Consider the following 72,089-nt stretch of genomic DNA (forward strand, 5'->3'; position numbering starts at 1 on the left):
AAGTGAGGAAGTTAGGAGAAAAATTAATTAAAAATAAAATGAGGATATGGAGGATAGTTTCCATATCCTCTTGGTCTCCATCGAAAAAGAGAGGAAAGAAAAAGAAAGGATAAAGAAGTGTTGGTTTCTAGATTTGACCTCGTCTCCAAGCTTAAAAATATAAATCAAAAATATAATTTGATACTAAGTGTTGCTCAAGGGATTCGAAACTCGGTTCCTTTACCTGGTTCCGTATTGATACATAAGTCTTAGGTGAATAAATATTTAATGAATGTTGCCCACATGAATTGAACTCAAGACCTTGACATACTTACAAGATGCATAAGACTTGTACCAAATAATCTTGGGTGAGTATGATTCACTTAGACAAATTATGAATGAAGCCCCATGGCTTGTGCGTATGGATTCATATGTCCATCGTACATTTACAAATTATTGAACCTAAGATGTATATGATGAATTGATGTGACCCTAGGGGGGTTATGTAAGAGTGTGAAACACCCTAAAAGGCCAAGTGCATAGACATATGACAAAATGAACATTCCCCTAATGGGCTGAGTAATTATGAAGAGCAAATATGATAAAGCTAATGTAAATAGTGACAACATGATAAGAGTCTAAGATGAATAGTGATACAAGGTGCATCTACGCCTCAAAATCAATGTCAATAAATGAAATTTCTAAAAGAGTATATTCATGCTAAACGATGAATAAGCAAAGAAAGAGTGGCTACATTAGGATAGGCTATATCTACGCCTAAAATCAATGTCCCTGCATGTAATTTCCAAAAGAGCATGTATATGCTATCCGATGAAGAAATAATGGAAGGTGAGTAAAGATGAAAAAAGATGTTAAAAAAGAAAAGGGTGGCACCACAATATGAGGCTAGTGCAAGTGAGACAAGTTGTAGCTACGCCAATATAATATCACCAATAGTACTCAACTAAGAGAGTGTTGAATACATAAGTCTTACGTGATGCACAGTTAATACGTAAATAAGAGATGATAAATCATCTAATGAGCTATGAATACCTCATGCTAGAACCAAGCTTCGATTATGAATGAGTTGAATGTGAATAGGAACTTCAAACGGAGCTCTGATAGGTTAGCAATGAGTAATGATGCCTTGTTTACGGAAGGGCGGAGGTTTAGGTAATTCTCATGATATGAGACTGTCCACCAACGTGGGTATGGGTCTCCCTAAATCTGCTAGTCTTTGAACTATGCTGCCAACATAGGGAACTAGCCAGTGGTTTTCAACCTAAGCGAGCTAGGGATGTTTTGGTTTCACCTTGGCCAGTGACTCCACCTTTTTCTGGTGTGGATAAGACACCATATTTCATGATTCTCACATGATATATATCGGTTAAAGTTGATGTTTCATAAAGTATGAAAGATAATGAAATGATTGATACTGCAGATGTATGTGCAAGACAATCCAAAGGTGAAATCAGATTCAGGTAATGACATTAGGTTATTCTTTGTCATTGCACTTCATGATGCGAATGAGAGTCTAAAACTTCATCCTAGGTAAAGCTGGTGTTTATTTTAACCTACAAATGAATGAAATCAATTATGTGACGTACATATAAATGAAATAAGTAGACTTTGTGTTTGCTAAAGAAGACTCCCTAGTTGAGGTTCCATATGCTGAGCCCTCATTTGGGAATTCCAAATGTTAAATCCGTGATTCCAAGGTCTCATGGTATATAAACGAATGATATGTTATATATGTATGTGCCATATGAAATGTGTTATGTGTTGAGTGCAATATGAAAAGAATTATGATGCATGTTACTCTTATAGCATTACTTTCCTAATCTCATGTGGCTAGTCCAACAAACTTGCCTTCCATAATTCATATTGTTAGGGGAGAGATCTTCTTATTCATGCATGTCCTTGGTGTGTGCTTGCATACACCCTTATCTATTATAACTGTATGCTAATACTATACATTATTTTATTTTAGGTACATGTTCATGAGGGTGTTGAAGACATTCATTGCAGCTATTCGGACATTAGAGCTTTTCATCCGGACTTGGTAGGTCCTCATGCATTCGAAGATGCCTGCCGTTATGTTTTTGAGCTTAGTAATAGGTTTTAACTAATGTAGTATGTTACACTAGTATTCTTTCCTATTTTTCTCCGACTTATGTAATGGTGCCATTTTGGCAATTGTTACTTATACTATAAGACTATTTATTTCAAGATTGAATAATCCTTTATTAGATGGTTGATACACATGATTAGTCCATTTCTTTATACATGTATGCATTATATAAATATGAAGTCTATGTACACTTCTAACAAATCAAAAAGTTTTAAATTTTCTGCTAAAATTAACCGAACGAATGTAATGACGATGTAAGTAGGCTTGTATGAAACCTCCGAGAAGTTAACGATGCCGGTTTTGTCTAGGGTCTAGACCCCGGTCGTTACACTGGTCATGGCCAAAGGAAAGAAGGTCCAGTTGCAGGTACTAGTGATGTAGATAAAGCAGCTGGAATGCGGATACGTGATTTTCTTAACTTGGACCCTTCATCATTCACTGGGTCAGATCCTAATGAAGATCCACAAGACTCTATAGATCAGCTCAAACACACTTTTGATATTACGCATATAAGTTGTAAAGAAGCACTTGAGCTAGCTGCATATAGATTACAGGGTCGGGCTATATTGTGGTATGAAGCTTGTAAGAAATCTAGGGAAACAAATGCATTTTCTGCTACGTGGAAATAGTTCAAAAAGGCATCCCTTGATCATTATATTTTATTGGAGATCTGTGAGGCCCGTGCATATCAGTTCTTAAATCTCTACAAAGATTATATAAGCATGAGAGAGTATAGTCTCAAATGCAATTTATTGGCTACGTATGATCCTAATGTACTAGATATTATGGAGGATAGAATTCATCGAGTTGTGGATAGATTAGATTCATATTTTCTTAGAGACTGTACAATTGCTTCATTGAATAAAGATATGGATATAGCAAGGATGCATGCTTTTGCGCAAAAGTTGGAGGATCAAAGGCAAAGAAGGAGGACACAAGAGTGGGAAATAGGGAATTCTAAGAGGTCCAGATCCTTTGGGAAGTTTACACCATCCCAAGGTGAGTTTAAGCCTCGATTCTCTTACAGACCACCTAGGCCATCATCTTTCTACTCTAGAAATAGTGATCCACCATGTTTCCAAGGGTTTAGGGGCAATTATTTTGGGATAAAAAGTGAAAGCCAAGTCCCTGAAATAATGAGTCACAAAAAGCAGGGAAATACGGGCTAATCAAAGCCTCTTCGACAGCCTTGTAAGCAGTGTCAGAGGAATCAACTAGGTGCATCCAGGCTTGGGACGGATGTTTGTTTTTGGTGTGGCAAACTAGGGCATATGATGAAAAATTGCCCTCCTAGGGGCGTGGGTGGTGTTGCACAACCGACTAGATCAGTTGTTGCATCGACCTCATCCACACCTTCTTTAGGTAGGGAACAAAATATGGCTACAGGTCGTGGTAGAGGATCTAGGGGAGCAGCTATTTATAGTGGAGGCTTGAATCACACATATGCACTAGGGAATGGAAAGAATTCAGAAGCCTCTCTGGATGTGGTTACATGTACATTGTCCATCTTTTCACATACTGTATATGCATTAATTGATCCGACGTCTACACCATCATATGTTACACCATTGATTGCTGGAAAATTCAAAAGAACACCAGAATTATTAGTGAAGTCATTCAACGTGTCTACACCGATTGGTGAGTCTATTATAGCTAGAAGGGTTTATCGTAATTGCATTGTATCTTTTTTTGCGATACATTGACTGACCTTTTTGAGCTAGACATGGTAGATTTTGATGTTATAATGAGTATGGATTGGTTATCTTGTTGTTATGCCACAATAGATTGCTGAACTAAGATAGTGCATTTCCGGTTTCCAAAAGAAGTAGTCCTTGAATGGAAAGGTAATATTGGGGCTCCAAGAGGTAAATTTATTTCTTATACCAAAGAAAAGAAGACGATTTCCAAAGGATACATATGCTATTTGGTTAGAGTAAAAAATGTAGATGCGGAACAACCAACCCTTCAATCCATTTTGTTTGTAAATGAATTTCCGAATGTGTTTCCTAAAGATCTTCAAGGTTTTCCTCCAGAACGAGAAATAGAGTATGGTATTGATGTGCTTCAAAATAGTTAATCTATCTCAATTCCTCTGTATAGAAAAGCTCTGGCAGAATTATGGGAGTTGAAGGAGAAATTAAAAGACTTATTAGAAAAAGGATTCATAAGGCCTAGTGTGTCCCATGGGGAGCACCAGTTTTATATGTATGCAAAAAGGATGGCTCGTTAAGAATGTGTATTGACTACTGGCAGTTGAATAAGGTAACAATTAAGAACAAATATTCCTTCCCTAGAATTGCTAATTTGTTTGATTCGTTACAAGGTGCTAGGTGTTTTTCAATGATCGACCTGAGGTCAGGTTATCACCAATTAAGGGTCAAAAACAAAGATATATCCAAGAAAGCTTTTTGAACACGGTATGGTCATTTTGAGTTCTTAGTCATGTCATTCGGGCTAACAAATGCACCAGCATCTTTTATAAATTTGATTGATAGAGTGTTCAAGCAATTTTTATATGTTTTCCTGATAGTGTTCGTAGATGAAATATTGGTGTTTTCAAAACTAGAAGAGGATCATGCTAATCACTTGCGGCAAGTTTTAGAAATTCTCTGTTATTGTAAATTGTATGCAAAGCTCTAAATGTGAGTTTTGATTGAATTTATGGCATTCCTTTGTTGTATTGTATTCGATGAAGGAATAAGGGTTGATAACTAGAAGATAGAAGCCGTGAAAAACTGTCCAAGGCCTACAACGCCTACGGAGATCCATAGTTTTCTTGGATTGGCTGGATATTATAGAAGATTCATTGAAGGATTCTCTTTCATTTCTTCAACCTCAACAAAGATAACACATAAAGAAACAAAGTTTCAGTGAAGTGATGAGTGTGAAAGAAGTTTCCAAGAGCTGAAAAATAAATTGACTTCTACGCCTGTGTTGGTACTTCTAGAAGGCACAGAAGGCTATACAGTGTATTGTGATGCTTCAAGGCATCTGGGGACACATGAGAAAAAATATCCAACCCATGATCTAGAGCTAGCAGCAATTGTGTTTACTTTGAAGATATGACAGTAGTACTTGTATGGAGTTCATGTTGACACACACACTAATCACAAAAGCTTGCAGTATATATTTAAGCAAAAGGACATAAATTTGAGGTAGCGATGGTGGATGGATATAGCAAAAGATGATGGCATTGACATCTTATATCATCCCGATAATGCTAATGTAGTAGCTGATGCTTTAAATTGTAAAATAATAGAAAGCACTTACGGGAAGTTTGTGGAAAGACAACGAATGACTAAAGATCTTTCCTAACTAGAGAACTTGGGCATTCATCTTCTTTAATATTAAGATGAAAGGGTTATTGTACAAACTGCAACAGAATCCTCATTAGTAGTGGAAATGAAAGAAAAGTAGTACAGCGGTCCAAGTCTTTTACAACTTAAGTAGAATGTAATAAATTTTCTGACAAAAGCATTTGAGCTTAAATAAACAAAGTACTTCGATGTAAAAATAGATTGTGTGTACCCAATGTAGATGAACTAAGAAAGAGGATTTGATGGAAGCAGATCATTCTAGATACTCTATTTATCTGTACAAGACTAAAATGTATCACGACATGAAAGAAATGTATTGGTGGAGGGACACGTTTGTGGCTCAGTGTCAAAATTGTCAACAACTAAAATAGAACACCAAAATCCCAGAGGTTACCTACAGCGTATAGAACATCCAATTTGGAAATGGGAAATGATCTACGTGGATTTTGTCACTGGTTTGCCTCGCTCATTATGAATGTTTGAATCCATAAGGGTAATAGTTAACAAACTTTCCAAAGAAGCACACTTCTTGCCGGTGAAGACTACTTATACTATTGAAGAGTATGTGATGTTGTACATGAAAGAGATAGTTCGACTACACAGAGTACCATTTTCTATAATATCTGATAGAGGAGCTCAATTTACTGCAAATTTATGGAAGTTGTTTCAAGAGAGTATGGGAACACTAGTGAATTTATGTACATCCTTTCACCCTTAAAAAGATTGCCTGGCAGAACGTACAATTCAGACAATTTGTGAATATGTTGCGAGCTTGTATATTAGATGTCTAGGGTAGCTGGGATGATAAACTACCACTTATTGAATTTTCTTATAACAATAGCTACAATTAAATCATTAAAATGGTACCTTATAAAACTTTATATGGTTGAAAGTTTAGATCACCAATTCGCTAGTTCGTAACAGGTGAAACATCCTTGTTTGGCCGTGATCTTGTTCATCAAGTTGTGGAGAAAGTGAAAGTGATACAACAGTGGCTAGAAACAACTCAATGCCGACATAACTCAAATGCGGATATTAGTAGGAGAGGACTAGAATTTTCTATAGGGGATTGGGTTTTATTGAAGGTGTGTCCAATGAAAGAGGTAATGAGGTTTGGTCAAAAGGGAAAGCTGAGTCCATGCTATATAGGTCCATATAATATTATTCGAAAGGTAGGCCATGTAGCATATGAGTTTGAGCTACCACAAGAGCTTTCATTAGTTCATCTGGTTTTTCATGTCTTAATGCTTCGAAAATACATAGGTGACCCATGTTGTATTACTCCTACTGAAGATGTACAAATTGCAGGAGATCTTACTTATGAAGGCCTACTCATTGCTATTCTAGATCGACAAGTTAGGAAGTTAAGAAATAAAGAAGTAATTTCTGTAAAAGTAAAGAAGTAACTTCTGTAAAAGTACTATAGAGAAACCAACAAGTAGAAGAAGTTACATGGGAAGCGAAAGAAGCAATGAAATTGAAGTATCCTCACCTCTTCCACACTAGTGAGAACGATCAAAATGTTAGTGTAGCCATTGACAAGTAAGTATAAGTTTGTATGTTCAATGTGATTAATGGTAGTACTAACTTAGGCTTGAACTTGTTTAGACAGGACAACCTTACTTGCATTCGAGGAAGAATATTTCAACGGGGGAAGGATGTAACGACCTGTATCATGTATATTCTAGTTGTATTGATGTTATATTTGACATAGACTTATAGTGTAGGTTAGGGATCATGTATCTTATATGATTAGTGTTGGTTTAAACTAGATCGGAAGGTTATGTAATGCCTTGCATGTTTCAGCATGTGTATTTCAAGTTAAATCTGATGGAAATTGATTAATTAAATCTAGTAAGGAGGTAATTGAGCTTAAAGTTGAAAGTCAAGTGCTAAGTTTAAGAAAAGGGTTTAATATTCATAAATAGAAATAAAATAATTGAGTTGCTTGCTTGGCTTAATTAAGATAGAAGTTGCATCACCTACTTGAACTATAATATAATTAAAGGGCCAAAGTTTGATGGACCAGATTTAGGCTTATATTAAAGGGTTCACTTGAAGCCCAAACCTATTTAATGAAAATAAAAATGAAAGAAAGCCTAGCAACCAAATCTGCCAATTGGCCCTTTATGGATAAACCCTAAATGCAACTAAGTAGGTGCATCACCTAGTAAGACTTTTTTACCATGTAATTGGACCAAGTGTGTACCACCAACTTGATGTACAAGTTTAAAGGATAAATTTCCATAAATAAGGTAAGACTACAACCCATTTGTTTTCCTCTCTTTTAATACATTTTTGGAGTGGAGAAATTATTTATATTCTTATCAAGAATTCATGGATTGTTATAAATCCTTGAGTCAATATTCTCTATTATGCTGAAATATTTGAGATTGATAGTGCCTGCCTTATGAATATTAATGTTGAGCGCAGCTTGGGTATATTGGGAGAGGATTTATGAAGTTGTATTAATGTGTAGATGAAAGGTGTGGTGGTTCACCATTTGTGTAATGGTTGTATGGGCCTTCTTTCCGTCAAATATTTTAGCTACTTTTTTCAAGGGCCTTGATATGATTAGTTGTTGACGTTAGCTTAATCATGACATGTTGTATATTAGCACCCAAAAAGGAAGGCTGAATCTTGATAGTGGTATTGGTCTAAAAATAAGGTATGTAAGGCTATTCGATTCCATATTCCTCTGCATGCAATCGGACAGCTGTAATTAATATAAATGACGTGAATATCCTAACTTCTATTCCTAGTAAAAGAAACAATAGCATTCTATTGACTTCAAATAGCTAATTATATCTATACATTTGTAATTATCCCCCTTGTGCTGTTATAGAAAAGGTATTTGCAAAAGAATGTTTTTTCAATCCTTATCCTAGTCAATTGAAGTCTGTTGTGTCATTAAGCTCTTAAAGTAATGTGTTGATGTAACATAGCTCCTTATATCATTGTTACTGCGTCAAAGAATTATTTTCATGTCTTCTACTACTGGTCCGTATTTCCATATCTCTGGGATTATTATCACAACCAAAATAACATCTCAAAATTGTTATCATTATCCAAAGGACAATCCAAAGAGAGTTTTGAACTAATAAACAACAATCTCAAAGATTAAAGAATCTAATTGAAGAAATTTATATAATTATGGGTGGAATCCCAAGGGAGAAAGCCTAGCATGGGTCGATCCTTATCCGTATAGAAGGGTGGCACCTTAGAGCCGAAAGCCTAGCTGGGCCAATCCCAAATAATGTAATTATGAGGACCACATCACATGGGTTAATATGCCTAGCATGATTCATCATCTTCTACCGCTAATCAGCTGATCACTTGTATCACATGCCCTAAAAGATTATAGCGTACAGAAAACGAAAGGAAAGAACATAACTTACATGATCTCACAAGAGTTAATAAAGGTGGTCTTATCTCCTAATCTATGCACTTATAGGTTGGTACTTGATTTCATTTGAGACCTCATATTACTTATTCTACTGTCTTACATATTTATTACATTTTTTTTCTGCAGACGTCCCTCGCGGGGGACGCTTCATTTCATGCTATAGGCATATGTACTCAAACTAGTAGACACATGACACTCAACAACTTTTAGTGAGCTCCAGGTTTATTCAGAGTTTTGTATTGTATCGTAGTTAAGGGTAAAGCGGGATCTGTCCTAACCTACTCTAGGTCTTCTATCTTCATAGAGGTTTTGTATACGTATTTACATAGTTCAATTGTGCCTTAAGGAGTTGTGGCATCAATGACCAAGTCTGGTAAATAATTTTTGAGTCTACTTATGCTGGTTGGTATTGCTGGGTCCTATGTGAACTCATCACGACTTTTATAGTTATATGCATAGTAAGAAGAGGTGAAAAGTTGGTTCTCATGGGCCTTTTGGGCATCGGGTGCGTGTCCATCTTAATAGGATTTGAGGCGTGACAAAAATGATAACTACTAAAATAAAGAAAAGATAACTTACCAACATCCTCATCATCATCCGTCTTTGATCCTCTTGCCCGGAGTGCATAGAAACGATTCTTGTTTGCAACATCATTACTCGGAAAACTTGGACTAACTTTCTTACCTTCTTTTCCTCTTGGCGCAATAGTATGACAATTCTTCACTTTGTGTCCATCCTTACCAAAACCAAAGCAACTCCCAGTACCAACTAGACATTGCCCATAGTGCTATTTCCCGCATGTAGCACAAGAGGTTTACTATTTTGAAAACCACTTTCTTTCTCAAGTTTGACCTTAGGATCTCTAGGTTCATCTTGAGTTTGATCCCTCTTCTTGAAACTAGGTTGGTTTTGATCACTTGGTCCACTCCTCCTGAATTATGTAGTTATCCTCTAATGTTTATACTCCTCTATGTATTGAGCATCGACCATAAGCTAAGATAGAGTCATATGATCATGGAACATGGACATACGACACTCTTCTTTCACAAGGTTAGCAAGACCGGTCACAAACTTACTCATCTCATTTATAGGGTTAGGTACCAAGGATAGAGCATACCTAGACAACATGGTGAACTTCAAGGAATACTCCTCAACACTCATGTTTCCTTGTTCGAGTTTAATGAACTAATCAACCTTCACCTCTCTCCTCTCATGGGGAAAGTACTTTTCTAACAACCTTCCTTAAACTCTTCACACTCTATAGGACCCGACTCAACAGGCCTATTATCCTTCCATTTAGTGTACCAAACTTGAGAAAATTCCCTCAATTAGTATGGATCCAACTCCACCTTCTCCCTAGAAGTCACCCCCATGACACTCAACACCTTATATACACCATTTAGAAACTATTGGGAATCCTCTCCAACCTCATATCCAAGAAATATAGTAGGATTAATCTTCATAAAATCTCTCAATGTAGATGTCATAGTAATCTCCACAACATTCATTGTGCTCTCCACAACATTAACTCTAGGGTCAATACCCCTAGTCACATGAGTAGTCAAGACTCGGGCTAAAGTAAGTAAAGACTCTCTAATCTCCCCATTAGTCATTTCCGAGGGAACCTCCAGAACAACCTTACCTTGACCTCAAATAGGGACTTCAAATTCTTTAGAAACTTGAGCTCCTTCATCACCTTGAAGAGCTTTCTCAACTTGCGCAACTTGAGGAGGAATCTCCTTATTCACCCTTCCCCCTTCCAATTTTCTAGCGGCCATCCTTCTTGTATTCATCTTCTATAAACTCAAGAGAAGAGATTAGGAATAGACACTTACAACCTCAACTCTATAGGCATGACACAAGATTGATGAAGAAAGTGAAACTCGATCGTCCTATAGCCTCTCGCTCATAGATGTGTTGGGACTCCTCTCACTCATAGATGTGTCGGGACTCACACTGATGACCGACTCTATTAGACGTGGCTATTTGAGACTTTTATTCCTAAGACAACTTCATACCACCAAACTTGTCACACCCCGAGACCACACCCTATAATATATGGAACACTCGGAGTGTAACCGGCATACTTGACCTATCGGAGGTTTTGTACAAGCCCTTTGACATCATTCATCGCATACATGTATAAAAAGTAGTGCAGAATTAAAACTTTTCAGATGTAATATCTTAAAAACATCTTTCATATTAAAATCATACAAAACACTAACTCTTAACATATGTCAATCTTAGATTCAAGAATACTTGGGACATGACCCATACAATACGAAATATTGAAATACTTAGCCTACTATAATACCTTGTATTAAAAGAATTCTAAATATAGTTATTTCCTCGAGTCAAGTGAGGACATACATCAACTTTTCTTGAACAATAAATAGATTCCACGCTTTGCTTCAAGACGCTTCTGACCTTCCACCTACACCTTTAGAGATAGACAAAGAGTATGGAATTAATACAAGCACTTGTACTGAGTATGACTTAATGCATAAAATTATGAGAAAGGAAATTTATGAAAAACTTGCTCTTTTTTATTAAAACTTCACTTATAAGCATAAGAATCAATTTTGAAAACCAACTAAAAAAATAAGAATGCATTACAATTTATACTAAATTTACATGCTCTTAACAATGAGGTTATAGTGAACGTACAATGACTTCACTGTAACTTCACCAATAATTCATATTTCATAATGTAGCATCAAAACATATCCAAAACACACAAACATGATATCCTCCTACCAAAGGTGATTCTAAAGTTTACTTGGGTGAGTTTTGAAGCGACCGCCCATACAATCCCTTCACACACACCTAAGAGATCATCTAGATTACCTAGGATAAGATCATTCTCACTTCACACAATAGTGTACTTATAATATGACATAATCTTCCAAAAGGTTATCAAAATACTTACTTGTGTAATTCAAGAAGAGAACGCCCATACCCCCTGTCTATGATTACCTAAATAATCCTTAAGGCTACCTAAGTTTAGATCATGTCTACTTTATCTATTTACTTTCCCTATCTTTAAACTTCCCTAGGTAAGACATGAGTTGACCATTTTTATGCCTCATTCGTACCTTTACCATGCAACCCTTAAACTACTCTAGGTAAGTAATTATTCATTAACATAATATCATACTTAAGTGATTGTCCTTATTAGTTCATTAAGATACTTTCATCACATATAAAAACATTCAAGTAATGGTCTTGGAGAATATCTAGTGTACTCACACACTTATATCTTCAAAGCCTAGTTGTGCAATGTCTAGATAGTGTCCCATTCCACTACCTAAACTTCATAGTACCTATACGACACTAGCATTGATCCCACATGATGAGAATAGGCAATAACCGACATGGACCATGGTAGATAAGAATGGAATCCGGATTCCAACCTACTCCGATAAATGGTGTAATAGTAGCCCATGGTAGAAGTAGGACACAACCTATTTAGGCACATGGTTAGGAAATTTGAAGGGTTTCTTTGTACTCTAGACTCAATTTGAGCTAGAGCTACTCCCCTTACAATAATCACTCAGTGCTAGCCTTCGTTCTTATAGAGTAATTCAAACTAGGAGTATATGAAGAGGTTTCATATCGAGTTAACAATCAAATCATAACACCTTACCAAAGAGGTCCCCTAGGGTTCCCTTACAATGGTTAAGAGGATAGCTCAATGATTTTCCTCAGGATGATTTCATGCCATTCCATCCAATCTACCTTAAGTCCACCGTTCACACAGGAAGGATACCATTATGGATTTCGACTTCAAGGATAAGAGAAAGTTCCAACCAGGTTGAAGGTTCCACATAAAGGACCTTTTTAACAATTTTGAAGGTAATAAGTCAATCACGCATACAAGACTAAGAATCTCTAGCATACTAAGTCAAGAAATGTTATTCTCATTCTACATGTATCAAGTAAGCACACAAGTCTACAAAAGCAAGACACATGCACATACTTTACATATAACATATAATTCTAAAAGAACATAGGTATAACCAATATAATCTATAGGTCATCCTAATTACTACCATAATATCATAAATATAAGTCATCACAAGTATCATATAATCAATCAAGAAACATCATACTTCACATCAAGTAATCCACATAATGACTACAATATAGTTTACTAAAGACATACATCATCAACTAGAAGAACTAATGCGTTAACTCCACGTAAACACATAAGTCATCTTGACATTCATACTATTCACATATTCAAGTTATAACATGATAAATCTATAATACATGAAGTAATGCCTACGAGGCCACATCATTCAAAATTCATAAAACAATGTCGAATAAGCCACATTAGTCACAAGTATAGAACACAAGCACCGCTACTATAAGTGGACCATACCGAACATCATTACTATCTAAAATCCATACTACACAATATAGAGAAAGTTAGGTCAACATACCATAGATTCAACCTCACAACTTCAATTTATATACAATTCATTCAACACAATATACCAAGACCCTTACGAATGTCCATGATCATAATTAAACCCAATTTAACACAATACATAATGAATCAAGGATACTTAAGCATAGATTTATGAATTTAGGGAAGCCAAATAATAATTCTAGCATGATTCTATCATAATTCAATAGCCCTAATCAAACTACATAAAAATTCAATAACATTAAGACATAATCAATTCACCCGTAAAGTAGTCAAATCTAGGGTTACATGAACGGCATGCCTTCATAGAGTTTTTAGGTTAAAATCATCTAATTAACAACAAATTATTCAAAACATTTTATGCAAGAACTCATGGCTAGACTACAAAATTGGAGAATACTTCTTTTTGATCATTTTAGAAATCATTAAGATTGACTCCTTGAATGGAAGAGAATCCAAGGGAGAAGAAACATACCATAATTGTTCTAAAAAATCACACTTAATTGATGGAGAAAAACTAGAAAAATCAGTCTTCTTCCATTGAGCTTCAAAACTTCATCAATGGAGGTTTTTGGAGAGTAAAGATTGATATATTTTGTTTTGGACTTGAGTGTTATGATTAGAATGGTGAATTGACGTTTGAAAGGTCTAATAACTTCCTCTAATTAGTCCCAAAATACCCAAAAGACCCCTCAACTTATAGGATCTTTAACCAAGTAAAGTTGATCTTAATTTTTTTAAAATTATCATCGAGAGACAAGTTCGCGACGCAGAGTTATTCCCGCACGATTTTCTTAAAATAAGTCCCAAATCAGTGTAGTCCTCCATATCAAAAGTCCGTGAAACGAACTGGATCCCACTAAGTGTAAAATGTTGCTTCCTTAGGCAACTTGCTAGCCCAAGGTTTGGGTCCTACTCTAGGACACTTTCATCGATCCTTGGGGAGTATTTCCCGAACGTTTTTAACTCGAATATATTTTCATTTATGTGTAAGACCCCTCACATCAATTTCATCTAGAATGAAAAAGTAAAACTTAATGAAACACACTAAGACATATAAGGGCGTTTCAACGAAAACCTTTTAAATGTCATGAACGTTTTTGGACGTTTGACCTTCAAACATCATGAGACTTTGTATACTACCTATAAAGACTAAACGTTTTAGGAATTTAAAACATCATAACACACATGTAAGGATCTTGTTTAACCTAGTTTGTTTTAGAGGTAATACATAATAGAACTATGTTTTATATGAGAAACTCTTCAAATCGTAGATCCAACGGATCAAAAAGATCTATTCAAAATCATTGTTCTTCTAACATTTCTTCTACGGTCATTTGTTTTACTTGTGGTGATGTAGGTCAGCAATCATTTAATTGTAGAAAATATCCTTATAGGAAGTGGATTTGGAGAGCAAAAGCTACTAATCATCAAGGACCCCAAAATGGGTACCTAATGAAACTAATCTTCTTATTTTGCAGAAGCAGTCCAAGAAACCCTACAGAAAAGGACTGTCCGTGCTTGATAGTTGATTCTTCAATCACATGTGTGGATATAAAGAAAACTTTAATACGATAAATAAAATAGATAGAGGATGCATTCGATTTGGGGATACTGCAAAAGGAGAAGTAATAGGATTTGGGACTATTACATTCAGTTCATCATGTGATCTAGTTGAAGTATCTTGGTTGAAGGACTGTAACATAATCTTCTCAGTATTAGCAATTATGTGGTGCTGGATTTCATGTTTCTTTGAACTTAGACAGCTGCATCATCAAACATCCACAGAAAAAGCTATCTCTCATTGGAGATTGAATAAATAATATTTCTTCCTTAAATAACTTCATTTTGCCTCCCTTACCTATCTTAGTGCAGTTGCAAGCGATCCATGGTTATGGCATCGAAAGATTGGACATCCAAGTATGAATACTCTTGAAAAATTTTATAGACTTAAAGTAGTCATTGGTTTGGCAAAACTAAAATTTAAAAAATATCATATATGTGATGCATGTCAAATGGGTAAGCAGACTCATTCATCCTTCAAAGGAAAATATATTGTAAGTACTGCTAAATCCCTACATCTTCTTCATACAAACCTATTCGGTTCCATTCGAACTGCGTACATTGGAGGTAAAAGATAAGCTTTGATAATTGTTGATAACTATTCAAGGTTCACATGGGTAATATTTACAACTCACAAAAATGAAACTTTTGCTAACTTTGAAGCCTTTAGTAGAAAATATCAATGAGAGGCAGGATACTTCATAACTATCATTCACATTAATCATGATGGCGAATTTGAAAATAAGGCCTTTGAATATTTTTGTGCTCAAAATGGGTTTACTCAAAATTTCTCTTCAACTAGTTCTCCCATAACAAAACGGAGTAGCTGAACGGAAAAATAATTCACTACAGATAATGCAACAAAAATGCTCTTTGGTAGAAGTCTATCGGATTTTTTTGGGTAGAAGTTGTAAGAACTGCTTGTCATATTCTCAACAGGTGTTTAATGAAACCTATTTTAAAAAAACTCCCTATGACCTATGGAGAGTTAAGAAACAAAATATGAGTTACTTGAATCCCTTTGGATGCAAGTATTTCATTCACAACAACCATAAGAATAACTCGGTAAGTTTGATTCAAGAAGTAATGAAGGTATCTTTTTAGGATATGTCCCTGATAGTAGGGACTTTCATGTTTTTAATAAAATAAGCTTTTGTGTTGAGGGATCTGTCATGTGGTAGTTAATGACACTACTCTAAGAGTATAGGAAACTAAAGCTAGTGACGATGAAATCACTTCTCTCAAAAAAGCAAAAATTACAATAGTTACCAATACAGAAAATGATGCTGAGGATTCAACTACTGTAGAGGTGGATTCTTCTACTCCACAATACAAGACTAATATTCGAAGAGAGTGGAGACACTATGCTAGTTATCCTGAAAATTTTATTCTCGAGAAACCTTATGATAGAATTCAGAATCTAGACAAGGTCTTCTCTTTTTTAATTTTTTTGGTGCCTTTACATCCCATGTTACGACTTGGGAGTACCCCCTAGACATAAATGGAGTCTTCATCCTAGGATAGGACTTAGACAAGGCCTTAGCTTTGTCCATAACATTTCATAGGTCAAAATGCAGAAAAATTAAAAATTTTATACATATTGAGGTATACTTAGACCTCTCACTTACTTTATATGGAGTTTACTTATACTCATCGCTTATAAATCTTACATAGGCTTCTTTTTTAGTCATCATAAACAATACATAATAATTTAGACTAATAAAGTTGTCTCACATTAAACCATCTAAAACGAAGTACATCATTCGGTTATAGCCTTTAATACAAATTCATAATGCCTCAAAGGGCTTACAAAAATATCTTCAATAATGGGAAATAAGTGAATTTCTTAAAACAATATCAAAGGTACTAACATAGAACACGTGGAACCATTCAAGAACTAGAGGACCTACCAAAACTTGGGAAAATCCAAGTACTCTTGCAAATGACCTTCTAACACAAACATCCCAAACCTACATAATAGTAGAAATATAAAAAATATGGGTTAGTACATCCAGTTGTACTAAGTAAGGAAACATATGCACAAATAATATTTGAAATCATGCTTAAAGGGACATTTTGTTCAAAGTCATGCTAAATCACTTTTGAAAGCCTTTATGCACAAATAGCAACACATACAAGCCAATGATGACATATTCATTAAGAAAATTCCATATTCAACACAAGAACAATATCAATATAAAGTCAAGTCAACATGGATACTATCAACATAAGGTCGTATTGACATGAATAGTAGCATATCAAAATCATTTAAACAAAGCAACTCCAACATAATGTCATAACAACAAAACATGTACAAGAGTTCATATCATCATAACATATAAAACCCTTAGCAACAATCCTTCCCCAAGCATATAAGTGCAATGCTCATGTGAAGTCACATAACCCCACATAATCAAGTAAACCAAGAAAAGAGATCATAAGTAATGCCTTACTTCATATAACATAGAATCATGAGTAGTCATCATCATATATAACAATATAGACCAATAAAATGTTCATGAATGCAACTAAAATCATATAGGATCATCAACATGTAAGGTCAACATATGCATATCATTTACTTTATAAGATCATAAGAACACCCTCCTAGGACTTACATCAAGGTCAACTAGTTCAATGCATAGGTAGTGTCCCATACCCCTATATACACTTAGTAGAACCCCTTAAGTCATTCTAGTCAGAGTTAACTTTATTACTTTCATTTTACTTTTGAGAATAATCGCCTTAACCGAAAATAGACAATTTGAGCTAAACATGGAATCCGATGCCATGAAATCGTACAGTTAAAGAAAGTGGTCTACTTGCCAAGGTAGGACCAAACCATGAGCATATCGTTCTAGCTGCACCCACTAGATAGGATAAATGTGTTTGACTCTCTTTATGCACAATTGCGTTATAGTCACTATCTCATGAGAACCCTTGGTGAATCTCCTTTCTATGGAAAGTCAACACTTCTCACACTCAATTCACTCGGTGCTAAGCTAAATTACCTTTTTGAAACATCATTCAGTCATTCTTAATCAATCATACCTTAATATAGGTCATAGGAGACTAACCCCTTATATAGCATAACATATCATTTAGCTCATTTTTCATATGATGAGAACTTCCTTTCATCACAAACTATCATTACTGAGATCATATAACATAGTCAATATCATCTTCAACCTTTCACCCTCACAACCTTATCATGATCTCACATTCAATACAATCATATCATGCCATTTTTTTTGTCACATCATATCTTCGTAAATCTAATCACATGTAATATTTGCACAACATCATCTTCAAATACAATTCATCATTATTGAAGTAAACATTTCATGATCATAATGTCCTACCAATAAGCTTTCATGACCTTCATCAAGAATCTAAACCTCAATTCATCACAATTATCCAATAACCCACTTATCATCATTGTCATAATATAGTGAATTAAACAATAATATGATCAATTACAACAACTCTAATCATATACAAGTCAAATTTATAACTAGGGTTAGGGCTAGGGATTCAATTCACGGATTCTTTCACAAAACTAGGTTAAGGATTAAGAAATGCAACAATTAACCTATAAAAATTATAATAAATCATTAATAATCAAATTAAATCAACATCATAACCAATTGAAAGAAAAATCAGGAATTTGGTTTGAAACTCGTGTTTTTGGTATCTTTTTTAAATCAATTTGAAGAAACTTCTTGGGGAAATGAGTCTCAAGAATTAAGAGTTTCCATACCTTAGCATTCTTATACATTTATGGAGAGAAATTTTGTGATCTTGAATATTGATCTTCAATGTAGCCTTTGAGAATAGAGAGACAAAGTAGAGAGATATTAGAGAGAATTGGGTTTGGGAAATATGGGGAATCGGGTGTAAGACCCCGAAAATGTCTTAGGTGAATATAGAGCCTAACATGGTTGCCATGATGGTCTAATTTCCCAAAATATTTTATAATGTGGGTTTGTGATAGTGTCTAAAAGTTATGGTTTATTGGAAGTCAAACGTCAAGGGACAATCAACGCATTCAACGACTAAGTGACCTATGTGCCTCATATGTGGTTTTATGAGTTAATGTGTGATTCATGAGGTTATTTGGTTCTTAAATTATTATCATAGTGTATATAGTCAGTGTGTCAAGTTTCTTCAAGTTTGGAGGTCAAACGTCCAAGAACATTCATGACGTTTGAAAGGCTTGCCTTGAGAAGACCTTGTGTCTCTATGTATATTTCGTCAAGTTTTACATGTTAGTTTTAGATGAAACTCATGTGATAGGTACTAAACTCATATATTAACATATTTGGGTTGTAAAATTTTTGGTACGACTCTACATAGTACCCACAAAGGGTACCTAAAGAAGGACCCAAACTTAGAACTCAACATTGCAAGGCAGTGCCTATCGACGATCTAAACGACGGCCAGTAGACAAGGCGACGACCCTTCGTTGGGTGGAGTCGATGGATCCTGAAATATTTTTGAGGAGCAGAAGTATCAACCCACGATACCCCATCGGCGGGGCTTGGGTGACACCACGGACCATCGATGTTGGTGTCGATGGGCTGTGTGTTTTCTTGCGAACTTTCTGTTAAGTTAAAGGGTGAACTTTTATATTAACCCCAAGTATTATTAAGTGTGATGAAGTTTTTTTTAATTGTTTATGGGTATTTTAAGAGTATATAAGTCATTAAATACTCATTATAACCCTTGCACCTAAATCAAAACACATTCCCTCCTAAAGTTTCTCCAAAGACCTCTATGTGAGTTCAAGTTGAAATTGAATCTTAAAGATGGTTCTTAAATGGAGTTTCTCCAAAGACCTCTATGTGAGTTCTTAATCTAACGTTTTGTATCACATTAGAGTAAATTTCAAAGATGATTTTCAAAGATTTCAAAAAGATGAAAAGTCCAATTTCTACTCTAAGTCTTGGGTTCTTGCATAAATGGTTTTCAATCATTAAGATTTGATGTAATTGATGTATGACTGATGTCTTACAATAAGATTCTCCATAAACCCTTTACATTCACCAATCTCTCAATTTGACTAAAATATTGGTTATGTGATTATGCTTTGATATCGATGAATTTATGCATAGATTGTTATGGGCTTTTCATTCATGTTTAGATTATGCTAAATTGGTTTATAGTTTGTTTCAATTTTATCAATTGAATATTGTATATTCTTATATCTTTTGAATATTAAGCTTATTGAATTGATATTGACATGGGGTTTATGAATTCTAATGTTGTTTCTTATAAGATTTTGATTGATGTAATGATTATTGTAAATTGATATCTAGGTTAAATTTGATTGGTGAACATGTATTAATTTTACCTAGTTTCATGAATATTATTATAATTATGTTGAATTGTTGGTTATGGCCGTGGGAAGGGCCTTATGATATCAAATTAGATGTTTTAGCCTTGAAACCGAAGTAGTAAGATGGAGTGGGGGTAAGATTCCCTAATTCATTTATTTCGATGTTTATATACTTCAATTATGTTGTGCTTGGAATAGTCCACTTATGGTGGTAGTGCTATGTTAATTAATGTGGCCTTGTCGGCATTACTTTATGCAATCTGATAATCATGGCCTTGTCGGGAATACATGAAGTATTATGATGATTTGTGTAGTTGATTAATGTGAAGTATGATAATATCTATCTATATATGAAGTAATGTGAAAGTATGTATGCTTTGTATGTATGTTAAGAAATTATGTAGACCATGACTTTGTGCTTATATGTATAGTCTTAGGGTTGATGCATTGTTGTTTGTACTTTACTATATGAGTCTATAATGGTTTTGTATATGATTATTGGTAGTATATATGATGAATTAACTATGATAATGGTTATTCCTAACTTACTTAAGAATGATATGTAATATGTGTTAAAGTGAAATATAGGGTGTCTTTTCTTGGTTGACTTATGTCCCTTACTTGATACATGTATGAGTGATATGTGAATATGATATATATTGACTAGGTAGGATTAGTACACCCTTTTAATGTTTGAATTAATGATATGTGAGACCTTGGAGGATGATAAGAAGGTCGTGTACGTGGTAAAGGTTATGTTATTAATGTTGAAGTTGAGAGCCGTAATGGTATCCTTCATGTAAAGGGATGGTGGACTTAAGGTTGATTGGATGGACCAATATCATATCCTCCTTAGGAAAGTCATAATGAGCTATGTTAGTGGCCATTGAAAGGTATCCCTAGTGCACCACTTTTGAAGGGTGACTGTGATTGGGTTATGAACTAGATAAGGAACCTCTTCATATGATCTTTTAATGTCAATTACTCTATGAGAACCAAGGCTAGCACTGATTTATTATGCTATGGGAAGTGGATCTACTTGAGAATCAGACTAGAGTACAATATAGCTCCGCATGAGAATGAAACTAGAGTACATAAAAGCCCTTCCTATTCCTTAACCATGTGCCTACATGGGATGTATCATAGTTCTACCCTAGGCATGTAGAACACTCTAGTCGAAGTAGGCTAAAACTCCAGATTCCATGTTTTTCTACCATGGTTTATTTCAGTTATTGTCTATTCTAGTCATGTGGGATACTTACTAGCATTATAAAAATACTATGAAGTTTAGGTGGTGGTATGGAATGCTATCTAGACAATGCACAATAGGTTTTGAAGGTGTTAGTTAGATCCCTAGGTCTTGTCCAAGACCATTACTTCAATGTCCTTTATGTTATACATGAGTATTCAATGAACGAATGAATGTAATGGATTAAGTGTAGAAAGTATGTTAAATGAAGTAGTACTTGTCTAAAGTTGTTAAGGGTTGTCTAGATAAGGTGTGAAGGGGGCATAAGAATGGTCACTTCTTATTTTACCTAGATAAGTCCTAAAAATGACTCTAGTAAGGGAAGTTACTTGATTATGTGGACTTGATCTAAGAATTAGGTAGTCTTAATGATTACTTAAGTAATATTAAAGAGGTCAATCATGGGCGTTATCTTCTTGATTTACTTAAGTAAGTCTTTTGATAGCCTTTAGAAGAAGAATGTCATATCATCTATGTGTTGATGTATTATGTGAGCATGATTCTATCGTAGGAAGCATATAGTATCTCTTGAGTGTGTGTGTAAGGGATTGTATGGACGTCCCTTCACGACTAACTCACGTGGGACTTAGAAGTACCTTTGGTAAGAGAATCTCATCTTCTTATGTGGGTGTCTTGTAAGTGTGTATGTGACTCATCATAAGTAGTCTTGAGGATCATTAAGGCATGCCTAGAGTTGTTGTATGATCGGTCTCTCTTTGTGTGACTTAAGTAAGTCTTAGGATAGCTTTAAGTGGGATAATAACATACAACTAGATGTCTAAGTGAAGTGGAAGAACTTCACTGTAAAAGTGAATTGAATTCACTCTATTGTGATATGAGTTTAATGGAAAGTGTTCCTAAAATGTCACTTTTCCCTTAAATAATTTCTTATCTGTTTTTAGGTTGATAAATGTTTTTCTTATGGTTACAGTATGATGTTATAATCAAAATTAATGAAAATTATATTATTCACTAATTGTCCCTTTTTCATGGTTTTTACATGGATTCCATACTTAGTACATCTAATGTGCTAACCCCTTCTTTTCACTTTTTAACTAAAGTGTAGAGAATTGGATGTCTTTATGTTCCATGGAGCACGGATAGGTGTCTAAGGCTTTGAAGATGAAGTATTGGTTAGTCCTCATCGATTCGAGCACAATATCCACATGTCCTTTATGTCATAAACTTTATTTTTTTTGTCTTGTATGGGATTAGATCAAGTGTTGTATACTTTAAATATTAGATGGTTAAATATTTAATGTTTTAAATGAAAGTGTTTCGCTTGTGTAATGTTTATGAAAGTGTTCTTCATGTTTGAAGAAAATTTTAAATTCTTACACATTTTGGTATGTTTATTATGCAATGAATGATAAGAGATACTTAGATGAGACTTCTTGAAGCCTCATTTGCCGTGTAACGACACAAGGGTGCTTTAACTTCTAGGGTGTACTTATGGGTCATGACAAAGTTGGTATCAGAGCCATATTTAGGGAGTGTCTTAGTTGTCCTATGAACCACATATAGTAGAGTCTTGTTAATAATTTGAAGTGTGCCATATTATAAATAGGAGGCTATTGGGTTCTAGGAAAAGTTTCACTTCTTCATTCATCTAATCGTGCCTAAGTGCTTTGTATATTGTGTATTTTCCTTGTTTTACCTTATGTGTTGGTCCCTTGAGAGTGACTTTATGGAGTGTGGGCTGAGAGAGATAAAGGATGATATGTGACTTGTTAGATGAGGTATGATAGAAGGTAGTTTTGACCTTAGATTGGTTTGGTTACCTTCAAAAGGATAGTTAAGTTTGAAAGAATGGTAACGTATATTGTTATAAAGGTGAGGGAGTGGTTGTTGAGATAGTTGAAGTTTCTTAGGACTTCAACCATAGGAAGGAAGGTTATGAGATTCAAAAGGGTAAAGGTGAGTTCTCCTTGACAAAGAAAGTGTTAGTATAGTTTAAGGTTCCTTGAGGGAGTTCCCTGTAGTGGACATTTATTTTGCCTTGTAATGGGTTTCTCCTTATGGGGGAGTATGGTGAAGAGTATGATAGTTGGCAGAGAAGTACCCTTAACTTTTCTTCATGTGTTTATTCAACCCTAAAACAAAGAGTTATTGGTAATTTGAAATTTTAGGAGTCTTTTGTGGAAGGTGAGATCCAAAACATTCTCCTCAAGATATGCATGTTTTGATTGAAGCTTTGTTGAATGAGAAAATGAGTTTTCATGCATGGTATCTTTCTCATGATTCGTTTGCATCTAGTGTAGGTAGCTAATTTTTTCATATAGTGAATGTTGAGCATGTATAAGTAATTTTATGAAGTTATGATAATGTTGTTATATGTGTTTATATGATGCTACCTTTCATACTAGCATGTTCCTATCATGAATTGCCTAAAAGTTGCATTTTTGAAAATGTTGCTAAATTCTCTGTAATGCAGTGTCTATTCGCTGTAAAAATTTTGCGAAATTGAATAATTTATTATTTGATCTAAAATTATTGTGACGTGGCTAGAACTTATGTATATGAGTATAATATTGAATATAAAATGAGTTTTCGTTATTTGGAATGAAGTATGTGAGTTTTGTAGCATGATAAGTTATAGAATGTCTTCTAGATTCTTCTTGTGTTGTGAATCTCTTAATTATGTGAAATAAATATTTTATTCATGGTTATGTACTATATGTTATTGTCATAAGTTTTAAACTGAATCCCTATTCTTGGAAGTGTTCAGAGAGTGGCAAGTGTCATTCGAGTACATATATTGTCCAAGTGGGGGAGATTGTATGACCCCAAAAATGACTTAGGTGAAGCTTGAACCTAACATCGTTTTCTTGATGGTATAAGGTTCCAAATGTTTTATAATGTGGGTTTGAGGTAGTGTCTAACTTAGGTGCATTGGAAGTCAAACATCAAGGGACGACCAAGACGTTCGACGACTAAGTGACCTATGTGCCTCATATATAGTTTTATGAGTTTATGTGTGATTGAAATGGTTATTAGTTCCTTGAGTGAGTTATTATAGTGTATATAGTAAGTGTGTTAAGTTTCGTGAAGCTTAGGGGTCAAACTTCCAAGAACGTCCATTATGTTCAAAAGGTTTGCCTTGAGACTCCCTTGTGTGTCTATGTAAATGTTTCATCGAGTTTTACGTGTTTATTTTAAATGAAAATCATGTTTTAGGTCCTAAACTCATGTACAAACGTATTTGGGTGGGAAGCGTATGGGTTCGACTCTACATAGGACCCACAAAGGGGCCCTAAAGAAGGACCACAATTAAAAATTCAACACTGCAAGGCAGTGATAATTGACGACGCAAACGACGGACAATCGACGACCCAAACGACGGCCAATTGACCAGGCAACGACGCGTCGTTGGGTGGCATGTATTGAGACTTAAGGATTTAGTGTTGAGGAGAACCTGAGCAACCCATGAGACCCCATCGACGGGTCCAGGGTGAGACCATAGACCATCAATGTTGGCGTCGAAGGGCTGTGTGTTTTCTTGCCAGCTTTCTTTTAAGTTAAGGGGTGAACTTATAAGTTCACCCCTAAATTTTACTAAGTGTGAGGACGGTTATTTTTAGTGTTTATGGGTATTTTAAGAGTATATAGTCATTGAAATATCATTATAAACCACCTAAATCAAAACATATTCCCTCCAAATGTTTCTCCAAAAACCTCTATGTGAGTTCAAGGTGAAGATGGGCTAGAAGATGGTTCTTTAATGGAGTTTCTTCTTCAATTAACATTGGGTTCTTCTAATAAGTTATGGGAGTTATTCATATAAGGTTTTCTATCATCTTAAAAACAATTTCAAAGATGATTTTCGAAGATTTCAAAAAGATGAAAAGTTTAATGTCAACTTTAAGTCTTGGGTTCTTGCAGAAATGGTTTTCAAACGTTAAGATATGATGTAATTGATGTATAATTGATGTTTTCCAATGATATTCTCTATGAACCCTTGATAGTCACAAATCTCTCAATTTGACTAAAATATGGGTTAGCTGATCATGCATCGATATTTATAAATTCATGTGTAGATTATTATGGTCTTTTGATTATTGTAAAGATTAGAGTTAATTGGTTTATAGGGATTTTCAATTTGATCAAATATATATTGTACATTCTTAGATCTTTTGAATATTAAGCTTATTGAATTGATATTTACTTAAGGTTTATGAATTCTTATGTAGTTTATAATCTTTTGATTGATGTAATGATTATAGGAAATTGATATATAAGTTACATTAGATTTGTGAATAGGTAGTAATTTGACATAGTTTCATGAATATCGTAATAATTATGTTGAATTGTTGGTTATGGTCATGGATAAGGGCCTTATTACATTGAATTGGATGTTTTAGCCTTGAAAATGAAGAAATAAGATGGAGTGAGGGTATGATGACCGAATTCCTTTATTTTGATGTCAATTAGACTTCAAATATGTTTTGATTGGTATGGCCCAATTAGGTGGCAGTGCTATGCGAATTGATGTGTACTTGTCGGCGTTACTTTATGCAATATGATGATCATGTCCTTTTCATCACTTTTTAAAGTATTATGATGATTTTTGTATTTGGTTTATAAAGAGTATGACCATATCTATCTATATGTGAAGTAATGTGAAAGTATGTGTGCTTTCTATTAATGTTAGGAAATCATGTAGACCATGACAATGTGCTTGTATGTGGTGTCTTAGGGTTGATGCATGGTTACTCCCTACTTTTCAATATGAGTCTATATGGTTATATTGGTGATGATATGATAGTATATAGGATGACTTGAATATGATAATTGTTATTCTTAAGTGACTTTACAATGACATGTAATATGTGTTAACGTAAAACATAGGGTGTCTTGTCTTGGTTGACTTATGTCCTTTACTTGATATATTTATAAATGATATTTGAATATGAGATGTCTTGACTAGGTAGGCTTAGTTCACCATTGTCATGTATGAATGAATGATATGTGATACCTTAGAGGATGTTAAAATGGTCATGTATGTTGTAAAGGTTATTTTATGAATGTTGAAGTTGAGAGTCGTAATGGTATCATTCATGTTAAGGGAGGGTGGACTTAGGGTTGATTGGATGGAACGGCATCATATCCACCTTCGAAAAGTCATAATGATATATGTTAGTGTCCATTAAAAGGTACCCCTAGTGCACAACTTTGTACGGTGAATGTGATTGGGTTATGAACTAGATAATGAACCTCTTCATGTAATATTTTAATGTCAATTACTCTATGAGAACCAAGGCTAGCACCGAGTTATTATGTTATGGGAAGTAGCTCTACTTTAGAATGAGACTAGAGTATAATGTAGCTCGACTTGAGAATGAACCTAGAGTGCATAAAAGCCCTTCATATTCCTTAACCATGTGCCTACATGGGATGTGTCCTAGTTCTACCGTTGGCATGTAGAACACCCTAATTGAAGTAGGTTAGAACTCCACATTCTATGTTTTGCTACCATGGTCCTATGTCGGTTATTGTCTATTCTCATCATGTGGTATACTTAATAGAGTTAGAGAAGTACTATGAAGTTTAGGTTATTGTATGGAACGCTATCTAGACACTGCACAATAGGATTTGAAGGTGTTATTTAGAGATTGTAGGTATTTTCTAAGACAAATAATTTAATGTCCTTGATGTGATGAATGAGTATCAAATGAACTAATTAATGTAATGGCTTAAGTCAAGACAATATGATAAATGAAGTAGTACTTATCTACAGTAACTAAGGGTTGTCTAGTTAAGGTGTGAAGGGGGCATAGGAATGGTCACTTCTTATCCTACCTATATAAGCCTTAAGAATGACATTATTTATGGAAGTTGGTTGATTATACGGACATAATCGAAGACTTATGTAGTCTTAATGAATACTTAGGTAATCTTGAAGAGGTCAATCATGGACATTATCTTCTTGATTTACTTAAGTAAGTCTTTTGATAGCCTTTGGAAGGAGAATGTCATATCATCTATGTGTTAATGTATTATGTGAGCATGATTCTATCCTAAGAAGTCAATAGGATATCTTGAGAGTGTGCGTAAGATATTGTATGGGCGGTCGCTTCACAACTCACTCAAGTGAGACTTAGTAGTACCTTTGGTAGGAGAATCTCATGTTCTTATGTTGGTGTCTTGTAAGTATGCATGTGACTAATCATAAGTACTCTTGAGGATCATTTAGGCATGCCAAGAGCGGTTTTATAGGAGGTCATTCTTTGTGTGACTTAAGTGAGTCTTAGGATAGCTTTAAGTGGGATAATTACATGGTAGAAGATGTCTAAGTGAAGCAGAAGAACTTCACTGTAAATGTGTATTGAGTTAAATGGAAATTGTTCCTAAAATGTGACTTTTTGCTTAAATGATTTCTTATGTGTTTCTAAGTTGATAAATGTTGTTCTTATGATTATAGTATATAGTTTTAATCGAAATTCTTGAAAAGTATGCTATTTACTAAATGTCCCATTTTCATAGTTTTTGCATGACTTTCATACATAGTACATCAAGTGTACTAACCCCTTCTTTTCCCTTTTTCACTAAAGTGTAGGGAATTTGAAGTCTTCATGTGCCATGGAGGATGGATAAGTTTCTAAGGCTTTGAAAATGAAGTAGTGGTGAGCTCATATCGATTAGAGGACAATATCCACATGTCCCTGATGTCATAGGCTTTATTTTATTGTCTAGTATGGGATTAGTCCCAAGTGTGGTATACTCTAAAGTTTAGATGGTTCAAGTAGACATTGTAAAGATTTGATGTTTTAAATGAAAGTCTTTCCTTATGTAATATTTATGAAAAAGTTCTTCGTGTGTGAAGAATGTTTTATATTATGACCTATTTTAGTATGTTTATTATGCAATGAATGATACTAGATGCTTAGATTTCACTTCTTGAAGTCTCATTTGCAGTGTGATGATACAAAGAGGCTCTAACTTGTAGAGTGTACTTGTTGGTCGTGACATTAGGTAAGGTTAATGAGGTTTGTTCTTATACAGTCACTTAACTAACTCAATTGGATACCCTTTAACTCGTAATTAATTAACTAACCAACTAACTAATTAATTCCCTAACTTATAATTCTAATAGTGAAACAGACCTCCCATCGATGACTCACCGAACTACAGAACGTCGACTGGACCATGGACCTTCCTACTGGTCTGTGGTTTTGGTCAGAGAGTCCTATTCATCCATTTTCCAAATATGAATAAGTGTACACCCACGAAGCATTTTGGCTCAAAGATGCTCACTGTCAAATGACAGTTTTTGGGTCCGAATGAAATGTTCCTCCTCTAAGACCCCTAGGGTGGTCCTTGGGAGTCGCACACTAACTTTTCAAACCTAAACACACTCTCCTTTATATTTTACACCTTTTTACCAACTTTCAATAAATTACGACTCGTAAAACCCATTGACAAATGACAAGGCACACCAGCACACATTCATAATTGACAAGATGTCATGGTCGTTTGTTAACATTTTGACTCTAACACTTCCTACCTATTTTAAATACATTATATTAGGCCTATAAAAAGTTTTCTAAGTGACATCTTTATGTGATTCTATAGATTAGGTCTTGTACTTTCATAGTGCTATACTATCTCCTTCTTGGGAACATTCGTTCCCGAATGACACTAAAAAATCTTTTTATAGAGAGAGGATGACCCTAAACTTGTAGGACAACTAACAACAACACAAAATCAATCTGAGTCACAACCCATATGAGTAATTCACAACAAATTAACACATAACTATGACATTACACATTGCAACTCAAAACACAATTTACCACATGTAAGATCTCAAATTCACAACATGGGAAACTAAATTCTCAATATAAACATGAGATCAACATAACATCAAGATTCACTTATGCAAAATAAATTTTCAAGGCTCATTAACATGCCCAATATCATTATATGAAAGCAACTATACACAAGGTCATATATAAGTTCAAGTTCAGCAAAAGAGCATATTCACTAGAAAACTCATTTTTGAATGAACCTTTGTTATAGTTATGCACATTTTGGCAAATCAAGCAAAATTTAAGATTATTAATTAGTTCGGTTTAATAGGAATACTAACCTTAAGTTTGGCTAGAATTTTTAGGAAAGAGGTGAGGATAATAAGACTTCATGTCTTCCTCTGTCACATCTGAGGTGCACCTTTTAGAATTAACATGGCGTACATGACCTCTCTGAGGTCTTATAAAATCCCATACATAACATTCATTGCATTGTCATAGTAAATTTAGCGGAAAATTTAAAACATTCATAATACATCATATACTAGAAACTTCACTTCATATATACTCAAACTATCCTATTACATAATTCGACTCTAAGTCTCTTTGCTTCTTAGACTCAACAACTTTAGAGTACATTAGGGACACGACCCTTAAAACATAAGACATAAGTACAACAATACTGCACTTTAAAGTAAACAATAGTTTAGGAGATTCTTGGAACATAACGATTCCTTTCCTTGAGGTTAGGAATCACATATCAAGCTCCTCAATTAGATAGACATCCTTTAATCATCCATAACATACATTTTGTGTAAAATGTAGAGAAGAATGGATTTAGTACCAGAATACAGTAAGTATGACAACCATGGAAAAACATGCATTTAAAAAGGACATTGTCTTGAAATCACACTTCATGCCTTTTCGAGTAAATATTCATAAAACCTTAGTACAATAGAATTTATATCATTCACATTCTTTATGTAGACATATTCAAAACCCAAACATCATATAAAATCACATGTAGAATTTAAGGCATATTTGAGATTACTTTACAATGAGCACTTTTTACATCACAGTGAGTTATCTTTTCTTTTCCTTATTAACCTTCCAAGTAACCCTTTAGTGATACTTAGTGTACTGCATCATCTTAAGGTCACAAAGAAAGCATACATACAACCTACTTAAGGCAACACGTATGATCATATAAGCATAACATATAAAAGACACATTTAAGTCAAGACTCCATTAGCTTTACAATAAGTTACATCTATTTTCAGATCTATGCATATTACTTTACATAAATCATTAGAAGATTGTCACATCCGGGTTTACACCCGAGACGTAACCGGCGTAATCGTCCTCTTTCTAGACTAAGACTAGCCTGTTAGTTTATATCATTACATTCATAGATCAATTTTAGCAAAAAATTACAAACATTTCTTTATTTCTACTTTGAGGTTTACCTAGACCTCTACATACACATAATATATATATCGAGTATACATACACCCTTTGTATAGGATTGTTACATAACATTCTTTTTTATGGTACATACATATAAATATATAAGACATAACATAGTCTTAAGGATTGTCTACTCTCATAACCATCTAACAAGATTAGCAGTTAGGGCATAGCCCTACATCAAGGTAAAGAAGCCACATATAGGCTATATACAATTCGTATTCAAATGAAAAGAGATAGAATGTAAGAGTCCTAAAATTAAATCAACATCATAAGCTCGATATTGGCATCACTTTTGGACAATGAGGACCTAACTAACATGGATGATAAAATCAAGACTTATTCAAGTCACCTTTCAAAACACTTGAACAATCGAAACCAAAAATATTTTGGAAAAAGGGAAGAAATGGGGTTATTACGTCACTTGTACTAAGTATGAGACAATATGTACACATACTTTGAAATCATGCTAAATAAAAGGACATTTCATAAAATATGCACTTTTTCCTTTAAAACCTTTATGGACATTCAACAAGACCATATCAACCAATATTTCATATTCAATAAGTCATAGGCATGCTCATTACAAAGACTACAACATCAATTAAAGTTAAGTCAACCAGACATATCATATAAGAAGATACATACTCAATGTTACTCTACTATCAAGTCATATTTAACAATAAGCATGAATGAGAGTACCTATCAATATAACCTAAGCAAGTCAACTGATCATGAACCCCTATTGAGTCAACAATTGCATTGACCAAGAAAATCTTCATAACCTTACGTAATAATGTAACTAGATAAAATTCATAAGTAGTATTCCTACTTAAGATAACATGACATTTAGGTATACATATCATTTTACCTTAACAATACACACCAACATATAATCATATGTGAACCAATAAACATATAATATCAACAATGTGCAAGTTCATCATGTGCATGTCATATAACATTTTAAACATAATTATACATAGGAACATCCTCCTAAGACTCCACTTAAGTCTAACTAATGCAATGCTTTGTTAGAGTCACATACCCCTACCTAGACTAAGCTAGACCCGTTAAGTTATCCTAGTTAGAGTTCAATCTGTTAATGTGTATTACCTTTTTGAAACATCTTACTATAACCGACATAAACCACATAAGCTAGTGTGGAATCAAGTGTCATAAAACCCTACATCGAAAGAAGGCGGACTACTTTCCAAGGTAGTAGCAAAACATGAAACATAGCAACTACATGGACTCACTAGTTAGTAATCCTATGGGGGCAACAAAGTTCAAGAGCTAGGAGCTATAGTTGGGACCCTCTATATGCTACATTAATTGTAGTCTCCAATCACAAGAGTACTTTAGTTCTCCTACCTTCCCTATGTGGGAAGGGACACTCTCACTCTTGTTCACTCGGTTCTAAGTTAGAATACCTTTTTTGAAATATCTTTAAACCATTAATTATCAATCATAGGTTAGTTTAGTTTATAGGGTCTAACACTTGTCTAACATCATCATCATCATGGATCAATAGGAATTGCAAAACTAGAAATCCTTTCATGACAATTCATATAGGTGAGGTTAGCACATTAAGTTGAGGTTAGCACATTAACATTTCATATCATTATAAGGAACATTGGTAGTCATCACCATCGTTACAACATATACACTTTCATAAACCTTACAACATAGTAAAGACAATTCAATCCGACATCAAACCACCCTATAAATCCTAATACAAGGCGTACTCCAATATCACATCATGATTTAATCACTATTAACCACAATTTGAAATAAAATATAAAGATCGCAAGACTTAAAAAATTTCAGGACCAGGGTCTAGACCCTAGTCAAAACCGGAGTCATTGACCTCTTAGAGGTCGCAGACAAGCCTACATACGTCATCATTAGATCGTATAGTTTAATTTTAGCAGAAAATTTTAGACTTTTGTTTGCTTTGAAGTATACATATACTTCATAGTAAGAAATATAATATATACCATCAGTTCACCACAACCATCTAATAATAATACATTCAAATTAAGGAAATAGTTCATAACTACATAAATATAAAGTTGCCAAAATGGCACCAATACAACGTCTGAAATAAGTAAGAAAGAAACGCTAGTGGAACAGTGTCCACTAGATCATGCCTGCGTCTAAGCTAGAATATAAAAGATAAGCATCCTCGAAAGCATGAGGTCCTACCAAGTACGGATGAATGCTCCAAGTCCAGATAGCCCAATGTAGTCTCATAAGCTCTAGCATCCACCTGCACCTTCATCTAAAAGTAGAGTATTGTATAAGATTAAAACACAGTTGTACGAAGTATGGGTGTATTCAAGGACACACCAACAACATGCATGATTAAGAAGAGATCTACCTATAAACGAGATAAGTTATGGAAATTCAAGTCAAAGTACTTGACAAATAGGATTAGGAAAGTCATGCTATTATAGTGACATGCATCATTATTATTTTCATACTGCACACAACACATAACATATTTCATATAACACGTACAAATACCACATATCATTCTTTCATATTCCATGAGACCTTGAAATCATGGACTTAACATTAGGATTTCCCAAAATGAGGGATCAACATATGGGACTTCAACCACGGATCCTTGTTTAGCAAACAAAGAGTCTGCTTTATTTATTTATGCATACTTCATTTTCGTTCATTTCATTCATTCATAGACTGGTGCAATACCAGCTATACCTAGGATGTGGTTTACGACTCTCATCGGGTTCATTGTGAAATGATCAAGAACGACCAGATTCATTACTTGAGTCTAGTTCACCTCTTTATTATACTAACCCAACACCTTTTGTATCATTCATGTCATATTGTGCATTACTGAGGCTGGCCTCATTCTTTCTTTGGAAACTATAACATTAACCGACATAGATCATGTGAGATTCATGAAATCCTACGTCTATCCCAAACCGAAAAGAGGTGGAATCACTGGCCAAAGTGAAACCAAAAGATGCTAGCATATATAGGGAATTGAACGCTACTAGAACCTTATGTTGGTTGCTGATATACCGTGGTTTCACAGTATTATTAATACTTTTTCCTTAAATTTTAGTGTGTCCAAAAACCATTTTGTGTTAATTGTTATATAAGTTTCTCTTTGTTTGGCACGAAATCTGTCCAAAGCTGAATGCGGAGATCTTGAACGAAGAACTGAAGAAGAGACCACCTACAGAGCTTATGACGGTCCGTCGTTCTTGTGACTATCCATAGGTGGCAGCGTAGTGCAGCTGCTGAAGAAAGATGGGGAAGTATGACCAAGTGTGGGATTACGAAGCTTGTGACTGTCCGTCGTGGCTATGACGGTCCGTCCTGCAGGTTCATCGTGAAGTTCAGAGACGTGATCCCTGTACCAAGATTCCAAGAGTTGAAATGTTTTGGAACGAAGACCCTCGACGGACCGTTGTGCCTATGACGGTCCGTCATACTTGCCGTCGAGGGGAATGAAGATAGCAGCAGTAGAAATTGCACAAGCATGGGACGACGAAGTCCATGACGATCTATCGTGACCACGACGGTCCATCGAGAGGTCCGTCGACCCAGCTGCGTTTGGGCAAATTTCCAGCAATTAGAATCCATGTTTAATTAGGTTTTTTTTTATATATAAATAGTTTGAAAAACCTCATTTTTGAGGTTAGACTCCGTATTGTTAGACTCTATGAGTTTAGACATCAGATTATTAGACTTTGTGTATTAGTGTTGGATTTTGAAATTCTTACAAGTGAATTTTGGATATTAATCGAGCAAATTTTGTATTTTATTCTTTCTCATTGAAGTAAGTACATGAATTCGTATTTAATATATTTGTATATTGTGTTTATGGCTATGAGTAACTAAACTCCATAACTAGGGTTGTGGGAATAATAGGCAAAAAATGAGATAAACCCTAACTAAAATAACAATTCTAGATTAGTGTCTTGCATGTATTAATAATTCTTTCGCTTAAAAGTCTTTTTAACCGATGGCCAACGTTAGAACTCGCCTTAATGCTACTTGCCGGACCAAGGAGGTAGATAATAGGAAAAGAATTATTAACATAGATTTAGTGTATACTATCTAATAGGCTAGTATTGATTGGTACGAGGTAATAACTTAGTGAAATATCGAATATGATGCTTAATATGAGGTAATGATAAGGGTTAAGATAGCAACACACGTAGTCGGACCAAGGTGCAGAGTGAGATTTTCTAAATGCCAGACCAAGGATTTAGAAATACATAACTTATCACTTTGCATGCAAGATACAAGGAAAGAATTGTTATAGATAGAATTATCAAGTTATGAACCTGTGGGGAACACGTAAACCCTTGTTACTTTGATTAATTGATTAAAACCCAACATTCAAAGCTATTAAGTGTCTTTTTCAATTTCATTATTTATTTTCACTCATTTAGAAATACAAACCCCCCTTTATTGTTTTTAATTTCCAAGGAAGTGATTGACCAAACAATAATAATAACATGTTGAAGTTAAGTCTACACTATTTTCCTCGTGGGAACGATCCCAACCTCACTAGTTGGGTTATTTACTAGACAGGACCGCTTTACTTCTTATTTGAGAAGTATGTTTGAGCGTATCAAATTTTAGCGCCGCTGCCGGGAAATTATAGCTTTTAGAGTAACTTGAACCTATTATTATAGTTTAGTTGATATTTTCTTGATTTTACTTTGTTTTATTGTTTTTGATTTCTTTTTAGAACTATCCTCCTTGTATGCCAAATACACAGAGAGGAAGAGAACCCTTGTTTCCATACGATCACGTGTTAGAGCGTACACTACGCAATATGAATCAAAACTTGGGAATAAATGATGAGGATCCGAACCATAACATCCCAGCTCAGGTTTATGTTCATGGTCAGATGTTACCCGATGCTATGGGTGAACATAAATAGAGGGGACAAAATCCCGTTCCATGGCCTCAAGCATACTACAGAGGGTATGATAACATTGTAGACTCGGATGGGCCACTTGTCTTGCCCCCTCTACCCACAGGCCACACCTTTGTGGTAACTAGTAGCCTGATGCAAATGCTCACTGCCAGAGGTTTGTTTTCAGGGCTACCTTCTGAGGATCCACATGCCCATATAGCTAAGGTAAGGGCAGTGTGTAAAACTTATGTGGGGAGGCCTTATTTGGATCTAGATGTAATAGGGCTCAGAGTGTTTCCTCTCTCACTGACGGGAGAGCCGGCTATGTGGTTCACTGAGCTCCCATACAATTCAATATTCACTTGGAACCAACTAAGGGATTTCTTCATATCACGCTACTATCCACTCTCCAAGAAACTAAACCACAAAGAAAGAGTGAACAACTTTGTGGCACTACCACGAGAGTTAGTTAGTAGTTCTTGGGATAGATTCACCTCATTCTTGAGAAGTGTTCCAAATCACCGTATAGATGATGAGTCACTGAAGGAATACTTCTATAGGAGACAGGATGATAACAACAAAGCGGTGTTGGACACTATTAACAGGTGGATCTTATGGAGAATGCCCTTATGCTGAGATCGCTGAAAAATTAGAGAAAATCTCTTGGAATAACAAAGCTTGGAGTACTAGGAAGTCTGATATAGGGAGAAACACCTTCGCAGTGCAGTCCACTCACAACCCAGCCACAGATGAGATTAGTGAATAAATGGCTCAAATGAGAACTTAGCTTGGGTTGGTACTAAAACATGTCACAGGGGGTGCAGAAAAGATAAATGCAGTCAACTACTTGGCTAAGCCACCACCTCCTAATGATGAGTGCTATTATGCCGAGGACACTTATGAAGTAAATGAGCAGACGGGGGGTTTCCGACCAAGCGCCCAAGGCTCAAATCAGGATAATTGGCGCCAAGGTCAAGGGAACCAAGTTCGGAACTATGGTAACTACAATCGTGAGGGTCATTATGTCCGAGATGGAAACTACAATCGCGACAAAAACTTTAACAGGGGTATCTATGCTAATAGAAATGACAGGAATGGGCCCTATGTCCCTCCTCAAAATCGTGAAGTTACTCCTAGGGATGGTGGAGATAGTATGGCGCGAGTTAAGGATATGTTGCACAAAATGATGAGGAGGTTCGACACTAGTGATGAACACATTAAAGAGTTGAGGTGTGACTTACATAGTATTGGGCAAAAAGTTGATACACATGCAATTTTGATTAAACGGATCGAACTGCAAGTGGCCCAATTAGTTGTGGAAGTGAACACATGGCAACCGGGCACTCTTCCTAGAAACACTGTCCAAAATCCAAAGAATGATGCGCACTGTATGGCAATCACTACTCGGGGTGGTAGGCAAACCATTGACCCACCTATGTCATCTACTGAGGAAAATGTGAGAAAGGATAATGATAATGTGGTAAAGGGTAGTGGTGAAGTACAGGAAAGTAATGAAAAAGATGCAGAAGTACCTATCAAGGTAATTCCCATGCCTAGGCCTCCACCACCCTTCCCTCAGAGATTAGTGAAAAAGATCAAGGATGGTAAATACCGGCGCTTCATAACAATGTTGAAGCAGCTCTCTATCAATGTCCATTTTGTAGAAGTTCTAGAACAAATGCCTAGTTATGCAAAATTTATGAAAGATCTGGTCAACAAGAAAAGATCAGTCACTTTTGAGGATGATGATAGATTGCAGAATTGTAGTGCTATTGCTACAAGATCCCTAGTACAAAAGAAAGAAGATTCGGGTGCGTTCACTATTCCATGTACAGTTGGGTCATTACATTTTGTGAAAGCATTATGTGATTTGGGGGCAAGCATAAATCTCATGCCCCTCTCAATTTACAAGAAGTTGGGTTTGGGGGATCCAAAACCCACTACGATGTGGCTACTGATGGCCGATCGGACAGTGAAAAGGCCCATAGGGATACTCCATGATGTTCTAGTAAAAGTGGAGTCATTCATCTTTCCGGCAGATTTTGTTATTCTTGATTGCGAGGTTGATTTTGAAGTGCCTATTATTCTTGGGAGGTCATTCCTTGCTACAAGTAGAGCATTAGTTGATATGGAGAAGGGATAGATGACATTTCGGTTGAATAATGAAGAAGCAACCTTCAACATTTGTAGGACCATGAGGCAGTGTGGTGAGCTCTAATCGGTATATGTCATATCCCACAAAGAAAAGATGAAGAAGGAGACTGAACAAAAAGATGCAAAACTAGAGTTTATGGTTTGGGATTTGGTGCTTGTAGACAGTTCTGGGGTGCCTTGTCTTCCTGGCAAGCTCAAGTCCAAATGGACTGGCCCTTACTTGATTACCCAAGTATTCCCTCATGGAGCAGTTGAGTTAAAAGCCAAGGAGGGAGTGAGAATTAAGAGGAATAGAGATAGAATAAAACTCTATTTTGGGCATAAAGCATCGGGGAATAAAGTGATAGAGGCATACCATCTTGATGAAGTCTGAGTAATCAAGCGTCCCCAGTCGTGCCGCGACATTAAATCAGGCGCTTGTTGGGAGGAAAACAAATACTTATAGTCTTTTTAGTAATGGTAGCATTTTTCTACTAATGAGTTTTTAAATTTGCAGGCACATCACCAGGAAATTCTACAAAAAATTACTCTGCAACAGTCACTGACGGACACATCGACGGACCGTTGCGCCTGCGATGGATCGTCATTGTGTACCGTCAGACTAGGTATGTTTTTCTATTTTGTTGAAACTACGGCACACACGAAGGAACCAACGACGGGTCATCACAACTGCGACGGACCGTCGTCGGTGAACCATCGCGTGATTAATGAGTTATACCCGACCCGACCCGGCTGGACCCTTTTTTCAAAATTAGACCGTTTAAACCCCCCCAACTCCTCATTTCACCCCATTCCTTTATTATTCCTCTCATCTCCCCTCTCTTTTAATCTTCCACATTCTCTCAACCACCGATCATTGCCCTCTCACAATTCTCCAAAGCTCTAAAGTGTTATCTACTAGTGGAAACTGCTGATGTGAGTGTCTACCTTGCCACCGAGTACTTGTGCATTTGTTTTTCTCCATTTCTAAGGTATGTGTCTCTAAATTTATACTCATTTATCGTGCCTTTTTGTTTACTAGTTAGTATTATGCTTAGTTCCTCTTCGTATGCTGTTTACTTTAGACGATTCTCTCTAACCTAGGTTACAACTGTTCGAAATTTCCATGTTTACCACCCTAGACATAGGTGCGTTTGCATTGCTAGTTTCCTAGGTAGTTGGGTTAGACACATGTACGTACAAAACACTACAAGGTTTATGTGGGTTCATCGGGGATGCTTAGGGTACCCTTAGTTCTGTTACTGTCATTCAGAATGAGATCCCGATAACGGACCGTCGTACCTACGACGGACCGTCGTAGGGTCCGTTGCAAAAGACCTAGCACCCCTGTCCCTACGGACACATATGACGGATCGTCGTACTCGCGACGGTCTGTCCTGCACAACTGTCATGCTAGACAGAGACCCTGTTTCTAAGTGTCTCTTATTTTTTTCCAAAGTGTTCCCCAACGGACATATGTGACAGACCGTCGTCTTAACAACGGTACGTCCTGCAAAACCGTTGGGTTGTCAGAGACCCTGTTTCTAAGGGTCTCTCATTTTTTTTCAAAGTGTCCTTCAACAGACACATGTGACGGACCGTCGTACCCACGACGGTCCGTCCTGCATGACCGTCATGACGGTCAGAGACCCCTCTCCTAAGGGTCTCCATTTTTTTCTCAAGTGTCCTACGACGGACATCTACGACGGAGTGTCATACCTGTGACGGTCCGTTCTGCACATACCATCATGCTAGTCAGAGACTCTCCTTCAGGGTTCTCTATATATACATAGTCTAAGTAAAACACGACGGTCCATCATAGTCACGACAAGCCGTCACGTGGACCGTCGTGTGTCGCTGCTTCTACAGCAATGACATACTCTTTTTAATGTATTATTTCGTATGGTTTCGCTTGTCTTGTTTGCCACTACTCGTACTAATATTGATCCTTTGCGGGTACTATCTACTATGACACCCAAGCAAGACCGAATCTACGCACGTGGGCGATCAAAGTCTGTCGCCCCGTCTGCACGTATGATCATCGGCTCTGATGATTAGCGGGACCCTGAGTATATGCCCCCAGGCACTTCCACACCTTCCACTGCTGCACGTGCTCCCAGAGCCACACCCAAAAAGGTGGCGTCAGGTGTAGTCACTACCTCCTAGTCAGATGACGAGCGCACACTGACTGGCACACACTCTGGGTCAGCCACAAATGAGGAAGGAGCGTCTGGCTCCTTAGGAGTTTCCTGGTCCGAGGAATCCTCTCGCTCTGATGAGGTTCCCGCACCCGCCACTGCTACAGCGTTGGCCTCGTCTGATGAGGCTGACAGTTCAAACTCTACATCCGGCTCACCAGCTCAGGTCCCCACTCCAGCCACTGACCAGCCAAACCGACGGCGTGTCGACGGGCAATTTCCAGTCTACTCCGATGCCAAGTTCCTGACTGATAAAGGAGTGATGACTCGAACACTCACTTTGGAGCGGCGGGTACTTACAAGGAGTCTCCCAACGATGCCAGAGATCCACAACCTCTTCACCAGGCATCGCTTTTAATGGATAGCAAGTCCATTGAGACGATACAGAGAGGAAATGGTCCAAGAGTTCTACGCATTTTACGTAGAGACTTTCCGATCACAGATCGATAGGCGGGATGCCCTCGCTAAACAGGCACCACTGGAGCAGGTCGGAGTCTGGGGTGTGCAGGTTGACATTTCCCTGCCAACCATCCGCCAGTTTCTATATAGCGAGAGTATTGATGCAACTCGAACCCCCCTCACTGCCGAGTTTGACTACCGCTGGCAGATAGTAAGGGATAACCAGTTCTTGCGCGAGCCAGCACGGAGAGAGACCACCAAGAGGTGGATGGCCCTGCACCTGTCAGTAGATGGAGAGGGTATAGATTGGGTGACTTAGCCAAAGGGGGCCATCAAGAAGGCCAACCTCACATTCACAGCAAAGTTCTTGTGGATGCTTGTCCGTCACTGCCTTTCCCCCACAGCTGCTGATAACATCGTTACCTGGGATCGAGTAGTGTTGATGGCGGAGATGATAGACGGATTCGAGGTGGACTTCGGATGGCTTCTCCAGGCAGTCATGCATGAGAGGGCATTCAAGGTCACTACTACCTACCCTTTCCCGTGCATGATCTTTGCCCTTTGCAGGTCCGCAGGTGTGCCCATATGGAATTTAGATCATCATAAGACCCCGCAGGGCACTGTAGACGTCGTCCTCATCAGATACAAGGCCAATGAGTTGGCTCCACGTAGAGGGCCCCGGTCAGAGCTGCCCCCACATGCTGATGATCTTGCTGATATGGTAGCCCAGGTCCGCACAGCTACACAGGCGTCCACTGACACTACCCTGGTTGAGTCTATCCCGGGTAATAGCACAACCCCGAGCTCCTCTCGCACAGCCCCTCTAACGGCACTGGTCCGGCTTGAAAGGGTCCAAAAACAAGAGGCACAAATGGCCACTCTTCTGCATCATATCCAGACGTGGATGCAAAGGTCGATTACTGAGTCTGAAGAGCGTCTAGAGAGGAAGATGATGCAGTTTACAGAGTGGAAGATCGCTGAGGTTAACCAGCGCCTGGACGCCTTTGAGTTGGGAGTGCTAGCCTGACCAGCCCCTCCGGTGGAGGTGTCGACTCTTCAGGCTGCAGTCGATAGTCTTCATGCAGACATCGACACGATCTTAGAGGCTAGTGTTCCGAAGTCTGCGGCCCCTTCTGTCGAGCCTGCTGAGGACACCGTGTTGGCGGCCCTTTTTGCAACATCTGACATTCCACCACCTCCCTCTCGAGAGAGTTCCAAGAGGCGTAGTGGTCGAGCAAAGGACGAGGTGCGAGCACGGAAGAAGGAGCGCTGAGATATAGAGGCTGCGAGGAAAGCCTCCGTTGCTGAGGAGGTGGCGAACCGAATGAGAGCATATGAGTTAGCGGCTGGGGCGTCTAGCTCCCGCAATATGGAGATAGCAGGAGGAACTACTGATTGTTCGGTTGTTTCTGAGGACACCACTGAGGGTGTCTAGATTGCAGAGGACGTGGGTTCCGGGGAACCGGACCTACCATCTTGCTGATCGACGGCGCTTTGCGCCACAGGTTTGCTTCACCTACCACTCTTGTATTTAGATTTTTATGCATTGGGGACAATTGCATACCTTTTTGTTGGGGGTGTGGTAAATGGATAGTGAGTGTTAGGGTGAAGTCTGAATAGCCCAATTCACTATCCTCTTTTGGGGTTTTCTTGCCTGTATTCTTTTTCCCCAAAAGAATGTTTACTTTTTCTGTTGAACCAGCATGTTTATATCTTTTGTGCATTGTTTAAGTCTGAAGCATGATGGCTAAAATGATATCCTTATAAACAGGAAAATAATGCATGACTAGGCATAGTAACTGATAATTGAGTGGCTCTAAGCAAGAAAAAGAGTTACACCATTGCATTACCCTAAGTCTTAAATTAAAACTAGGTGTCTGATAATCTGGTATAGTGATGAGAATTCAAGTGAGTGTGAGGAAATTTGAATAGTCCACTATTGGTACTGAGCTAGAACATGCCTGGTTAGTCCTGTTAAAAGTAAGTTGTAATAGACAATTAGGAAAGGATCATAGGCCCTTATTCAATATAGCCCATTTCTAGCCTAAAGAAAAGAAACCAAATGAAATTTATCCTTCTTTGATCCAAATAATCTGAGCTTAAAATTTGACCTTTCTTTTGTACCCCAACTAATCTTTTCTGGGAACATTGTGTTGGCCCTGGTCCCTCCTTGGACATGTGCACCTCAGCTTATGCCAAAAGCATAAGTTGAGGGTGGCTAATGCATAACCAACCTTCGTTATGGCCCTGACCCAACTTTGGGTATTCTGTACCTTGACTCATGGCAAAGCCATGAGTTGAGGGTGACTACTAAGAGGAATGCTCTGGAATGTGGAGTTGAAAGAATAAAGAGAGAGAAAGAACAAAAGTAAAGTGACTCAAGAATTAGATTAAAATAAAAGTAAAGAAAAAGAAAAATACACAAGAAATACAAGCAAGAAAAGAAGAGAGTCACTTACACAAATGAAGAAAGAAGAGAAAATAGCAAGGTGAAAGAATATGAGAAACTGGGCGAGATAAAATGAGGGATAGTGGAAGGTTTAGCCGATATGTCAAGGATGGCAAAAAGTCAGTAAAGTATAAAAAAAAAATATCTTACCTGACCCCGAGCCTATGTTACTAGCTAAAAAAGTCCTATCGTGATCCTAAGGGTTTTATAGCGAACTTAAGGCAGTGAAAATAAGGGCAAGCTTAAGGAAAAAGGTATGAATGAGTGTGACTTTGTTCTAAGAGTGAGTGTTGAAAAGTAATCCTTATACTCAAACTGAAATCATTGTGTGAAAAAGGAGGATTTTGTTTTAAAGTAAGGACACTAGTTGCAATACAAGAATTTTTAGCACCCTGGTGAGAAATTGAAGAGGATAGATGTTAGTGCGTGGTGAGTCTGTGTCATGTTCTGATCCCAAAAAATTCAAGCCTAATAGTGATAGCATTCATAGATTTGATGAGATTAATCCGGACTGATAGACAAATGATTGCAAAGGATAAAACATGGATAATATTGTACAAAGATTGTGTAGTGAGTCATAGTGCGTCGCTTGAGGACAGACAACGAATTTAAGTTAAGGGTGTTGATAAACCGTGGTTTCACGGTATGATTAATATTTTTTCCTTAAAGTTTAGTGTGTCCAAAAGCCTTTTTGTGCTAATTGTTATATAAGTTTCTCTTTGTTTTGCAGAAAATCTGTCCAAAGATTAATGTAGAGATCTTGAACGATGAACTGCAGAAGAGACCACCTACAGAGCTTATGACGGTCCGTCGTGCTTGTGACGGTCCGTAGGTGGCAGCGTAGTGCAACTGCTGAAGGAAGATGGGGAAGTCTGACCAAGTGTGGGATTACGAAACTTGTGACGGTCCGTCGTGGCTGTGACTGTCCGTCCTGCAGGTTCGTCATGAAGTTCAGAGAAGTGATCCCAGTAACCAGATTCCAAGAGTTGAAGTGTTTTGGAATGAAGACCCTCAATGGGCCATTGTGCCTATGACGGTCTGTCATACTTGCCGTCGAGGGGAATGAAGATAGCAGCAGAAGAAATTGCACAAGTATGGGATGACGGAGTCCATGACGGTACGTCATGACCACGACGGTCCGTCCGAGGTCCATCGACCCAGCCGCATTTTGGCAGATTTCCAGCAATTAGAATCCATGTTTAATTAGGTTTTTATTTTTTTTATATAAATAGTTCGAAAAACCTCGTTTTTGAGGTTAGACTCCGTATTGTTAGACTCTATGAGATTAGACATCAGATTTTTAGACTTTGTGTATTAGTGTTGGATTTTGAGATTCTTACAAGTGAATTTTGGATATTAATCAAGCAAACTTTGGATTTTTTTCTTTCTCATTGAAGTAAGTACATGAATTCGTATTTAATATATTTGAATATTGTGTTTATGGCTATGAGTAACTAAACTCCATAACTAGGGTTGTGGGAACCATAGGCCAATAATGAGATACACCCTAACAAAATTAACAATTCTAGATTAGTGTCTTGCATGTATTAATAATTCTTTCGCTTAAAAGTCTTTTTAACGGATGGCCAATGTTAGACCTCGCCTTAATGCTACTTGCCGAACCAAGGAGGTAAATAATAGGAAAAGAATTATTAACATAGATTTAGTGTATACTATCTAATAGGCTAGTATTGATTGGTATGAGGTAATAACTTAGTCAAATATCGAATACGATGCTTAATATGAGGTAAGGATAAAGGTTAGGATAGCAACACACATAGCCGGACCAAGGTGCGGAGTGAGATTTTCTAAATGCCGGACCAAGGATTTAGAAATACATAACTTATCACTTTACATGCAAGATACTAGGAAAGCATTGTTATAGTTAGAATTATCAAGTTATGAACCTGTAGGGAACACGTAAACCCTAGTTACTTTCATTAATTGATTAAAACCCAACTTTCAAAGATGTTAAGTGTCTCTTTCAAGTTCGTTATTTATTTTCACTCATTTATAAATAGAAACCCCTCTTTATTGTTTTTACTTTCCAAGGAAGTCATTGACCAAACAATAGTAATAACAGGTTAGAGTTAAGTCTAGACTATTTTCCTCGTGGGAACGATCCCAACCTCACTAGTCGGGGTATTTACTTGACACGACCTCTTTACTTCTTATTTGAGAAGTAAGTTTCAGCGTATTAGTTGCATTCATTCAATGACTATAAGATATAAGGAAACCCATACCCGCCTAAATGGACAGTCTCATCTCATGATATTTACATGAAGATCTACCTTCCCGAAAGAATGAATCTCAACTCATAACTAGCCTATCAGTGCTCCCTATAAAGTTACATTACATTCGTCTTACACTTCTTAGAAGCTGGCTTCTATCATGAGAGCATCATTGCTCATTAGATGATATGTCATTATATCATTAGTATTAAGTGTGTATTAATATCAATACTTTCATTAGAGTGTTTCTTAAAAATGGCCCTTTCATTAACTGTACACTCTCATAGGTGAGTACGTTATTGATAACACTTACTTAGGGTCATCTGTAATTTATCTCATCTTTCAAGTTAGCCCTTATCATGTTGTCACCACATTCATTAACTTTATCTTATTAGCTCATATTACTATTCACCCTTTTTTAAGTAAATGTTCGTTTATTTATATGCCAATGCACTTGGCCTTTTAGTGTGTTTCCCACCCTTACCTAACCCTCTTTGGGTCACATAAATTCATCACATACATCTTAGGTTCACATACTATTAACGTACGTTGGACTTAAGAACCCATACTTACAAGCCATGAGGTACATGACTTATGCATTTTGTAAGTATGTCAAGGTCTCAATTTTGATTCCTATAGGCAGCATTAATTAATTATTTAATCATGTAAAACTTATGTGTCAATACGGAATTGGGCAAGGGAACCCTATTTCACATCCCTTGTATAACACTTAGTTAGTTTTCGTTATAATTTTTTTTGATTTAGAATTCCTGGCTTGGGAAGCCGAGATCAATTCCCCATAACTACACTTCCTTTCTTTCTTTAATTGACTTTATCTGAAATATTTAGTCCATAATCGAATCCCCACGCCCACATTCCTTTTATTTTCTTTCTTTACTTAATTGTTTCGTTTAGACCAAGAGGGTGTGGGTTGAATAGAATTATTACATCATTATAAAGTCCATAGAAATATATACCATTATTCATCAACATTAGATCAATATCAAGTAACCCATAACTTAGTAAAAAACTAGGGTTAATCCAATTCATGGGTTAATATGTAATTTTTGTTAAAATAATCAATAAAATATCAATTAAATCATTATGCAATGTTTAGAAATCATTAATGCAAGAACCCATAATAGAATAATGAAATTTGACAATTCAACTTGAAATCTTTAGAAAACATATTGAGAATTGGGGCTCCTTGATAGAAATCCATACCTTCTTGAATCTAATTCTTCACTTTAATGAAGAATCTCCACTCAATTCTTCACTTCAAGCCCTTCCTTGAGTTTGGACTTCAATAGAGTCCTATAGAGAATTCTAAGAGATTTGGGATTTTGATGTAGAAGAATGAATCCTTCTTGTGTTTTAGGCTTATAAACACATTTAAAATACCTAAAAGACTCCTAATAAACCACCTATACTCTTATATTGAAGTTGGGTGAAATAAAAAGTTCACCCCTATCTTGGCAGTGAACAGCACGTAGGACACAGACTCACCAACGGTTGGCAATCGACGGATAATTTGTCAATAAACGGACCGTTTTGTCCTTCCATTGGTTGGATCAGAGACTTTACAAAGGTCTGCTCTCACCCATCAATACGTACCTACCAATGGAACCCATTAATAGGGCATCGATAGTCCCACGAGCTGTTGATGCCTCCGTCGTTTGGCTCTGCCTGGGACAGTCTTGACTCCATGTTTGGGTGCTTTCTCAAGGACCCTTGGTTGGTCCTTTGGAATGTTTTCCCAGAGTTTTCCAATGCAAACACGACCGTATATAAATTTATCACCTATCACATGAATTTTGTCAAAAACGAACATGTAAAACTCAATGAAACATGCTTAGACACACAAGGTCGTTTCAAGCCACATTTTTTGAACATCATGGACATTCTTGGACTTTTGACCTCCAAACTCAACGAAACTCAACATACTTCCTATATATGTAATAATAAATCATCGAAGGAACTTATAACCTCATTAATCAGACACAATCATATAAAACCACATATCAGGCCTATAGTTGACTTAGCTGTTGAACGTCTTAGTCATCCCTTGACGATTCACTTCCAATACCCCTAAACTCTTAGACACTGACTCATTAACACATAATAGACCTTATTAGGACCTTAAACCTTCAATACTAACATATTAGGCTCTATTTCACCTAACACACTTTCGGGGTCTTACATTCTCCCCCACTTGGACAACATTTGTCCTCGAATGAACTTGCCACTCTCCCTACACTTCCAAGAATAAAGACTTATCCAGAAGCACATTACCATACCATATAACACATAATTAATAAGAAAACATCAATTTAAAATAGTAAATTAACAACACAACCAGAAACTAGAAAACAATTTTATAACTCATCATGATAGAAAACTCATATGCTTCATTCCAAATAATAAAAACTCATTTTATACTCAATATTATACTCATATACATCATTTTTAACCACATTACAAAAATTTTAAACCAAATAATCAATTAATCATATTCTAAAAAATTACAATGAATAAATAGTACACTTAAAGTGAACTTAGCAACAATTTAAAAAATGCAACTTTTAGGCATTTCATGATATAAACATGCTATTATGCAAAGTAACATCATATAAACACATATTACAACATAATAATGTCTTCACAAAATACACAGTGCAAGAAGTTAATGAGATTCACTTTCAACAAAGCTCTTAGAAACCATGCACATACAACATGCTTCTATATCATTCTATCTCATCATCTAACCATACTCCCCCACTTAGAAGGAACTCATATCACTAAAAAGATAATGGAAAGAATTACCCTCATCTTCATCATCCGACTTTAATCCCCTTTCCTGAAAAAGCATAAAAACGCCTATTTATTGGAGAATCATCCTTTGGAGCACTAGGACCAACTTGTTTACTCTCTCTTCCTCTAGCCGCAATGATAGGACAATTCTCAGCTTATGATCATATTTGCCGCTACCAAATAACCACCAGTACCGGCTAGACACTCACCATAATGTTCCTTGCTACAAGTGACACATGTAGGTTTTATGTTTTCAGAACTACCTCCTTTCTCCAATTTCTCCTTAGAACACCTAGGTTCTTCTTGTGTTTGATCCCTCTTCTTAACCCTAGTTTTCTCTTGGTCACTATCACCACTCCTTTTCAAGCTCCTAGCCATCATCCTATGTTTAGACTCTTCAATTGATTTTGCATACACCATGAGTCTAGCTAGGGCCATATCTTCATGTCACACCGTAGTACGACATTCTTCCCTTACTAAGTCGGCAGCACCGGTCACAAAACAACTCATTTCATCTCTTAGATTTGACACAATAGAGGGATCATATTTTGACAGCTTAGAGAACTTCAAAAGTCTTCCTCAACACTCATATTGCGTTGCTTGAGATTCATAAACTCTTCTTTCTAAACATCCCTCATATCACAGGGAAAGTACTTACAAAGAAAAACTTCCTTAAATTCTTCCCACTCAATAAGACCCAACTCTTACAGCCTATTCCCTTTCCATTGTATGTACCACACTTGAGCTACATCTTTCAATTGATAGAAAGCCAACTCTGCTTTCTCCCTAGATGTCACTCCCATAGCACGCAGTATCTTGAACACCTCATCTATAAATTCTTGGGGATCCCTACCACCTTAAAGCCAAGAAAGATAGGAGTATTCATCCTAACAAAATATCTCAACCTAAAGGTCATAGTGCTCTCTACAACATTCACCCTAGCCACCATACTCAAATTCATTTGAGTAGTCACGGCTAGAGGTAAAGCAAGCAAACCTCTCTAATATCCCTGTTACTCAATTCCGATGGATCATCACCTCCTTTCACAATAGGGACTTTGTCACCATGAGCACCGTAATGATATGGCTCAACTTCCTCAACTTTAGGAGTAATATCCCCATGCACCACATTCTCTTCAACTCTCCTAGCCGGTGTCCTCCTCATATTTATCTTCCTAGAAACACAAGGAAAACCATAAGAAAAGAGTACTCATAACTTCTACTCTATGGCACGACATAGGAGTAGAATAGAAGTGAAACTGTATTCCTATAGACTCTCCCCATAGATGTGTCACGACTCACTCTAATGGTGAAGACTCTACTAGACGTGACTTCAAGAGACTTTTTGATTCCTAATATTACTTTCACAACCTATTCTATGATACCAAGTTTGTCACATCACGAAACCACACCCTAGAATATAGGGAAAATCTCGGATTGCAACCAGCGTACTTGACCTCTTGGAGGTCTTGCACAAGCCCTTACATATCATTATCGCATAAATATAGTGAAAAGTAGTGCAGAAATAAAACTTTTCACATAACATATTATAGTAATTAAAAACTCTTCCATTTAAAGCAATAGGAAATACTAAGTCTCAATCTTATCATCTTAAGACACAAAAATACTTGGGATACGGATCATACTTCAAAATATAGAAATACTTAGTCTATTCCAATACTTTAAATGAAAACATAAAAGTCATATATGACGTCGAGTCAAATAAGGACATATTTCAACTTCTCTTGAATGATGCCACGGTCCAAATCTTCGCTTACTAAAAGGTCCTCACCTACTAACAATTATAGTAATAGATAGAAACATAGTGTTAGTACACCCACATGTACTAAGTATGACATTATGCATAAAAATAATGTAAAACTACATTTAGTAGAAATATGCATCTTTTAATTTAAAAATCATAGTATAATCATAACAACAACATTTAACAACTTAGAAACACATAACATAACATTTAAATAATTTAACATATTTTTGGAAACACTTTATAGAAGGTTCACTTTATTGTACAGTGAAGTCCTTCACTATTACAGTGAAGTACTTTCTCTTCACCATTAACTTCTTTTAGCATGTAGTCTCCTCACTACAAGTTATCCTAAGACTCATTAATGCAACAGAAAGAGATCCCTCCCACACAACCTCCCTAACCATACTCAAATGACCCTCAAGAACACTTATAATAAGTGATATACACACTTCAAGAGATCAAACATATCAACATATATATAATATGAAATTTCCTCACCCAAGTCTATAAAAAGACTTACTTAAGAAGATCAAGAAGATAACGTCCATGTTTAACCTCTTCAAGACTACCTTAATAATCCTTAAGACTTAATATGTTCGGATCATGTCAACATAATCAACATCTTCCCTAACTAGAGTCATTGTTAAGAATAATCTAGGTAATATACAAAGTGAACATTCCTATGCCCCCTTCACACCTTAACTAAACAACCCTTAACTACTCTAAATAAGTTCTTATTCTATTTACATACTTTATAACATAATTCATTAGTTCATTAGTTCAGTAATACTCATAGAACATTCAAGTAATGGTCTTAGACATGACCCAGGGGCTCTAACGAAAACCTTCAAAGCCTATTGTCCAATGTCTAGATAGTCTCCCATACCCCTACCAAAACTTCATAGAACTACTCTAATGCTAGTAAGTACCCCACATGATGAGAATATGAAATAACCGACATAGACAATGACAGCTAGACACTGAATCCAGAGTTCCAACCTAGTCCGATTAGGGTGTTCTATTTTGAAAGGGTAAAACTAGGATACATACCATGTACGTACAATGTTAAGGAATACTAAGGAATTTTATGAACTCTAGTATCATACTCAAGTAGAGGTACATTGTACTCTAGTCTCATTCTCAAGTAGAGACACTTCCCATAACATAATCACTCGGTGCTAGCGTTGGTTCTCATAGAGTAATTGACATTAATGGATTACATGAAGAGGTTCGTTATCTAGTTCATAACCTAATCACATTCACCCTACCAAAGAGGTCCACTAGGTCAACCTTTCAATGGCGACTAAGATAGCTAAATAAAACTTTCCTAAGGATTAATATGATGTTGTTCCCGCCAATTAACCTTCAATAGACAATTCCATTACATGAAGGATGTCATTACGACTCCCGACTTCAACATTCATAACATAACCTTTAGCACAAACATGACTATCTTAACATTCTCTAAGGTCTTACATATCTTTCATTCATCCATGAGAAGGGTGCACTAAGCCTACCTAGTCAAGACATATCATAATCTCATAAAATTCATTCATATATCAAGGTATACAAGTCTACCAAAAAAGACACTACATTCTTTCACCTTATCAAATATAGCATACAATTCTTTTAATCACTTTGGATGACCCTTATTTATGTCAACCTACACATTACTACAACATCATCAATATAACCATTATACACTCATATATTCAAGTAGGAACAATCATGCATCCACTCTAAGACTAAACATATAAGCACATAGTCATAGTCTAACATGATCTCCTATAATGCATCAAACATTCTCAATAGTCGAATGTAGGCAGATATGATCATACTTCACATAATCAACTACACAAATATCCACATAACTTCAAATAGTTCCAACAAGGCAATGATAATCATATTTCATAAAATTAACGCCGACAAGGCCATATCAATTGCAAGTAAAGAACATAACACCACAACCATAAGTGGACCTTACCAATCACAACATAAATAAAGTATAAATAACATCAAAATAAGTGGCATCGGGCATCTTACCTCAACAAGATGCTCATAACTTCAAATCGATGCTAAATTATCCAATTCAATACCATAAGGCCCTTATTAATGCGAAGGTGTAATTATTTGATGTAGAAACTATGATAATCAATTAAACTACGTTAATTTAATAAAGATTCATCAATATAATACAAGCTAGATATAAAATTGAATTTAATTATTACATCATTAGAAAGACCATATAAATCTACACCATAATTCATCAACATTAGATCAATATCTAGTGACCCATAACTTAGTCAAAAATAGGGTTCATCCAATTCATGGTTCATAGGTAATTAACGTTAAAATCATCAACACATTATCAATTAAATAATTATTCAATGTTTATAAATCATTAATGCAAGAACACATGGTAGAAACATGAAATTGGACAATTCAACTTGAAAACTTTGGAAAACATCTTGAGAATTGGGGATCCTTGGTGAATAGAGTTTCAAGGATGAAAATACATACCTTGATAAATGTAATCCTTCATTTTTATGAAGAATCTCTACTAAATTGTTCAATTTAATCCCTTCCTTGAGTTTGAACTTCCATGGAGTCCTGTAGAGAATTCTAAGGAATTCAGACTCACCACCAGTTGGCAGTCGACAGACCGTTTGTCCACAAATGGACTATGTTGTACTTCCATTGGTTTGATCAGAGACTTGAAAATGGTATGCTATAACCTAAGACTAAGTCCTTACAAATGGAACTCATTGACGGGGTATTGATAGGCCCACGAGCCGTTGATGCCTCTGTCATTTGGGGCTGACAAAAACAGTCTTGAATCCAAGTTTGGGTCCTTTCTCAAGGACACTTTGTTGGTCCTTGGGGATGTCTTCCCAAACATTTCAAACCCAAATATTACTGTATATGAGTTTAGAACCTCTCACATGAATTTCATCCAAAACAAACACGTAAAAGTCGATGAAACATGCTTAGACACAAAAGTTCATTTCAAGCCACATCTTTTGAGCGTCATGGGCGTTCTTTGACGTTTGATATCCAAACTGCACAAACTCGAAACTCTGCATATATATGTAATAATAACTCATTTAAGGAACTTATAACCTCATGAAATCACACATATATACATAAAACATATAAGAGGTACATAGGTGACTTAGCCGTTAAACGCCTTAGTCTTCCCTTTGTGTTAGAATTCCAATGCACCTATACTCTTAGGTACTGCCTCATTAACACATAATAGACCTATTAAGGACCTAAAACCATCAAAACAAACAAGTTAGGCTATAGTTAACCTAAGTCACTTTTGGGGTCTTACATAACCCCTTAACTAAATAAACCACTCTAACTTAAAATGTGCAGGAAAATTGTAGGCCCATCGACGAGACCACGATCAACAGATCGTTGATCCATCGATGTCCATGCCTCCCTCCGTGTTGCGCAGTCATAGTTTTATTAAGAGAATTGTGCAAGCGAGGATCCAACATTTTTTCTATGTGTTGGTAAGCGGTTGGCATCGACGCCCTGTCGATCCATACACGAGCCGTCCTTTGCATCACGTGGGGTCACACTGCCCAGGCAATGTTGCCTCCTACGTGCTAGGGTCCTTCTTAAGGGCCCAATGTTGATCTTTGGGGAGTTGTACTTGGAAATTTCGAACACGAATAATCTTACACACATGTTATACACTCTTCCACCAAATTTCATGAACTTCCGACTCCTATAAGTTAGTAAAATATGCTAAGACACGCTAGTATCTCCTAGAACTAATTTTCTGATGTCATGGATGGTCTTAGATGTTTTAGTTCCTATACTTCATGAATGACCTATAAACACTAAAATAGGCCTTAAAAAATGTCTAGACCTTATGACACTTATTTTAGACTCTTAGACACGTCTTGGATTTTTTAAATGTTACAAAGATCTTATTCATGACCCCAATGTTAGTCTACTAGTGCAATATACATTTGAAGCCCCCTAAACTTACACATACATCGTAAAACCTTCATTATATAACAAACCATAACACATCATACATCAACATAACAAGTAAAGGAAACTTGACCCTAGCTAGGTAAGACCTTTATCATATAGTCATTAAGACAAACATTATGCATATAGGGACAAGTTCACATCATATAGACTCATACCATGCACATATTTATAACAAGTCGACCAATACTATATTGTCTTGCATGAATACATAGCAATAATCATACTCCATATATCACCTTACTAGAACTCCCTAAGGAGCCACTTGTGCAATGTCTTGGTGGGTTAATTACTTCCACCTATTCTATGTAACCTCCCTTTGGTCATCCTAGTTATGGTGTTAGTCATTTACTTCCATTTTCCATTTTACTTTAGGTAAACTATAGCCTTAAGCGACACTAAGACATGGGTGCTAAACATGAAATTTGGTGTTGTAGAGCCTTACACCTATCACATCCGTAAAAGGCCCCTAGACGTAAAAGAGGACTAAGACTAGACTCTTATCTTATATCATTACATTTAGAGGTCAAATTTAGCGGAAAATATAAAAAAATTCATTATATCTACTTGGATGTTTACATAGACCTCTACATACGAATAGTATATATATCTATCTATCCAGTATACATAGACCCTTTGTATAGAAAGATTACTTATTCTTCTACTTATATTGCGCATAAGTATATAAAATATAGCATAGTCATAATAGTCATCTCATCTCATAACCATTTAATAAGAGTTAAGAACTTGGGCATAACCCATATATCAATGTAAGAATGCCTCACATGGGCTATACAATATTCATACTTAATGAAAAGGAAAAATCATAATAGTCTTAAACTCAAAAAAACTCCATTATCTAGATAGTGGCATCACGCTAGGAAATTGAGGACCTACCCTACTTTGATGAATAAGAGATACAAGACTTTGTCAAGTCGTCTTCGAAACACTTCAACGCTCAGAATCTAAAATGTTGGGGAAAAGGATGAAATAGGGTTAGTACACCACTTGTACTAAGTATGAGACTATATTCACATATACTTTAAAATCATGCTAAGAAAAGGGACATTTCATAAAGTATGCACTTTTCATTTAAACCTTTATGCACATTCAACAAGACCATACCAACCAATAATGCATGTTCATTACGTCATAGGCATGTACATCAGAAGAACAACAAAATTAAGTATAGTCAAGTCAAGATGTTTAGAATATAGTTGAATAAATATCCAAGTAACTCTTATCATCATGTCATAATGGTAAAAAGCATGAATAAAAGTACATTTCAACATAACTAAAGCATGATAATTAACCATGAACCCCTATTAAGTCAAAAAGAGCAATGACGAAGCAAAGCCCCATAACTTTACTTAATGAAGTTACCCAACAAGAATCATGACTAACATCCTACTTCATATATCATAAAATTTAAGAGTACATTGTATCATACTTTAATAATGTAGACGCACAAACACTGATAAGTGAAACTAATCATCATATAATATCAACAATGTACAAGTTCATCATGTATATATCATATATAATCATAAGCATATTAATACATAGTAACAACCTCCTAAAATGTCACGACTGGAATCTAGATTCCAGATGAGACCGGCGTCGTTGAACTATCTGAAGTCGCAGACAACCCTACATACTTCATGTAGATTAATTTTAGCAGAAACGTTGAGGTTTTTGTCTCGTAAAATGCATGTAAGTCATTCTACTTAAATTCATATACGTTCACTATCAACCATCTAACATTAAGAACATCAAATGAAAGAAATAGTTCAATGTTGCATTAAATGTATACTTGCCAAAATGGAACTAATAGAATGTCTGAAATAAAAACGGGAAAGAAACGCTAGTGGAACATACTCCACTAGCTCAATCCTATAATTAAGCTAGAATAAATTGGGCAAGCGTTCTTGAATGCATGAGGGCCTACCAAGTCTTCATGAATGCTCCACGTCTTGATGGTTTCATCTTCGTCTTGTAAGCTCTAACGTCCACCTATGCCTGCACCTAAAAATGTAGAGTTGTATGGGATCAGTACACACTTGTACTAAGTATGGGTATATGAAAGAACACACCAAGGATATGCATGATTAAGAATAGCTCTTTCCTAACAACATGATTTATGGAAAGTCAAGTCAATAGAGTTGCCAAAATTGTATTAGAAAAGTTAGTGAACCTACAAAATTTGGATTAGAAAAGTCATGCCATGAGCGTAACATGCATCATCATACATATCATATTGCACAAAGCACATAACGTCTTACACATAGCACAAAACATATTGCATATAGCACATAACATCTTTCATATCATTCATTCATACGCAATGAGAGTTTGAAATCATGTACTTGACATCAAGACTTCCCAGATATAAGGGATCAACATATGAGACATCCAGTAGGGATCCTTCTTTAGCAAACACAGAGTGTTCTTTATTCATTCATACGTACTTCACTTCATACATTCATAAACTAGTGTAAACACCATCTACCTAGGATGTAGCTTAAGACTTTCATCCAGTTCGTTGTGCAATGATCAAGAATGACTTAGTGTCATTACTTAAATCTATATCACCTCTTTATTCTCCTATCCTAACACCTTTTGTATCACTCATTTCATTATGTGCATTATTTGAGGCTGGCCTAATTAATTTATTGGGAACTTTAACTTTTACTGACATAGATCATGTGAGCATTATGAAATCCAGTGTCTATCCAACACTGAAAAGAGGTGGAATCACCGGCCAAATTGACCCAAAACATTGCCTATATAGGGGATTTAACCCTCCTAAATCCCTATATTGGTAGTATAGGTTCAAAGACTAGGAGATATAAGGAGAACCATACACGCATGTTAGACAGTTTCATCTCATGATAGTTACGTGAACCTTCGCCCTTCCCGAAGAAAGGAATCACCTCTCATAGATAGCCTATCGGTGCTCTAGATAAAGTTCCACTACATTCAACTTATACATCATAGAAGTTGGCTTTTAGTATGAGCACATCATAGCTCATTATATGATTTCTCATCTCATTATTATTATTACGTATGCATTAACTTCAATACTTTCATTAGAGTGTTCATAGAGACTGGTCTCGTTGTTAAGTTAACACTCTCGTAGGTGAGTACGTTTTGGTAAAATTTACTTAGGCTCATTTGAGATTGCTCTCATCTTTCACATTAGCTTCTTATCATATTGTCACCTCATTCATTAAGTTTTCATAATTACTAACCCCTTTACGTGAATGTTCATTTCATCATATGCGAATGTATTTAGACATTTAGTGTGTTTCACACTCTTACTTGACCCTTCTAGGGTTTCATCATTTCGTTACATACATCTAAGGTTAACATACTTTAAATGCATGCTAGACTTATGAGTCTATACATACAACCCATGAGGCTTCATTCATTGTTTTTTAAAGTGATTCATATGTTCCTAAGATTATGTGGTACAAGACTTATGCATCTTGTAAATGTGCAAAATTTTCGATTTTTATCTGTGTAGGCAACATTATTTTTGAGCATTTATTTATGTATGACTTATGTATAAATATGGAATTTGGGAAAGGGAACCCGATTTCGAATCCTTGGACAAAACTTACATTTTAATTTTTTGGTTTGATCCACACGGCTTGGGGACCCAAGATCGAGCACCAACGCCTTCATTTTATTTGTGCTTAATTTCTCTCTTCATTTTTTGTTCATTGTAACTGAGAGGATATGGGATACAACCCCCACAACCTCATTTCCTTTTATTTTCTTTTCTTCAATTCCTCTCCTTCTTGGCCGAGAGGGTGTGGATTTGAACCCCCACAGCTACACTTAAATTTTTCTCTTTAAATTCCCTTCATTATGCCTAGAGGTCGTGGGTTCGACCCCCACACACCTCATCCTTTTAATTTTCTTTTAACTTTTCCTTAAATCTAAATGAGAGGTGGTGGGTTCGAATCCCACTCCTCTTATTTTTTTTGTAGTCCATTTTTGTGGAGGTCACTAGTTTGAATCCCCCTGGCCACAATCTTTTTAACTTACAATATTTATATGACTTTTACTATGGTGAGGTCATGGGTTTGATTCTCAATGACCTCACTTATTTTAATTTATTGATCATAACATAGTAAACCACTTAGTTTGACAAAAACTCATCAACATATAGCTCGAAATTATATCCGTCTTCAGCATCCTTTTCATCCACATTACACCTTAGTTCTTAGAGGTAATTCATAGATCATGTAGTACATCTTTGGGTGAATTTTCATGGATTCATTTATCTAATAGTTTCCACTTAAATCAGCCACATTATATATCATATGAACATCACTATTTATGCAAATTTGTCCACATGAAATGCAACCATAAAACAAGTCATTTTCATGCTTCAATCTATGTTCAAAGTCACGGGAACATATTGCACACACATAAAAACATATTTTCGGAAAAGATAAGTTATCATTCGTACGATTCCAAACACACATTCATGAACATATTTATCATGAAAAGACATCACATGCCTAATATCTGCCAGTATACCTACCAACCTACACTTAGCATATCCATTTTTAGAGTTGTTACATAAAGTTACTTTCAAGGAAAACTAGTGCAAGGGATAGGTAGAGTCTCATACCGCTTCCTAGGCTAAGTTAACTTATCAAGTCACCTCAGTTAGCTTATACTTTATTACTTCATTTTAATTTTAAGGGAACACTTTCCTTAGCCGACATAGACCACAAGAGCTATGTGTGGAATCGGGTGTTGTAAAACCTTACACCAAAGTAAGGTGGCTTAACGGCCAAAGTAAAACCCAACATCAATGTAGCTTTCTAGGTTGATCCACTAGCTAGTAATCCTATGGGAGCAACATAGTTCAAGAACAAATAGATATGTATAGTACCTCTACATACCATTTGGCAATTGGGGCCTCCTCTCATAGGAATCAAATGGATGAGTATCCCTCATAGGGGAGTAATTACCATATGTGGAACTATAGGATTATTCTCCCTCTATGGAAAGTCAACACCTCCTAATGTCAAGTTCACTCGGTGCAAAGCAAAGTCCCTTTTTTAAATGTCTTTAATATCATTATCAATCATCATAGCTTATTGTAGGTCATAGGGTGTAAAGATTGTATAACATGATCATCATCATAGCTCACTAAGAATCGCATGAGTATTGCCTTATCATTAGAGTTCATATCGGTGAGGTTATCACATTAACATTCTCGTATCATAATAAGGCACATTGGTAAATCATTCACCAGTCTTATGACATTTACATCTTAATCCAACACCTCACAATCATAATTAAGACATTTCAATTCAAAATCATACCACCCTATCAATCCTAATACAAGGAATACTCCAATACAACATCATGACTTAATAAAAATAAACCACAATTTGAAGTAAAGGATAGCAATCATAAGACTTACCAAGTCTCCCTTATAGTTCATCATCAAAGTCTTACCACAAACCCTCAATTAAACCCAATTTTGGTATACATCATAATAAAGCAATAATAAACATGATAACAAGTCTACAAGAGTCACCACATCTCAATTCAATATTAGATCATAGCTTAAGACGGGATACTTAGGTCAATTGACACCATACTTCATAACTTAGATCATCTTCTCATGAACTAGAATGATAGACTAAATATCACCCTAATTCATTCATTATTAGTGTAAAAACAACATTTATTCATAATTCAACCAATAACCAAGTCAATTGAACAAAAACAATCTAATTCATATAAAGATCATAACCTAGGACTAAGGGTCATGCGGATCATCTTCTACAAACTAGACTAAACCATCAATATACATCATAATTGTGTTATAATACATGTAAATCTATTAATAATATCCAAAAGAAATCATTAAAAAATCAATTCATGGCATCAATTTCGTATTGGATGAAATCCCACTTGAAAACTCAATTTATAGAAATCAATTTGATGGAACCTTTTGAGGAAACAGGTCTCAAAGGTGAATTAGATCTCATACCTTGTTAGTTAATGAATATTGATGGATAAACACTAGTAATTTAAGCCCGAGAACCCTCCCCTATCTTGGCCTTCAATGGAGTCTTCACTATAGAGAGATAGAAAAGAGAACAAAGAGAGTTTTATTTTGTGAGTTGTGATTAATATAATAGGAATGGGGTCTTTATATGGGAGTGGGGTATTTAATCAACACATGCTCCGTCGTTTTCCTCTGTAGGTGAACACTTTCAAGGATATCTTGACCCCAAAATGCAAGGGTCCTCCTCAAGGGCCCTAGGTTGGTCCTTGGGGAGTCCTACCCGGATGTTTCGATGATGAATCACCTTAAACACATGTTAAACAGCCTTATACCAAATTTCATGAATTTACAACTCCTAAAAGCTAGTCAAATAGGCTAAGGCACGCTATTACCTCCTTGAACTAGTTTCTGAACGTCATGGACATTCTTGGACTTTTTGGTTTCTAGACTTCTTAAATGACTTATATTAATTAAAATGGGCCTTAAATCAGTGTCTACGCCTTAAGTCACTTATGTTAGGATCTAGAACACGTCTTGGATTTTCGAAGTGTTACAACACATATGGAAGGTGTTCCACTTAGCCAAAGTGAAATTCACTTGCTAGATCCTGTGTGTCAAGATATTTTATGTAAAAAAGATATAGGTATGATACCCTATACATTCCATTTTAAAATTGGGTCCTCCTCTCATGAGCAAACATGGGTGAACCTCCCCTAAGGGAAGCCACCACCTCATGTGGATCCATAGGTGAGTATTCCTTTAAGGGAAGTCAACACTTTATAAGGAACCAATGGTGAATTTTCCTCCAAGGGAAGTCAATACCTCTTATTGTCAAGTTCACTTGATTCCAAGTTAAGTTCCCTTTATTTAAAAGCCATTATTAACAGATTTCATAAGACATAGGCTTAAAATATTGATTACTTATATTCTTATAGCATATAAAAGCACATATCTAGTTTTAAGGTACACATTACAAGGACCCTCTATTGATTAGATCTCCATACATGTGTGTGTGTACTTGTATGTGAGCAAATCTTTCACATAACACATAAATGTCACACATGTTAATATATCAATGCATAAGTCTATAAATGTACCTATATGACCAATCCTTTCATATTAGCACTCCAAGACAGTATGCACACTCATACTTCATCATAGCTTATAAATCATATTCATAACATGTTCATACAATCCGATGCATGTCCTTAAAAGCAAACCTAACAACTATCCTAATAATATACACATGTGCAATGCATAGACATGGTTCCATACCCTTTCCTATATTCGTACACCTATCATGTCATCCTAGTGAATAATACATCATATAACATCATAGAATAGTTAGCGTAGCCCAAGACTCACTTATTCAAGACTTAAAACATCTTACAGTAAGCTTTAGTCTTTATGCACCTATCGTAACTTCATATAACATATAAAATTATAAGACCTCATCATAGGCAACAAGTACATATAACCTTAACATAGACATTTACATGTTAATGACACCATCAACAAAACCTAGATCATAGTTAGAATAGGAAACGAGACATAGGCTTCAGATAGGGTGATTCATAACCAATATACATTCATAGTACAGTTGCCTTCAACTACATGATCACATCACATAATATTGGAAATAAAGTAAACAACTCTAACATAAGTGGACCATACCACACAATTCATACAAGGCTTCAACAATAATACTATAGAAAACTATAAAAGTAGAGCAATTCTTACTGATTCTTTAGTCTTTGGTCATCATTAACCACTACTATTCTTTCATAAAAAAATTAAGTATAGGGAGGTATATAAAACACAATAGTAATATATGAAGTCATGCATAAGCTACTACAAGGCCATGCTACAAACTTGTACGACACATCACCAATATGCTAGAATGTAGAAGGACATAGACCGTTAACCAATTTCAATTGCATGGATAATTAATCATATTAATCAAAGAACCAATATATGGTATTAGCTAATCATTCATTTAACATAATGAAATCATGCTTCAAGCACTACAAGATCAAGATACCAACTTAGGCACTAAACTATCCCTTCAAGAGTGCGTAGAGGAAATAGGAAATACTACTAGCTCCTTAAAGCCTTGATCATCAATCATATTTTGAAAAAAAATATACACTCTAGGAAGTAGATAAATATATCATTATTCAAAAGGAATCATGCTTCATCTAACCTAATATTGAGATCATATTACATACATAGTATTACCAATCGATAGACTAGAAGAAACTAGATCAATTCATGCCAATACATCTTTACTTTGATCATATGAGATTCCTATGCATAATTCAATCTTGATATTAACCTTAAATATAAACTACAAGCAACTTAACACAATCCAACATCTTACAACAATAAACATGAAGCCAAACTTACAATAAACACATAGATCATAGACTAGTTTTGTTCAAATCTTCATACATTCATACAATTGGATCATCCATCAACAATTCACCATTGATATACTTAAATAATAGTAAATTTAAACAGTTCAACGTAGGAGAATCACAATTCAATAAATAAGAAGCCATGATCACAATGCCCATGCAAGGGCTAGATCAAATTAGGAAGGGACATGGGTTCATGATGCAATTGGATTGTTTTTAACGTTAAAACCACAACATTATAATCATTTAAATATGATTAAACCATTTAAAACGTTTGGAGAAAGAACACATGGCTAGATTGAAAGTTTGATCATGAAATATCCTTTGAAACTTTGAGATTAACTCTTTAGATGGAAGGATAAGTAGAGATTGAGGATCACCATACATTTTTATAGTTGAAAAACTCTAAAACTTAATGAAGAAATCATGTAAATCCAAGCTCCAAGTTGTTCTTGAAGTTCACCTTCAACGTAGGTTTCTAGTGAGATATTTTTGGAGGGAAAGTCTAATTGTGTAGATGGGAATAGGAATGGGATGTTAACGTGTTTGATCCCTTAAATACACCAAAAAATCACTAAAAAACCAAATAGGGTCAATATAGGACGGGGGGTGAATTTCCTATTCACCCCTTCAATGAGCATTCGTTAGGCAGTGATGCACCAGTCTGCATCGATGAACCCAACGATGGGGAGTTGGTCCATCGACAGGACAATTTGTGACCTCCATCAATTGGTTATGACGATGCCATATGGCCAAGAATTCCCCATGAAACTTCCCATAGATGCCTCCCAATCGACGGGGCGTCAGTACACCAACAGGGCATCATTTGGCTCGTCCATTGACACTGCCAAGGCAGTGTCTCTTCAACACTTAGGTCTTTCTTGTGGGCCCTTGAGAAGTCGTACCCCGACGTTTCCAATGTAAATATGCACATTCACAAGTCAACAACCTTCTATGCAAGTTTCACCTAAAATGCACACATAAAATACGTCCCCATCAAGACATACTTTTATGTCACATAGGTGACTAGTCGTCAAATGTCTTGGTCTTTCCTTGACGTTTGACTTTCATATCACCTCACACATCACAAATTGACTCAAAACCATATTATAAGCAATTTTAAGATCTTATACCCTTATGCCGACCTTGTTAGGCTCTAGACACCCTAACTCATTTTGGGGGTCTTACAAATATCTCCCACTTGGAAAAATTCATTCTCGAATGACACTTAGAACACTTTAATCACAACAAGAACTTCAATTAACCATAGAGAAACTCGAAACATTCATAACATCATCATATAGAAGTTAATGCACCATGATTACAAGGAACACACTTCAAACAATTTAGCATTCAATACGACACAAGTAAGCAAAACTTTCATTCTGTAACGACCCATTTAGTCGTTTTGAGCAACAGACTTCAATTCTGGAAAAACTGGCAGAAGCAACGGACCCCACGACGGAACGTCATGGGTACGACGGACCGTCGAGGGGGTCTCATCCCAAAATACTTAGAAAATCTGAAATTGGGTACTGAAAATCAACTCTCTGACGTCACAGGTGTGACGGACCGTCATAGACCCTTGGTGGAAAATTGGGTCTCTAAACTCTGCGACGACCTGCAGGACAGACCGTCGCAGGCAGGACGGCCCGTCACAGGTTGCACGACGGCCTGTCACAGTTTTAAGGGACGTTTTTGGACTATTCTTTCCTTAACTATAGACTTCGTGGGTTTATATTAATAACTCAAATTCTTGAGGGTTAAAAGAGGTGACCCTAAGTTAATTAGCGGGGTATTATTGCCACCTTTTATTCTTAATTATATACTAATTAGGGTAAAAGAAAGAGGGTTGAATAAGAAAAAGAAGAAAAGAACAGAAAGAGAGGGAGAAACGAACAGGAAAGAGGAGAAACGAGAAGAAGAACAAATCTTTGGGAACTTGCTTGCTTGATTTTTAATCTTCGGTGGAAGTAGGTTATGGTTTTCATGCTTTCATAGTAAACTCTTAATAGAGAATGATGTGTATTGGTAGCATTGTAAACCCTACTATATGCTTAATTGTATGTTTGGATGAATATGATTGTGTCATTGTGATAAGATGAGCATGATCAAAAATATTGAATCCCAAATCTTGAAAAGAAACTTTAATATACATTATTAATGATGATGCCTTGGTATAGAAGAAGGCTTGATGAATTAAAGTAATGGGATTGAGGATGCCTTGGTATAGAGAAGGCTTGATGATTTACAGAATGATATTAGTGGATCAGAGTGTCACGTTCCGACACATAGATTTAGTGGATCGGAGTGTCACGTTCCGACACATGTAGGGGATCGGAGTGTCACGTTCCGACACATAGATTTAGTGGATCGGAGTGTCACATTCCGACACATAGATTTAGTGGATCAGAGTGTCACGTTCTGACACATGTAGGGGATCGGAGTGTCACGAACCGACACAAGAGGAGGAAAGATAATGAATCTTGAAAGATGTTAATATACTCAATCTAACGAACATGATTCCCAAATGAGTATGGTATTGGGGCTTGAGTCCTCATGTGTGAATTTGATGGTACTTATTGATGATTATAGTACTTCTTGTTGTTACATGTTGAGTTTTATAGTTGATTTATAATAATACTTGATATATACTGTTCCCTATTTTGAGTTGGCCGATGATATCTACTCAGTACCCGTGTTTGTACTGACCCCTACTTTTATTGTTTTCTTCTTGTTTAATTGTGGAATGCAGCAAACGTGCCGTCATCTTCGACTCAACAGTAATTCAAGCCAGTCTTCGTCACACCGGATCTTCAGGGTGAGCTAACACTTCTAGCTTGGACTGGATCTCCTCCGTCACGTCTTGATGCCTTGAACCTCCGGCACGGACTAGCTTCTTATGTATTTTTAGCTTTTAGAATACTCTTAGTTTAGTCATTTGATTGTAGATGTTCTTGTGGTGATGACTTCAAGATTCTGGGGATAATGATAAGTTTTTGAGTTATAGAAGTTTATTATTGATTTTTATTAATGAGTTTAAGTCTTCCGCATTACTTTTGTTGTTATTACATTGAAATGTTAAGGTTAGATTGGTTGGTTCGCTCACATAGGAGGGTAAGTATGGGTGCCAGTCGCGGCCCGGATTTGGGTCGTGACAAACTTGGTATCAGAGCATTAGGTTCGTTGGTCTCATCACACAAGAACAGGTCTAGTAGAGTCTTAAGGAACGGTAGGGGGACGCCTTTACTTTTCCTTGAGAGGCTATAAGACTTTAGGAAAAATTTCACTCTTTCATTCTTTCTTTCGTGCTACTACTTGAGTCCAATTGGTATCTAGGCGATACGAATTGGTATCTGACCATCTTCACTCTCTTTCGCAGATGGTTAGAACTAGAACAACGACTACGTCAACACCAACATCGGCCAGACAAGAAACAACTGAGCCAGCCACTGGGGCTGTGGCTCGAGGAAGAACAGCGGCAAGGGGCCGTGGAAGATGTCGTGGGAGGACGTCCTCTAGAGGGAGAGGACAAGCACCTAGCCCATCTGATACTAGGGCAGTGACTCCTCCACCGACCGAGGAAGTAATGAGAGAAGGGGAGGATGGGGAAACTGAACAAGTGCAAAATGATGAAATGCCACCCCAACCTATCCCAGAGATGATCAATCAGGTTCTGGCTTATCTTAGCGGGTTGTCTGATCAGGGCCAGACACCCCCAATGTTCTCTGCACTAGCACCTCAGGCTCCGGAGGTACAACATGCGGCTACTATGGCTCCCCGCATGGATGTTCCATTGGAAATAGGCACGTTTCCACGTCTGACTACTGGGCCTATAATGACAAGTGATCAGCATGAATTTTTCAGTAAGTTCTTGAAATTGAAACCTCCAGTCTTCAAGGGTGCTGAATCGGAGGATGCTTATGATTTTCTGGTTGACTGTCACGAGCTACTACACAAGATGGGTATAGTCGAACGGTTTGGTGTTAAGTTCGTGAGTTATCAGTTTCAAGGGAACGCCAAAATGTGGTGGCGGTCACATATTGAGTGTCAACCAATAGAGGCACCACCTATGACTTGGGCCTCGTTCTCTAGCTTGTTTATGGAGAAGTATATCCCCCGGACTTTGAGGGATAGGAAAAGGGATGAGTTCCTGAGCCTAGAGCAAGGTAGGATGTCGGTTAATGCTTATGAGGCTAAGTTCCGTGCTCTATCCAGATATGCCACTCAACTCTGTTTCAGTCCTCAACAGCGGATTCGCCGGTTTGTGAAGGGGTTGAGGTCAGAATTGCGGATTTCGGCCTTACAGGTAGCGGCAACGGCAAAATCCTTCCTAGAAGTGGTAGACTTTGTGATAGAAGTGGAAGGAGTGAAGCCAGACGACTTCAGCACAACATCGACATCAAAAAGGCTTCGAAAGGGAGGTGAGTTTAATTGTTCTTACACTAGAGGACAGGGTTCGAGAAGTTACTCAGTCCGACCAATTCAGTCTTCACTACAGGCTAAAGTTGGGGGACCACCTCAGACCGGTCAACACTTCTCTGAGGGGCCTATGATTGACTACAGAGAATGTTATGGATGTGGGGGGATTGGACATATTAGGAAAAACTGTCCAAGACAAAGTTATAGACCCCCAATAGCTAGAGGTAGAGGTGGTCATGGTAGAGGCCGTTATTCTGGAGGACGTGGTGGTCGAGGTAATGGTGGTCACCAAAACGGCAGAGGTAATGCGCAAACTGGGGCCACTACATCACAACATAGTAGGGGTAATTGACAGACAAATGATAGGGCCCATTGTTACGCTTTCCCTGGGCAGTCTGAAGTGGAGGCATCTGATGCTGTCATCACAAGTAATCTTCTGATTTGTGATTGCATGGCTTCTATATTGTTTGATCCTGGATCCACGTTTTCTTATGTATCTTCCTCATTTGCTAATGGTCTAAATTTACATTGTGAATTACTTGATATGCCTATTCGTGTTTCTACTCCGGTGGGTGAGTCTGTGGTAGTTGAAAAAGTATATAGGTCTTGTTTGGTCAACTTTGTGGGGAGCAACACTTATGTAGATTTGGTTATCTTAGAAATGGATGATTTTGATGTAATTCTTGGTATGACTTGGCTTTCTCCGCAATTTGCGATCTTGGATTGTAATGCTAAAACTATGACGTTAGCCAAGCCTGGGACAGATCCTTTAGTGTGGGAGGGTGACTACACTTCCAATCCGGTGCGTATCATCTCCTTTCTTCGTGCTAAGAAAATGATTAGTAAAGGGTGTTTAGCTTTCTTGGCACATCTCAAGGATGACACTACCCAAGTACCTTCGATTGAGTCGGTTTCAGTGGTCCGTGAGTTTCTGGATGTGTTTCCTGCAGATCTTCCTGGTATGCCACCGGATAGGGATATTAACTTCTGTATTGATCTTGAACCCGGTACTCGCCCCATTTCTATACCCCCTTATAGAATGGCTCCCGCGGAGTTAAGAGAGTTAAAAGAAAAACTTCAAGAGTTATTGAACAAAGGCTTCATTAGACCAAGTGCATCTCCTTGGGGTGCTCCGGTTTTGTTTGTAAAGAAGAAGGATGGGAGTTTTCGGATGTGCATAGACTATAGACAACTGAATAAAGTAACTATTAAGAACAAGTACCCTCTTCCCCGCATTGATGATTTGTTCGATCAGTTACAAGGTGCTTGTGTCTTCTCTATGATCGACTTGAGATCTGGTTATCATCAATTGAAAATACGGGCAACGGATGTGCCAAAGACTGCTTTTCGAACGAGGTATGGGCATTACAAATTTGTAGTGATGTCCTTTGGTCTTACGAATGCCCCTGCTGCGTTCATGAGCTTGATAAACGGGATTTTTAAGCAATATTTGGACCTCTTCATGATCGTATTTATTGATGATATATTGGTATACTCAAAGAGCAAGAAGGAACATGAAGAGCATTTGAGAATGGTATTGGAAATGTTGAGGGAGAAAAAGCTTTATGCCAGGTTCTCTAAGTGTGAGTTTTGGCTAGATGCGGTGTCCTTCTTGGGGCACGTGGTTTCTAAGGATGGAGTGATGGTGGATCCTTCTAAGATTGAGACAGTGAAGAATTGGGTAAGACCCACTAATGTGTCAGAAATAAGGAGCTTTGTTGGGTTAGCTAGCTACTACCGCCGATTTGTCAAGGGATTCTCTTCTATTACTTCCCAATTGACGAACTTGACTAAGCAAAATGTCCCATTTGTATGGTCGGATGAATGTGAGGAAAGCTTTCAGAAGCTCAAGACTTTGTTGACTACCGCACCTATCCTTACCTTGCCAGTAGAGGGTAAGAACTTCATTGTTTATTGTGATGCATCCTATTCTTGTTTGGGTGCAGTACTAATGCAAGAGAAGAGTGTGATTGCTTATGCTTCAAGACAATTAAAAGTGCATGAACGTAACTATCCCACTCATGATTTGGAATTGGCCGCGGTAGTGTTTGCATTAAAACAACGGAGACACTATTTATATGGGGTTAAGTGTGAGATCTATACGGATCATCGTAGCCTACAGTATGTCTTTACTCAGAAAGATTTGAACTTAAGACAGAGGAGATGGATGGAGTTACTAAAGGACTACGACATCACCATTTTGTATCATCCGGGGAAGGCGAATGTTGTGGCGGATGCTTTAAGTAGAAAAGCGGGAAGCATGGGAAGTCTAGCTCACTTGCAAGCCTCGAGACGCCCATTAGCTAGAGAGGTTCAGACTCTAACTAACAACTTGATGAGATTAGAAGTAAATGAGAAGGGAGGATTGTTGGCTTCTATGGAGTAAAGATCTTCTTTTCATGACAAAATTAAGGGAAAACAGTTTGATGATGAGAAACTAAGAAGAATTCAAGATAAAGTATTGCGAGGGGAGGCTAAGGAAGCACAAATCGATGAGGAAGGTGTTTTGAGAATCAAGGGAAGGGTATGTGTACCCCGCGTCGATGATTTGATCAACACTATTCTGACAGAGGTTCATAGTTCAAGGTATTCTATACATCCGGGCGCAACCAAGATGTATCGTGACCTAAAGCAACACTTTTGGTGGAGTAGAATGAAGCGTGACATTGTGGATTTATTGCCAAATTTCCAAACTGTCAACAAGTAAAGTATGAACACCAAAGGCCCGGAGGAACGCTTCAGAGAATGCCCATTCCAGAATGGAAGTGGGAAAGAATTGCAATGGATTTTCTGGTTGGTCTTCCGAAGACAATGGGTAAGTATGACTCCATTTGGGTGATTGTTGATAGGTTAACTAAATCTGCTCATTTCATTCCGGTCAAGGTGACTTACAATGCAGAAAAGTTAGCCAAACTTTACATCTCGGAAGTGGTGCGATTGCATGGGGTTCCACTATCCATCGTATCAGATAGAGGTACGCAGTTTACTTCTAAGTTTTGGAAAACATTGCATGCAGAATTGGGTACTAGGTTGGACCTTCGTACCGCGTTCCATCCTCAGACCGATGGCCAGTCTTAAAGGACGATTCAAGTGTTGGAGGATATGCTTCGTGCATGTGTGATAGAGTTTGGTGGTCACTGGGATAGCTTCCTACCCTTAGCGGAGTTTTCATGCAACAATAGCTATCACTCAAGTATCGATATGGCCCCATTTGAAGCATTGTATGGGAGGAGATGTAGGTCTCCCATTGGTTGGTTTGATTAGTTCGAGGTTAGACCTTGGGGTACTGACCTTTTGAGGAATTCGATGGAAAAAGTGAAGTCTATTCAAGAAAAGCTTCTAGCGGCGCAAAGTAGGCAAAAAGAATATGCAGATCGAAAGGTTAGAGACTTAGAGTTCATGGAAGGTGAACAAGTCTTGTTGAAAGTCTCGCCCTTGAAAGGGGTGATGCGGTTTGGAAAAAGGGGTAAACTAAATCCAAGGTACATTGGACCATTTGAAGTACTCAAGCGAGTAGGGGAAGTGGCTTATGAGTTAGCCTTGCCCCCAGGGCTGTCCGGAGTACATCCGGTATTCCATGTGTCGATGTTGAAAAGATATCATGGGGATGGAAATTACATTATCCGTTGGGATTCAGTTTTACTTGATGAGAACTTGTGTTATGAGGAGGAGCCTGTTGCTATTTTAGATAGAGAAGTTCGCAAGATGAGGTCAAGAGAGATTGCGTCCATCAAGGTGCAATGGAAGAATCGACCGGTTGAAGAAGCCACTTGGGAGAAGGAGGCGGATATGCGAGAAAAATACCCACACCTGTTTACAGATTCAGGTACTCCTTTTCGACCTTGTTTTCCTTCTTTTGATCGTTCGGGGATGAACGATGGGTAAATTGGTATCTAATGTAACGACCCGTTTAGTCGTTTTGAGCAACAGACTTCAATTCTGGAAAAACTGGCAGAAGCGACGGACCCCACGACGGAACGTCATGGGCACGACGGACCGTCGAGGGGGTCTCGTCCCAAAATACTTAGAAAATCTGAAATTGGGTACTGAAAATCAACTCTCTGAACTTTGTGACGGAATGGCAGGACGGACCGTCACAGGTGTGACGGACCGTCATAGACCCTTGGTGGAAAATTGGGTCTATGAACTCTGCGACGACCTGCAGGACGGACCGTCGCAGGCACGACGGCCCGTCACAGGTTGCGCAAATCCCAGGCAGAGTCGGATTTCTGGTGAAGTTTTAAGGGACGTTTTTGGACTATTCTTTCCTTAACTATAGACTTCGTGGGTTTATATTAATAACTCAAATTCTTGAGGGTTAAAAGAGGTAACCCTAAGTTAATTAGCGGGGTATTATTGCCACCTTTTATTCTTAATTATATACTAATTAGGGTAAAAGAAAGAGGGTTGAATAAGAAAAAGAAGAAAAGTACAGAAAGAGAGGGAGAAATGAACAGGAAAGAGGAGAAACGAGAAGAAGAACAAAGCTTTGGGAACTTGCTTGCTTGATTTCTAATCTTCGGTGGAAGTAGGTTATGGTTTTCATGCTTTCATAGTAAACTCTTAATAGAGAATGATGTGTATTGGTAGCATTGTAAACCCTACTATATGCTTAATTGTATGTTTGCATGAATATGATTGTGTGATTGTGATAAGATGAGCATGATCAAAAATATTGAATCCCAAATCTTGAAAAGAAACTTTAATATACATTATTAATGATGATGCCTTGGTATAGAAGAAGGCTTGATGAATTAAAGTAATGGGATTGAGGATGCCTTTGTATAGAGAAGGCTTGATGATTTACAGAATGATATTAGTGGATCGGAGTGTCACGTTCCGACACATAGATTTAGTGGATCGGAGTGTCACGTTCCGACACATGTAGGGGATCGGAGTGTCACGTTCCGACACATAGATTTAGTGGATCGGAGTGTCACGTTCCGACACATAGATTTAGTGGATCGGAGTGTCACGTTCTGACACATGTAGGGGATCAGAGTGTCACGTTCCGACACATGTAGGGGATCGGAGTGTCACGTTCCGACACATAGAATTAGGGGATCGGAGTGTCACGAACCGACACAACAGGAGGAAAGATAATGAATCTTGAAAGATGTTAATATACTCAATCTAACGAACATGATTCCCAAATGAGTATGGTATTGGGGCTTGAGTCCTCATGTGTGAATTTGATGGTACTTATTGTTGATTATAGTACTTCTTGTTGTTACATGTTGAGTTTTATAGTTGATTTATGATAATACTTGATATATACTGTTCCCTATTTTGAGTTGGCCGATGATATCTACTCAGTACCCGTGTTTGTACTGACCCCTACTTTTATTGTTTTCTTCTTGTTTAATTGTGGAATGCAGCAAACGTGCCGTCATCTTCGACTCAACAGTAATTCAAGCCAGTCTTCGTCACACCGGATCTTCAGGGTGAGCTAACACTTCTAGCTTGGACTGGATCTCCTCCGTCACGTCTTGATGCCTTGAACCTCCGGCACGGACTAGCTTCTTATGTATTTTTAGCTTTTAGAATACTCTTAGTTTAGTCATTTGATTGTAGATGTTCTTGTGGTGATGACTTCAAGATTCTGGGGATAATGATAAGTTTTTGAGTTATAGAAGTTTATTATTGATTTTTATTAATGAGTTTAAGTCTTC

The sequence above is a fragment of the Solanum lycopersicum genome, chromosome 3, assembly GCF_036512215.1.
Source record: "Solanum lycopersicum chromosome 3, SLM_r2.1".
In the NCBI taxonomy this organism is placed as follows: Eukaryota; Viridiplantae; Streptophyta; class Magnoliopsida; order Solanales; family Solanaceae; genus Solanum; species Solanum lycopersicum.